The 72,089-nt window shown below is 39.2% G+C and overlaps 1 non-coding gene and 5 gene segments (V, D, J or C); 5 read left to right on the top strand and 1 right to left on the bottom strand.

Annotated features, from left to right (window-relative positions):
• Nucleotides 1-3,583: 3,583 nt before the first annotated feature.
• Nucleotides 3,584-4,211, top strand: LOC116867366. The segment is given in 2 exon segments: nucleotides 3,584-3,687; nucleotides 3,835-4,211. Coding segments are annotated over 2 exon segments (429 nt in total).
• Nucleotides 4,212-10,948: 6,737 nt separating this feature from the next.
• LOC116867365 lies at nucleotides 10,949-11,468 on the top strand. The segment is given in 2 exon segments: nucleotides 10,949-11,012; nucleotides 11,134-11,468. Coding segments are annotated over 2 exon segments (381 nt in total).
• Nucleotides 11,469-13,836: 2,368 nt separating this feature from the next.
• LOC116867583 lies at nucleotides 13,837-13,944 on the bottom strand. The gene has a single exon (XR_004382629.1). It is a non-coding gene; the product is annotated as a U6 spliceosomal RNA (small nuclear RNA).
• A 14,236-nt stretch (nucleotides 13,945-28,180) lies between these two features.
• On the top strand, nucleotides 28,181-28,875 carry LOC116867364. The segment is given in 2 exon segments: nucleotides 28,181-28,292; nucleotides 28,481-28,875. Coding segments are annotated over 2 exon segments (447 nt in total).
• A 3,943-nt stretch (nucleotides 28,876-32,818) lies between these two features.
• LOC116867363 lies at nucleotides 32,819-55,143 on the top strand. The segment is given in 2 exon segments: nucleotides 32,819-32,890; nucleotides 54,767-55,143. Coding segments are annotated over 2 exon segments (429 nt in total).
• A 7,312-nt stretch (nucleotides 55,144-62,455) lies between these two features.
• LOC116867362 lies at nucleotides 62,456-63,029 on the top strand. The segment is given in 2 exon segments: nucleotides 62,456-62,571; nucleotides 62,695-63,029. Coding segments are annotated over 2 exon segments (381 nt in total).
• The last annotated feature ends 9,060 nt before the right edge of the window (nucleotides 63,030-72,089 follow it).

The following is a 72,089-nucleotide window of genomic DNA, read 5'->3' as shown; positions in this document are numbered from 1 at the left end:
AGAGATACCTGGGGCAGCAGGACTCAGGCAAGAACACATGCAGGATCAGGTTCTAGGTCACAGCAGGCTGTGTATGAGCTGAGCACTTGGCGGGGACACCTGTGCTATCTGTGCCTGCTTTGGACTAGGTGGGGCTTTGACATGCAGCAAAGGGTGTAGTAAATACTGTCAGGAAATTACTACAAAATGAAAGTGTATACCTGGACATTTCAATAAAGCAACTTGGCCATTTCTAATGGAACTACGGCCTTCCTGAGTATATTCACTGAAAGGGTTGAAAACTCTTGTCCACACACAAGTCTCTTCACAGGTGTTTTATAGCTGTTCATATATAATTACCAAAGCTGGAAGTATCAGCATGTCCTTCAAGAGATAAATTAATAAATAAATGGTGTTAAATCCAAGCAATGGAATATGATTTGGTGCTAACACGATCAGAGCTATGAAGTCATGCAGAGATAGGGGAATCTTATATGCATTTTACCAAGTGAAAATAGCCTATCTGAAAAGGCAATGTAGTGTATGATTCTGATCCTATGACTTTCTGGAAAGGGCAAAACTATGGAGGGAGTAAAAGATTGTGGTTGCCAAGGATTGAGGGGAAAAGCAGGGATGAGGGGCACAGAGAATACTTAGTGTAGTGAGCCTACTCTCTCTGATACTATAATGGTAGATACATGCCTTATACATTTGTTCACACCCACAGAATGTACAACAGCAAGAAGGAACCCTAGATAAACTGTGGGCTTTGGGTGATATGATGTGGCAGTGTAGGCTCATCCATTGTGAAAGGGTCATGGGGAGGTTGATAATGAGAGAGGCTATACCTGTGTGGGGGCAGGAGGTACATTGGAAGCCTCAGTACATCTGCCTCATTTTTCTTTGAACCTAGTTGAGATGGTTGAAAAGAAGAAAGTCTTTAAAACATTAAAATCAGAGACGTGAAACTAAAATGTATGAAAAGTTAAAAGCATTTTACATATATGATTCCCCTAGAAATATTATCTAATGATATCTTTTCACTGCTTTTTTGCATAAAGATCCCAAATTTTCATTTTGAAATGATCTCAAAAATTGTATATGCATCCCTGGCTGGAAATTCTGAACCTCTAAATTAAAATTTCAAGGAAATTGCTTTAGAAAGCAATTAGGCTGTTTTAGAGAGAGTACTCCTTGCTTTCCATATTAGTAAGCTCATCCATCTCCTCTAGGGTGTCTCAATTGAGGAGTTTCTTTTTTTCATACAATATGTAAATTATATGAAATGAAAATATATAAGAAATATGTCTCCAGAAGAGCATCCTGCTTGCCCAAGGTTGAGCCATGGTACCCCTCCCTCGGTCTCACTGCCTGTAAAGGAATTTCAGTCAGTGAATAAAGTCCCATTTTTTCCAGTGTTAATATGAATTTATTTTCTCCTTGATACATTATTGATGTCATAGGAGAAATGAAAACCAGATAGAATCTCATCCTGTGTCTCTGTTTCTGAAGGGGCTTCAGCCATTGATTAGGACCAACCTCAGAACCACTAGATCACATGTGGTTGTGCAAATGGTCTTGGGGTCCATGATGCAGGCGGTTTCACCCCACTCTGACAACAGTCCACATTGCACACAACCAGTTCTTAGTAAAAGTTTGCTTCTTATATAGTATGAATGAAATTTAGAGCTGGAAGTACCTTTAGAAATCCTTTAGTCCAATTTAACGTTATACATCAGAGACTATAACCAAGTTGGCTGTAAAAAGCAATTAGGTAGGGAATGAGCTGGAGGAAAGAGAAAGTGGGTTTCCTCACTTCCTCTTTGACATTCTTGCTCCTGCCTCCTTGTAGGACCATTCTGCTGGGTAAAGAGGACATATTTAATGCAAGCCCAGCCACTTAGATCTCTGCACTTTGAGTCTGAAAAAGATGTGGTTCAATCAATTTGAATGCCTGAATGGAGAGTTCCAATTTGTGTAAATGTCTGAGACCATGGGCTGGAAAGGAGACTTGGGCTGAGCCACTGTGTTTCTACCAGCAAACTTATCCATCACTCACCGTTTCTGTAGGAAAAAGCCAGAGGTGATAGTTTCACCTGAACATCTACATGTATTTCTAAGGATGTTCCCCAAAATAGCAAATATATTTATTATGCCATTTAGACATCCCTTGAAGGCAGGGTGAGTATAATGAGCATAACTTACATGTTGTCTGCAAAATGATCATAGGAATTGGAAAATTTCTGCAGTGCAAAAACCAGGAAGATGTTAGATGATGTTTTCTAGGCCAAGACTTGAAAATAAGTAAAGTAATATTCTGTAAAAGCATCGTGGAGCTGGAAATAAGCCCAAGGGTTGGCCTTATCTGTGCAACAGTTATTCCATGGAAGAGACCCATTCATATGAACGGTCACATTCAGTTCTGAGAGTCACACCTAAAAATTGCAAAAATTGACTTCCCCACCAGCAGAGGGAACTTCACCCAGAGAAGAAACTGATAATTCTTATTTTATGGGGAATGGGGGAGAGAATGGAAGATTCTCAGAATCAAGAAGTTTTCCACACATAAAAACACATTTCATATATATGCATATATTTATATACTGATTTGATATTCTTCACCATAGCTGTCTTTAAAATCTTTCATGGTGAGAGAGGAGGATGAAAATGAGTTTTACTCTTTGTCCTTTCTCAGATCTCAGAGTAGGCTTCACAGAAAAGGGGCTTCTCCTTTTCAAAAATGAGGTAGTCTTGGTTTCCCACGGACCATTTCTCCTGATCAGTTCTTTAAGGCCAGTTTCTGGTTGGTACCATTCTGGGGCATGCACAGTATCTATGCTTCCCTGTTATTCCCCTGCCCCCTTAACATTGAGATTTGGTCCTTTACTTTTGTCACAGTCATCTCAACTGACATGATTCCACATTTTGACTGTTGGTATTGTCCATCCTCTGGGAAGAAACAGCAAAGTCATGGGCAAGAGCAAGTAGGAGGAGCAGAGTCTGAGGTAAGAGACATTTGAAATATCAAATGATCTTCATTCTCTTACTCTAATCCTTGCTTCCATGTTCCTTTTAGAAATAGTTTTTCTCCATAATAGATAACTGAGGATGGTAGATTTGGCAGAAAGAAAAGGTTTTCCATTTTCTTTGTTTAAGGGAGTAAATCATGATTCTTTCCTGATTTCAAACAGGTATACCAGGCCCATCCTAGAGTAAACAGCAATAGCATCTACCTCTTTCCACCTTACTAACAGTGACTCAGTAGTGTGCAGGTGTGTAAACCCTGATCTCCACATTCTTACTGGGTCCTTTTCATTGCTGATCGAAGATATAATTTGCTTGACTGATTGCTGCCGTGATGCATGTGAGTCCCTCAGAGGCACAGGCTAGTAGAAGAACTGGGAACTCCCCAGGGAGTTCAGTAGAGATGTGATCACAAGATGGCAGTGCACCTGTGCTGATGCAGAACACATGTAGGGTTCATCTTAGTGCATCTGATGGACTAGACTATGGCAGCAACAGAGTCTTTTTCTTATTGGCTATTAGACAATGTGGGAAAGTCCTCTGTTACAGGAAAGAAGGGACAGCCTGATAAGAGGAGGGAGCTGAGCTGGCTGGAGCTGCAATTCTGAACCCGAGCTTAACTGGGAGGAACCATGAAGACATCCATGGGAGCTTTAATGATGTTCTTATGGCTGCAGCTGAACTGTGAGTTCAGAGTATATTAGTGGATATTCTTCAGAAGTCAAGACTGACTTTACTCAGGTTTCCTCCACTTAGTGTAGAAAAAGACAATTCTGAAGCACAATAACCTGGAATCTCTTCTCCTTTCTCTCACCTTTTCTTTCTGCACAGGGTTCAGCCAGGGAGAGAATGTGGAGCAGCATCCTTCTACCCTGAGTGTCCAGGAGGGAAGCAGCTCTGTTATCAGCTGCAGTTATTCAGACAGTGCCTCAAGTTACCTCCCTTGGTATAAGCAAGAGCTTGGAAAAGGTCCCCAGCTCCTTATAGACATTCGTTCAAGCATGGCTACAAAAGAAGACCAAAGACTCACTGTTTCATTGAATAGGACAGCCAAACATCTCTTCCTGCACATCAGAGACACCCAGCCTGAAGACTCAGCTGTGTACTTCTGCGCAGCAAGCACACATTGTTTCCCAGGCACCTGCTGCCTGCACTCAGACCTGGGACTGGGGCAGCCCCTGTCCTCTGACACAGACCTTCAAGGATAGCTTTTGTGCTCTTGTTAGTCTGTAGGTAGAAGTTAATATGTTAGACTATTAGGATGGAGATGACCCAGACAGGGTGAAAACATTTTGTTGGGTGATTCTTGTTTTTGGATTCTTGAAGTGATTTAATACTGTTTTATTTTGAAATTCAGGTTTTCAAGACAACTTTGGATTTGTTCTTCTGCCTCTCTCCTGTAAATATCCACTTGGTTCCTGTATTACAGTCCTTATTATGGATGGGCATTTAAACATTGCATTTCAAAAGTATCATTTATGAATTTTGTGATTCTAAAATATTACATGCCAAACATGGAATTATGGCAAGCACAAAAATGAAAGCGATAATTCTGTAATTACATAATATTGCTAATATTCCTTTTAGTCTCTTAGAATTCTTATTATAATGAGGACCATGAAATTTTTACTTTGTGTATTTTAATTTTATCATTCCCTTCTTCACTAATTCTTTCCTTCAAACATCTGCTTTTTTAAAAATGTTAGTTTTTACATTTTCACTTCATTAGTGCATTAAATTATTTCTGAGGTATTTAATTAAACAAAGTTTCATTTAATTTTGTTACTCTGTGTTTCAGACAAAATTTGACCACCATTTCTATGTGCTTTGATCACTTTCTTGTTCAGGAATTAGGTCACAGGTTTCCCTTTGGAGCCTAGGGCTGGTATGTACTATTTGTGTGTTTGAGGGAAATCAAGAAAGGGAGTTATTTGACAATGTGAGCTTCAGATAAATCTCAGAAATATATTCTCATTTACAAAATTCTGTATCTGTTCACAATAATTCCCTCATATAATTTAGGAGACAGAATTTTGTATTTCATTCATTTCTATACTTTTCCTAAAATTGGGGTGCATGTGACCCTTCTTTTCACTACATCTGTATCTTTGGGGTAAATACCCAGTAGTGCAATTGCTGGGTCATAGGGTAGCTCTATTTTTAACTCTTTGAGGAACCTCCACACTCTTTTCCAAAGTGGCTGTACCAACTTGCCTTCCACCAACAGTGTAAGAGGGTTCCCCTTTCTTCACATCCTCTCCAGCATTTGTTGTTTCTTGCCTTGTCAGTTTTTGCCATTCTAACTGATGTAAGATGGTATCTTAATGTGGTTTTGATATTTCCCTGATGGCTAATGATGTCAAACATTTTTCCATGTGTCTGTTAGCCATTTGTAAGTCTTCTTTGGAGAATTGTCTGTTCTTGACATCTGCTCAGGGACAGATTCATATTGGAGGTTGTGCGGTGATTTGTAAGGTCCATGTTGTTTTACTACCCTCCAAGAGCCCTGGGTGCTATTCTGCTAGGTGCACCCCACTCACCAGTGAGCAGTACATCTCAGTATTCTGAATGGGTGTAGAAAGAAGATTCTCTTTGGCAGCATCCTCTGGAGCTTGGGGGAGCCCTGTGCTCATTCAGATGTTCTCATTTCCCTCCACTGGGGAAATCACAGGGTGGAAGGTGTCTCTTGGCTCAGAGTTGTGCCACATGGGCAGGGGTGAGGAGGTTAAAGCAAATTGGTTGTCGTGCCCTCCTCTATCTGTCAAGATCAGACTGGTTTTGCTCCACAGTGTGTTGTGTCTTTTCTGCTTGACTTTTTCACAGGCACTTTCTTTAGTTCAGTGTATGATTGTGAAACTCAGTAGATTTTTTTTGGTGGGGGGGATAGAAAATTCCTGTTTTGCCATTTTCATCTTGGTGTTTAAATTTATTTATTTATTTATTTATTTATTTATTTATTTATAACACATCAATTGAAGTTTTTTTTTAAGATTCTCTATTTATTTATTTGAGAGAAAGGGGGGGAGAGCACAGGAGCTGGGATGAGGGGCAGAGGGCAAGGAAGAAGTGGCCTCTCTGATGAGCAGGGAGCCAGTGTGGGGTTCAATCCCAGGATCTGGGATTATGACCTAAGCTAAAGGCAGACACTTAGCCAACTGAACCACCCAGGTGCCCCTAAAATTTTAATTTTAAAAGAATTATATGGAAAAGTGACTATCTTTGGTGCACAGGTCTGTGAATTTTGAATATTCTTATAGTGTATAGATCCTAATCTGTAAAGATTAGTACATTGTAACTATGCAGCCATCAAAAGAAATGAAATCTTGCCATTTGCGATGATGTGGATGGAACTAGAGGGTATTATACTTAGCAAAATAAGTCAGTCGGAGAAAGTCAACTATCATATGATCTCCCTGATATGAGGAAGTGGAGATGAAACATGGGGGGTTTGGGGAGTAGGAAAAGAATAAATGAGACATGATGGGATCGGGAGGGAGACAAACCATAAGAGACTCTTAATGTCACAAAACAAACTGAGGGTTGCTGGGGGTGGGGGGTAGGGAGAGGGTGGTGGGGTTATGGACATTGGGGAGGGTATGTGCTATAATGAGTGCTGTGAAGTGTGTAAACCTGGCAATTCACAGACCTGCACCCCTGGGGCTAGTAATACATTATATGTTTATTAAAATTTTAAAAATTTTTAAAAAATTTAAAAAAAGGGAAGAACGCATACAAGGACACTCATACCCTCCTCCAAGCCCCTGAAAGCAGGAAACAAATCTCCTATATAAAAAATACCTTTCTTATACTAAGAAGTAAAAAGACTCCTTAACCCCAGAGAGATGGGGACTTTAAATCAGAGAAAACTATAAAAATAAACTTTGTTGCTTTTTACTAAAAAAAAAAAAAAAGATTAGTACATTGTAAAGATCCTCATCTGTATATAACCATCATAAGATCATGAATCAAAATAGTTTAATTACTCTCCAAAAGTCCTTTGTGCTATTCTTTTGCCATTAAACAATTCCATATTCCCAAATCCTTACAAATATTGTTCTATTCTTATTTTTGTGTTTTAAAAATGTGATATTGATTGGAGCATGCAGCACATGAGCTTTTGAGAACTATGTGTTTTGGAGGGAGGAAGCACATGCCACAGGCACACACATGACCTCACCTCTGTCACCAGCCAACTGAAGTTTTGAAATTTTAAGTTATTTTCAGAGGAACATGCTGATCATTTCAAGTGTTTGAATTCCTTTAGAGACTTGATTTATAATTCTACAAAATGTATTTGGCAATTAATAATGCAGAATTGGTGTTGAAAGTTAGATCATCTCTCATAATAAAGTTGAGTCAAATTCTGTACACAAGTGGAGTTGTACAAACTCCATTCTAAATTTTTATCAATAGATACTTTCTCACAATTTAAGGGTAATTTAATTGATGAAGATTCACTCTAGCAGTAGTGTTAGGGTATGGTTATTATTTGGCTTTTAGAAGAGTTGACGTGAATAACATATCCAATAATCTTTTTTTTTACTTTTCCTTTTTTAATTAGTTAATTAATTAATTAATTAATTGCTCTATGATGTATTATTTGCACCAGGGGTACAGGTCTGTGAATCGTCAGGCTTACACACTTCACAGCACTCACCATAGCACATACCCTCCCCAATGTCCAGAACCCAACTACCCTCTGCATATCCTCCTCCCCCCAGCAACCCTCAGTTTCTTTTGTTAGATTAAGAGTCTCTTATGGTTTGTCTCCCTCCTGATTCCCATCTTGTTTCATTTTATTCTTCCCCACCCCCCCAATGCCCCCACTTTGCCTCTCAAATTCCTCATATCAGGGAGATCATATGATAATTGTCTTTCTCTGACTGACTTATTTTGCTCAGCATAATACCCTCTAGTTCCATCTATGTCATTGCAAATGGCAAGATTTCATTTCTTTTGATGGCTGCATAGTATTCCATTGTGTGTGTGTGTGTGTGTGTGTGTGTGTGTGTGTATACGCACACCACCATTGTATATGTATATATATATACCACCTCTCCTTTATCCATTCATCTGTTGGTGGACATCTAGGTTCCTTCCACACTTTCACTATTGTAGACACTGCTGCTATAAACATTTGGGTGCATGTGCCCCTTTGGACCATTACATTTGTATCTTTAGGGTCAATACCCAACAGTGCAATTGCTGGTGTGATTGCTCTATTTTCAACTTCTTGAGGAACCTCCATGCTGTTTTCCAGAGTGGTTGCACCAGCTTGCATTCCCACCAACAGTGTAGGAGGGTTCCTCTTTCTCTGCATCCTCACCAGCATCCATCATTTCCTGACTTGTTAATTTTAGCCATTCTGACTGGTGTGAGGTGGTATCTCATTGTGGTTTTGATTTGTATTTCCCTGATGCCAAGTTATGTGGAGCCCTTTTCAAGTGTCTGTTGGCCTTATCCAATAATTCTTAAACATTTTTGCACTAACATTGTCTGTGCAGAGTTGAACTATAACACTAGGGTGCATATTGTCTCAAATAAAGGCTATACCCATGCAAGTTATTTTATTAGTGATAAAACATTCAGGATAACCAGAAATATCTAACATATTTGTTATGTTATGGTAACATAACATATGGTAACATTAAGGTGAGAAAATACATCTAAAAGGATAAAAATAACCTCTAAAGGATACAAAGGAAAATATTAAAATTGGTGGTTCCAAACATCTAGGAGAATTCTTCTCTTCTTTTTTTTATCCTTAGCTTTTATTCAGTTCCTATTTTTTTTAATTGTGTTATGTTAGTCACGATACAATGCATCATTGGTTTTTGGGACTTCATCAAGATAAAAAGCTTCTGCACAGCAAAGGAAACAGTCAACAAAACAAAGAGCCTGATGGTGAGGATTCTTTTCTAATCGTCTTAGATGGAACTGTCTGTCATGCAGTTACATGTTTTTTTTTCCTAGGATATTATGTGTACAGTTGTCGAGAACTGTCTGCTTCTGCTATTTCTCCAGAGAACCTCAGTCTAAGTTCTCTAATATGAGTAACTTTTTCAATTCCTGTCAGTGAAGAATATAAGATGTCATATTATTTGATAAACATGTAACCAAGGATCCATTTCCTCTACTTTATTTGCTGAACTAGTAAAAAATAGTACATATAAGGTTATTTCACAATTCTCAATGACAGGTTTTTTCTGGGATTTTGTTCAGGGCACCAAAGGTTTAGGTCATGTAATGGTGATGAAATGGATGTCCACAGAGCAGTCTGTACCTGTGAGGAAAGGAAGATGTCAAAGCTTTACTTATCTTGTTCAATAGTTTGGGAAGATTGGAATGCATATGGCTTGGGACATCTGAGTTATGTGGGCTACAGTGACCAGTTCAAAGTGAGACATCCTAGGACTTTGTAAAGGAAGACACAGGGCCATGAAGGCTAAGGCTGTACCAGACCACAGTAGTTCAAGGGTAACTGCTACAGTAAATCATTTCAGTTTAGGATTGCATTTGTTGTTTCCACTTTTCCACAGGATCTGGGTGTGATAGGAGAAGAGAAGTTTCTATGTGAGTCCTAACTTTACCTAACTTTCCCAGAGAAATTTGCTCTGTCCTCTAGAGAGTATTTGAAATGGTATATGCATTAAATACAAAGTCCAATTGATATTTGACACTTTAAAAAAACTTATTTATTTATTTGACAGAGAGAGAGAGAGAGCACAGATAGGGGAGTGTCAGCCAGAGGGAGTAGGAGAAGGAGGCTTCTCACTGAGCAGGATGCGGGACTCAATCCCAGGACCTCAGGATCAGGACCTGAGGTGAAGGCAGATGCTCAATGGACTGAGATACCCAGGCACCCCAGATATTTGAATCTTGTGATTGCTGTGGCTTTCAGGAAAGAGAATGGTTCAATTCACGTAGAAAATAAAATACTATTACCCATCCACACTCATAGCTCATGCAGGGAATGCAACTGTGTTAGATCCCTTTGGAGATACTCAAATGTTTCCTTAGGACAGTATTTCAGAGCATATCCCACCTTTCCAGATTTTGGGGGATTTCATTGACTCGCAGAAAGGAATGGAGAGCCCCATTGTCTGCCATCCTAAAAAAGTCTCCCCACTAGTGTTTGGTTTAATGTTGCATCCATTATATTCCCAGTGTGAAGTGTTGTCTCTGGTGGATTGTAGCAAATGTTCGTTGGCTGTACTAGGCAGCTGTCCTGGCTTTGCTACATCTTGTTCTCATGGATCATCAAATCAATTATTCATAGCGATTCTTTATAAAATTCAGTGCCAAATTTTCTGCAATCAAGATAGAAATAATTGAACTTTTCCCTGGTTTTGTTGTTATGTTTTTAAAGAAGTGCTTACATAAGGACCATCTTGGAATTCATATTTATGATGACCCGCTCAAGCATTTTTTTTTCTTAGCTTCTACCAGTGTCTTTTTAAATCTGAGACTTTGTTTTGATGACAATTTTTATAAAAACAAATTCATGAATACATGAAATAATTAATGTATTTGCTGTTCCTTTCTAGTAGAATGCAGGAGATACATGAAAGGGTTAAGAAAAGTTAGAAACTTAAGAAACCTCATTGTCTTACAGTATTTGGAAGCAATGACCTACCTTAAAAACATACTCACTAACATCAAGCACATGATTTTTTGTAATTTGAAATATCCAAGAGATACTCATTAGTTCAGCTACTTAATTTAATAATGCTTCTCAAGGGACTGTATTTTGTAAAGAAGTCTGGAGTAGTAGTTGCATGACCAGTCTGGTCTTGTTTTTCAGTGTTTAAGGATTCTGGCCAACAAGCACCCATTTCAGCGCCTGTCCACCAGGGGGTGCAGCTTCCTACCACAATCACATTTCCTGTGTGAAATGTGGGCTTCTACTGATCATTTCTCTGTCACTACAAACTTTCTTCATTATTTAGGTGACACTCCAGAGATGAAGTGCTCTCCGGGCTATGTGACTGTGGTACTCTTAATGCTTGGTAAGTAAATTCCTTCTTAAAATTTGGATTCTTTCTTCTTTTGTATCAGTAAAATTTTAACTATAATTTATCCAAGAGCTTCATGCCCAAGGTGACGCAGATCTCTTTTCTTCTTCCTCAGGACAAACCCGTGGAGACTCAGTGACTCAGACGGAAGGCCAAGTGACCCTCTCAGAAAATGCTTTCCTGACTATGAATTGTACTTATTCAGCATCAGGGTACCCTGCCCTTTTCTGGTATGTCCAGTATCCAGGAGAAGGTCTAGAGCTCCTCCTGAAAGCCTTGAAGGACAAGGAGAAAGGAAGCAACAAAGGATTTGAAGCCACCTACGACAGCAAATTGAAATCCTTCCACTTGGAGAAAGGCTCAGTGCAAACCTCAGATTCAGCTGTGTACTACTGTGCCCTGAGTGACACAGTGATGGGGACTGTAGAGGGAGCTGAGCAGAAACTCTGAGCAGAACAGGGCCCTGAAGCTGAGTGTCTTTGCCTGATGCATTCTGGTTCCAGTACAATCTGTTGTTTGTCCCTCAGTGTCTGGTTGATACAAAATCATACAAACGACTGGAGCGTAGGAGCCAGAACAACATTCCCCAGCCTGAGGTGTTCCTTAGTGAGACTGAAAACAGTTTGATCCCAAGAGTTCCTCAGCCAGAGTGTAAGTAATTTCAAGGTAGAATCACATAACAATGAAGTGGTCTTGTGGTCATCCTTGCAGTGAACGTCCAGCCCCACAAGTTGTTCATGGCACCCTGGTAGGTGTTTCTGTGTCTATGACACGTTTAGAGACACACGGTGTGCCTGAGAAGGTGGTGATGCCTAATGTCTTCCTGACAGAGTATGGCAGGAGAGGTGATGGAGACCATCAGCCCCAAACCAGGTTTTAGTAGAGAAGAAGGGAAGGGAAGAAAGGAGGAGGAACACATGCACCTGACCAAGGAAAAGAGAGGCCAGGGACATCTGCCCTTCTTTTTTCTTCTAGTAAATCAGGTGATAGACTCAGGATGATACTCGACATGAAGTCTTGGGGGCAGAAACAGAATGGAGGAAGTGGCTTATGTCCTGGGAAATTAAATAGATCAGTTGACTTTCTGACAGTAAGAACTCAGGGGAGATAGCTTTCAGTGCCCAGGAAATATGGTGAGAAAAAATGCTCTTGCACTGATGTTTCCTAACGATATAGATAGAGAGGTGACACTGGGAGGGAAATCCTATTGATTTCTCTAACTCCTGTTTTGCCACCTCTCAGAGAGATCCTCAAATCATGGAATTGGGAAAATGTATGGGAGAAAGTGAAGATGTACAAAAAATAATAGAAAAGCAATGTCTATTTTGCAGTGCAAGACTTTACCAGTATTATTTCAATCTTCTTTAATTACTATCTCCTTATTTGCAGAGTTTACGAATGAGCTATGATCAGAATATTAATATATTCCCTTACATATTTGTTAAATATTCTTGGTTAGTTTATTTTTATTTCATTGGTTTAAAATGAATATTTTATATTTAAACCTGTGTAAATGTAAATGCATGTGAATATGTACTTTAAAGTATTCAAAGGATATATAATAAGAGTTTTATTAGACTTGAGAAAAGCAGTAGACTAGGGGTGCCTGGCTGACTCTGGTTTGAGCTGGAATTCTGGTTCTCCAGGTTGTAAGTTCGAGTCCATTTTGGGTAGAGATTATTTAAAATTGAAATCTCAAAAAAAAAAAATAAAAATAAAAACTAATGGTGGATTAATAATACATGTTTACCTCTTGATTTCTCTAATACTCTTTTTTTGAATCAACTATTTATTTATTTGAGGGAGAGAGTGCGTGAGCACAAGCAAAGGGAGAAGAAGGGGAAGGGAGAAGCACACTTCCTACTGAGCAGTGAGCCCAACAGGGAGTTGGATCCTAGGACACTGAGATCATGATCTGAACTGAACTTCGAAGCTTAACTGAATGAGCCAACCAAGCCCCTCTAATACTCTTTTAGAACTTTAACAAAGCTATCCTTAAGGGCAGAAAGCTGAAAACAGAAAGAGAAACAGGAAAGAACCTATCAGACGACTGTGCCATCAATAATTTAGAAAATGAGCTGTATATGGATAGGGGTGAGCTTGCATGAGAGGCTAAATAAGGAGAAACCCAGGCCTGGTGTGGAAGAACCTCAGTGTGTGCTGTGCCCTCCAGAAAGGGTTGGGGAAAAGGAGCACCACATATTTTTAGATAATTGAGGAATATACATTGCCCATGTTGGTACACACACGTGTGTGTGCACTGGTGAGTACATGTGTATGTGTGTGTTGAGGGTATTGGGGCAGAAGGAAGAATACAAGTAGACGGAGTGGTCACCTTGGGTCTCAGAACTGAGCATATGATGCTTGGAAGCTTACTGTGGTTCAGCTGAGGCAAGGGAAACACATAAATTCAAAGGACTGATAACTTATGACCAAAATTTGGTGTCCATTCTGGACTTTCTGAACAGAGCGGAGCTGAGCTGTGGAGAAAAAACAATGAGAAGGAGACCTTGGTGAGTGGATCTATTGTCTGAGGGCTACAGCCGAACCCTTCAGCAGAGAATGATCAGATTTTTCTGCTTTTGGCTCCAACATAGGCATCTGAACAGACATAGGTAGTGAGGAGGAACACAGGCATAACAATAGGTACATTGAAAGAGCTACAGTGATTGGTCTAAACGCTTTGCCTTCTTATCATAGTGTGATTTATTTCTACCTTAAGTAAATCACAGAGTGTGAACATACATGACTCTTACACCCTTTTTTCATAATTCTTACATTTTATGTTGTTTACATAATTAATTACAAGCAGTTTTTTTAAATTATGGAATGCTTCAGGAATTTGCATATCATTCTTGCACAAGGGTCATGCTGATTTTTCTCTCTATCATTCTAATTTTAGTATATGTGCTGCCAGAGTGAGCCCTACCTGTCATATTTTCAGTAAGTGCCATCCGCCCACTTTTATCACAGATGCAATGAATAAACATATCACAGTTAGCTAAACCACAATCCTCATTTCAATATAAATTTTACTTATGTTATTTTCAGTTGCAATGTTTTTAGTTAAAGTTGCTTAATGTCCGCTGGGTGCTGAATGCAACTGATGAATTGTTGAACACTACATCTGAAACTAGTGATGTACTATGTGTTGCCTAACTGAATTTAAATAAGAAAAAGTTGCCTAATGCAAAAGGATGTGGGGTAGTGAGACTCTCAGCTAGAACACAGAGAATTATGACAGGACACACACAACTTGCTATACCAGCAAACCCCTGTTTCCTGTTCTGGGGCCACAGCAGCACATAACCAGCAATCCTTCCCTCACCCAGTCAGGTTCTTCTCACAGTGCTGAGCCCTGAAGTTGAAGAGGATGAAGACATTTTCCTTCTAGTGGGAGAAGTGGGAGAACTCAAACATGTCGCTCTCCAACCTTCTCCAGGTGGTATGGCTTCCGTGTGGCTAGGTAAGGATGGTCCCTGTGCGAATGTGTCTCCTCTATGACTTAAAATCCAGAGAGATAGGCAAGATCTTGTGGGTACCTTGGGAAGGAGGGATGACAGTGTGTAAAACAGAAGTTCTTTGGCCATATCACATATTCCAGAAGTCTCTGATTCTGTGTTTTTTTTCCCTTCAGGATCCAGTATTGCCCAGAAGGTAACTCAAGCCCAACCAGCGATGTTAGTGCAGGAGAAGGGGCTGTCACTCTGGAATGCTCATATAACCCCAATAAACCACCTTGCAGTCTTTTGTGGTACAAGCAGCCCAGCAGTGGGGCAATGATTCTCCTTATTCATCAGGATTCTTAACCAGCAAAATGCCACACTGAAGGTCGCTACTCACTGAATTTTCAGAAGACAAGAAATTTCATTCAACTTGTCAACTCAGCTTCACACCTGGAGGACTCTGCCGTGTACTTCTGTGCACTGAGAGAGGCCACCGTGAGAGGCGTGATGGGGGAGGTATACCCAAACCACAGGGCTCATGTTGATACATCTCCCTGCGGTAGGGCCCTGGTGGGGCAATTGTCATCCCAGACAGGAAGTGGCACTGGTGCAGGCTTAGAAGGAGAAACTCATTCTAAGAAAATACCACTCTAGATAAGAGTTATCATACATAAAACAGTTCCTAATCCCTGAAAATTTGTGCTGAAATTATTTATTGAAGACTAGAGTAACCACAATAAATATTTTGCCATTTTGCAGTTAGATTTAGCCAAAGAATTGGCTAAGAAACATTTGGCTCAAAGTCAGCAATAATGTGTGTTAGTTGTTGGAGTTTTCAAATCAGTTTGTTCAGTAAATATTTTTTGAGCTTATATTATTGCTCAAAATATGATTGAGCATATATTATGTTAGAGACATTGTTAGAGTAAGATAGGCCATGAAATGTCTCTTGGATATATATATCTGTGTGTGTGTGTGTGTGTGTGTGTGTGTGTGTGTGTATACACATCATGCATATGTGTATATCTATATACATACATACATATGTATATAGATATACACATCATGCTGTTTTATACCATTTAGTGGCAGTTTAATTAGGTTTGTTTGCTGTGAGTCAATTGTACTCCCATTTAGTTTCCAAGGAGTCTGCTCTATAGCATAGTTTTCTTCATTTTGTCTTATTAACACCACTAGGATACTTGTGCTCAGTTTGCATACAGGAGGTTTACCTGCTTTCCACTAGTCTTATCCACAAATGCTCATAATTAGGGGCTCTAGGGGGACACTGTGAAGGAACAGAGTGTGAACTTTCCCCTTTGTCAGCTCCTGCCCTTCACTTCATCCTTTCTTCAAAGGCATTTTTTGTTATTTCACCTTCCTTGTTCCAGCGCTCATAGTATCTCCCTCCCCCTTCTGTTTAATTTAAGTTGGTGAGGCCACTTTGGAAAACATTGTGGATGTTCCTCAAGAAATTAAAAATAGAGCTACCTTATGACCCAGGAGTTGCACTACTAGGCATTTACCCCAAAAGATACAGAGGTAGTGAAAAGAAGGGCCACAGGCACCCCATGTTCATATCAGCAATGTCCACAAAGGGAAAACTGTGGAGGGAGCCAAGATGACCTTCAATAGACAAATGCATAAAGAAGATGTGGTCCATAAGTACTCAATGGATTATTACTCAGCCATCAGAAAGGATGAATACCTACCATTTGCATTGACATGGATGGAACTGGAGGAGATTATGGTAAATGAAATAAGTCGGACAAAGTCAATTATCATTTGGTTTCACTTATTTGTGGAACATAAGGAATAACATGGAGCACATTAGGGGAGGGGAAGGAAAAATGAAGGGGAAGGGGAATCAGTGAGGGAGACGAACCATGAGAGACTATGGACTCTTGGAAACAAAATGAGGGTTTCAGAGGGGAGGAATTGGGGAATGGGTGAGTCCAGTGATGGGTATTAAGGAGGGCACATATTATGTGGAGCACTGGGTGTTATACACACACAATGGATCATGGAACACTACATCAAAAACTAATGATGTACTGTATGTATACATACATATACTGTATGTACTGTAACATAATATAAGAAAAAGCTATTAAAAATCATCTATATTTAAAAACAAAAAAGCGCATTTTCTTGCCAACAGGTGAGTCAGTTTACACATTTCCCAGGCCTCCTTTTGGATCAATGTTCCACACTCCAAAATCTTCATTCTCTCCATTTTCCTCCTTCCAGTTTTAACTCCAATGACCTAAGGCATTAAAATTGAATGGTAATAGATGGTTGATAATTGGTCTTGCATCAAACACCCTCTTATATTTGTTTGGAAGGCAGATTTGCAGAGTAGAAATCTTAAGTATCTCAAGTTTCTTTAATCATAGAACCTGACCATTTTCACATTCATTTTTCCCATTTGAGAATATTTTGAGTGTATAGTTCAGTGTTATGAAATACACTTACACTGTTGTTCAATCAGCAGCACCTTTCATTTCTAGAATCTTGTCACCTTGAAAAACTGAATATTTGTACTCATTAAACAATAACTCTCCTTTATTCCATTCCTCCACTCCTTCAGAACTACTATTCTGTATTCTCCTTCCTTGAACTTAAGCTATTTAGCTCTCATAGAAGTAGAATTATGTAGTATTGGTCATTTTTCAAAATTTCATTTGATGTACTGTCCTCATGATGCATCCACTTGCATCGTGTGTCAGAATTTCTTTACATTTTAAGGCTGAACAATATTCCTGTGTATGTAATGTACCATTTTATTTAACCATGTTTTCTATGTGTTGATGGACTTTTGGGTTGCTTCCACTTTTTGGTAGAAACTGGAATTCAAAAACATCTCAATATTTATGGAAATATCCAAATTCTTTCAATTTTTGAGTACATATCAGAAGTGGAATGCTGGGTCATAAGGTAATTCTATTTTAAAGATTTGACACATTTATATTGGTAATTTGGAAAAAACTATGCTCTAGACTGCATTATCACAAAAAATTTCAAGGAACAGAAAAACAGAGTGATCACTAGTCATGAATGGAGCTCTACTATATTGGTGAATCAAAAAATCCCAGAGGAGTTTGTCACTCTGGCTACAGTGCATTGCTTCTTTCACATATGAATAATTGGTCTGGATGGAATGGTGAAGCCACTACCCACTGGTCAGCTCCTGGATAGCAGTTTGAGTATCCATTATTTCTTTCCTCATTTGGTAAAAGATCCAAACTTGCAATTATTTAATTGTTTTTTAGTAGTTCCATTTGCATAAATGAAGAATCTGTAAAAGACTCTCTTAAAATATTTTAAAGTCTTAGGAAGAAGTCTTTTGCTACCTGCTAGTCTTTCTCTGAAATTTGACAATCTATACTGTCAAAAAGAAGTAACGGGCTTTTGCTATCCCAGCTCTGTGTTGTAATCTATTAGCTTTGCCATGAACTTTCTTGATACTTTTGAGCTTTGTTTCATTATTTGTAAATTTATTATTAGCAGTAAATTTATTATTAGTAGTATTATTAGTATTTTGTTGTGACAATTTATCAATAATATACCCAGAGAGACTGACAAGTAGCAGATGAGCAATTTAGGAGGATAATCTTTTTTTTTTTTAGAGATTTCATTTATTTACTTGAGAGAGAGAGAGAGAGAGCATGAGAGCAGAGAAGGTCAGAGGGAAAAGCAGAATCCCCATGGACCCGGGAACCTGATGCAGGACTTGATCCGGGGACTCCAGGATCATGACCTGAGCTGAAGTCAGTCGCTTAACCAACTGAGCCACCCAGGTGCTCTAGGAGGATAATCTTAATAGGTACAGAAAAGGAATTAGACAAAATTCAGATCCATTCCTGATTAAAACTCCCAGCAAATTACACAAAATTGAAGGGAATTTCCTCACCTTAAAAAGGGGTTTAACAAAAAGTCTTCATCAAATGTCACACTTGATGGTGAAAGCTTAAGTGCTTTCTCCTTGGTTTCAGAAGTAAGGCAAAAGTTTTGGCTCCGCCACTTGTATTTAATATTGAAGTAGAGGTTCAAGCCAATGTAATAAGGCAAGGAGAAGAAACAAAAGCCATACAGTTTGGAAGGGAAGAAGTGAACTTCTCTCTATTACCAGAAATCATATTTGTGCAGAAAATGCAAGGGAATCTACAAAACAGAATGAAAGAAACTACTAGAACAAATTGGTTTAAGAAAGTCAAATGTACATCTACTGTGTGATCCATCCATTCTACTCCCAGCTATAGCCCAGGGGAAATTAAACAATAGGTCTATAAAAAAATCTTATATGCAAATGTTCATAGCAGTTTTGTTTGTAAGAATCCTCTGGGAGTACTCCATATGGCCAGCAACAGGTGAATAGACCAACTGTTTTATAGGCACATGATGAGATACTACACACCAACAGAAGGAAACAAACTCTTGATAGTTATGACTATGGAAGAATTTTTAAATAATTATGTTGTGAAATGCCAGATTAAAGAGTACATATAATTGCATAATTCAAAATTATAAATTATTCAGACTAAAGCATGACAGAAGCATTCCCTGGAAATGGGAGTGGTGAGGGTTGAGAGAGGGGTTGCAAAGAGACATGAGGAAACTTTTGGGGTGATGCATATGTTCATTATCTCGAATGTGGTGAGTGCTTCACAAATACAAATGTCAAATTATATAGAATTGTCTAATTGGTGCAGTTTATTTTAATGTAAAATATGCATTAATAAAAGCCATTAAGCATCCATATTTACTATGCAGTATCTTCCCTCAATGATGTGCAAGTCCTCCATGTGACACAGAGTGCAAAATATTTCTCCTGTAGGTTTTCATTGGCCTGAATGTTTTTTCTAAAGTTAAGGATAGGGATGCCTGGGCAGCTCAGCCGGTTAAGCATCTGCTTTTGGCTCATGTCATGATCCCAGGGTCCAGGGACTGAGTCCTGCATGAGGCTCCTTACTCAGCAGGGAGCTTGCTTCTCCCTCTGCCTCCTGCTCCCCCTGCTTGTGACCTTTCTCTCTGTCTCTGACAAATAAAAAAAAAGTAAACTGTTTAAAAAACTAAAGTTACAGATAATGACTTTCTGCATCCATGTACTATATTGTTTATTTTCCTTTTTAAAAAAGATTTTATTTATTTATTTATTTTAGAGAGAATGATAGAGTGATAGAGACTAAGAGAGAGACACAGAGAGAGAAAACAGACTCCAAATGAATGCAGAGGCCCATGCAGGGCTCTGATCCTGAGATCATGATCCCAGTCATAACCAAGAGCCTAAAGCTCTACCAGCTGAACCATCCTGTTGCCCCATGTTTATTTTCAACCATTATCATTCTAACCTCCTTGGGATTTCACCTGCATATCTGAATACAATTTTGCAGGGGTTTGTCCCAAATTCCTTTCTAGTATAGTTATGTGGCAGGACTGACAATGTGATTTGGAAGGTGGAGGGGAAGCGAAGGGACACATGAAGCCAAACAGTATCCAGGCCAGAATTTCTTACTTCCCTCTGCATTTGGGAAAGTGTTTCCATGTTGGTTCTGGACTCATGAACTTCCCTGATCTGAATCTCTGGAGAGTGGCCTCCAGGATATAGCTTGGGCTAAGCTTCCATCTATGTGCTTAGAGATAAATGTTTACATGGCTTTACAGAAGATGTGTCCCTTTCTAAAACTTTTTCCTGATAATCCTGATTTCTTACCTTGTGGGAAAATTATTTGATTAACGTTTGGCAACAAAATGTGACGGATGGTAATAGAAAGCATCCTTGAGGTTAAACCTGCTAAGAGTATAGCACTAATATTTTTGGCTTAATTCATATACACTAGTCACCTGATGTTGGAGTCAACAAAATATTGAAAACTTAATTTCAGATGATTCTATATGGATTTGATGACTCCATGTATGATGTTTCTTCTTCCCGTATTTGCTATTTTTCACTTTTTAATGATTCTGAAAATCAGTTATATTTGACTATTAAAATGGTGACTAACAAATAGTGTGACTTCTTCTGAAAACTTTTATTTAAAAATAGTATTTCTAAGGACATCTGGGTGGCTCAGTGTGTTAAAGTCTCTTCCTTTGGCTCGGGTACTGATCACAGGGTCCTGGGATTGAGCCCCACATCGGGATCTCTTCTCAGCAGGGAGCCTGCTTCCCCCTCTCTCTCTGCCTGCCTCTCTGCCTGCTTGTGATCTCTGTCAAATAAATAAAATCTTTAAAAAAATAGTATTTCTAGCAATTGCTGATAGTTTAGGAAAAGTAAATACAGTATTTCAATTAAAGGTCATTTGTTCACTATTTTTGTTTGATTTAGAAAACATTTAGAGAATACTAAAAAAATGACAGTCACAGTTCTAAATATTGGGGTAAAGTGTCCAAAACACAGAATCAGTCACCAATGACTTGACTTCCTCTTACTTTTTCCATATTCAACTCAAATCCCATTTCTGGCAGTCAGTGGGTTTTGGGCTGGTCCACATGGATACATGAGAATATGAAGTACTGTAGTAAGATGCTTTAAGAAGTTTGTTACCCTCCCAGCCACAGAAATGCCCCCAGGATGCTGTGTTAAAGAACTTCCATAGCAAGCAGTGTCTTAAGAACAAAACAGACCTAAGAAGTCAGGATTGCTGTTGTTTAGACTTCCAAGGGCCACCTGAAGCCTGACATGTGCCTCATGAGGTCAGGGATGAAACAGATGGCTGCCTTTGGGAGGATTCTGACTAACATGCATGCATTTTAGTACATGTCCACCAGGGGGTGCAGCTTCCTACCACAGTCACATTTCCTGTGTGAAATGTGGGCTTCCACTGATCATTTCTCTGTCACTCCGACTTTCTCCATGGTAAGAATGAAGAACATTATTTAGGTGATGCTCCAGAGATGAAGTGTTCTCCAGGCTTCGTGACTCTGGTACTCTTAATGCTTGGTAAATACAATGCTTCTTAGTATTTGGATTCTTTCTTCCATGGTGTCAGTTAAACTTTTAACTACTATTTATCCATGAGTTTTATGGCCAAGGTGATACAGATCTCCTTTCTCTTTCCTCAGGACAAATCCGTGGAGACTCAGTGACTCAGACGGAAGGCCAAGTGACACTCTTAGAAAAGGCTTCTCTGACTGTGAACTGCACTTATTCAGCATCAGGGTCCCTTACTCTTTTCTGGTATGTCCAGTATCCCGGTGAAGGTCTACAGCTCCTCCTGAAAGCCTTGAGGGACAAGGAGAAAGTAAGCAACAAAGGATTTGAAGCCACCTACGACAGTAAATCGAAATCCTTCCACTTGGAGAAAGGCTCAGTGAAAGCCTCAGATTCAGCTGTGTACTACTGTGCCATGAGTGACACAGTGACGGGGACTGTAGGGGGAGCTGAGCGCAAACTCTGAGCAGAACAGGGGCCTGGATGCTGAGCATCTCTGCCTGATCCATTCTGGTTCCAGCACAGTCTGTGGTTGTTTGCCCCTCAGTGTCTGGTTGATACAAAATCATACAGACTACTAGAGCTTAGGAACCAGAAGTAACATTCCCCAAATCCAGGTGTTCCTTAGTGACACTGAAAGTAGTTTGATGCCAAGAGTTCCTCAGTCAGGGTGTAACTCATTTAAGGTAAAACCACATAATAATGAACTCATCCCTGGAGTGAACGTCCAGCCCCACAAGTTGTTCATTGCACCCTGGTGGGAGTTTCTGTGTCTTATGATAGTTTTAGAGAGACACAGTGTGACCAAGAAGGTGGTGATGTCCAGTCTCTTCCTGACAGAGTATGGCAGGAGAGGTGATGGGAAAGCTTCAGCCCCAAACCTATGTAATGGGTGCATGTTGGCCAGAATCTTCCCCAAGTTACCCAGCTGCTTCATTCCTGATTTCATGAGGCATATGTCAGTCTTCAGGTGGCGCTTGGAAATATGAAGAACAGCAATCCTCACCTCTCATGTCTGTCGTTATGATCACAGGGTCAGGGATGTCAGTTGGAGAGGCACAGAGGGAGGGAGAGAGAATCTCAAGCAGATTCCTCAAAAAGCATGGAGCCTGACATGGAACTTGATCTCATGAACTGATCATGACCTGAGCAGAAACCAAGAGCCAGTCATTTAACCAACCTATTGAATCACCCAGGCACCCTATGGTCTTTAATTTAATAATTAAATTATTAAATTTAATAATCCCCTTATCAGTAGATTTTATGAATGAGCTATGATCAGAATATTAATATATTTCCTTATATATTAGTCATACATTCTTGGTTTAAATTAATTTTTTTTGTAATTGGTTTAAAATATAAACTTTTCTTGATAGCTCTATAAATATAAAAGTATGTGAAAATGTACTTTAAACAATTCAAGAGGGTATACAATAGAAATTTTTCTCAGGCTTTTAGATAAACATTGTAGACTAGGGGTACCTGACTGGCTCTGTGGGTAGAGCTCGGACTCTGGATCTCAGGGTCATAAATTTGAGACCCATGTTGTATGTTGAGAGTACTTAAAATTTCTAAGAAAAAAAAAAACCATTGTAGATTAATAATACCTGTTATCTCTTGATTTCTCTAAAACTGTTTTAAAAAGATAGTGAAGATAGATACTCCAAAGGACAGAAAGCCACAAAAACAAAGAGAAACAGGAAAGAAGCTGTCAGCAGACAGTGACATCAACCACTTTTAGAAAATAGGCTGTTTATGGATAGGGGCACACTTGCAGGAAAGGCTAGATAAGAGGACACCTGGGCCTACTGTGAAAGCACCTCAGTGTGTGCTGTGCCCTCTGGAAAGGGTCAGGAAAAAGAAGCACCACCTGATTTTGGGCAATTGAGGAAGATGTTGTTGCCCACGTTGGTGCATGGGTGGGTGCGTGCATGTGTTTGCATATATTGAAGGTATTGAGGTGGAGGGAAGTAAAATATGTGGACCCAGTGAGGCAATTTTCCAAGTCACAGAACAGCTATGCATCCACGACCCTATAAGAAACAATGATCATCTTCTAAACCCAGCAGAAAATGGGATTTTGGTCTTTGAGGAATTGAGAAGAGGACATAAAACATTTTCCCCAAATATTGTGCATTACAGAGCTTTTTGATTTTTGCTCACCAGTTCAACTTTTCTTTACTTAAAGATGTTCTTCTGTTCCTGCCTCTAATCCCTGGCAACCACTGATCTTTTTACTGTCTGCATAGTTTTCCTCTCCCAGAATGTCCTATCTTGGGTGTCAAACAGAATGCAGCCTTTCCAGATTAGCTTCTTTCACTTTGAAGTATGCATGTAGGGCCCCTAGGTAGCTCAGTGGATTAACCATCTGCCTTCAGCTCAGGTCATCATCCCAGAGGCCTGAGATCGAGTCCCAGGTTGGGGGGGGAGGAATCTCTGCTCAGCAGGAAGCCTGCTTCTCACTTCCCTCTGCCTGCTGCTCCCTGTGCTTGCTTGTGCTTGCTCTCTCTGTCAAATAAACAAACAAAATCTTTAACAAAAACAAAAAAAGAGGAAAATACACCCGTACATTTCCTCCATGTCTTTCCATGGCTTGATAGCTCACTTCTTTTCAGCACTGAATAAGATTCCCTTGTCTGACTTACCATAGTTTACTTACCTTTTCTTCTACTGAAGGATGTCTTGGTTGCTCTCATGTTTTGGCAATTATGAATAAAGGTGCTATAAACATTTGTGTGTTGATTTCAAATCTTTTTGATAAATACTCAGAAGTGGGATGACTAGATCATATGGTAGTTCTATTTTATACTTTTTGAAGAACTTCTATACTGTTTTTCATGGTTACAGCATTATGCATTGCCTCCAACAGTGAACAAGTGTTCCAATCTCTTCACATCCTCGACCACACCTGCATTTTGTGTTTTTGAAAATAGCATTAATTTCTTTTTGAACTTTAAAGCATGCATTGCACCAGGGAATTTCTTGTAAATGTAGAGACAAATACATTGAGATAATCATCATTAAAAAGGAACTAGAAAATTACACATTTAAAGTATTTGCTTTTTTCCTGCCACCTTCAATTTGTGGCTAGTACCAACATTTTATTTTATTTTATTTTATAACTATTCAAATTCAATTAATTAACATATAATGTATTATTAGTTTCAGAGGTACAGGTCAGTGATTCATCAGTCTTATATAAAACTCAGTGCTCATTACATCATGTGGCTTCTTTGATGCCCGTGACCCAGTTACCCCATCTCTCTACCCCACTCCCCTCCATCAACCCTCAGTTTGTTTTCTATGATTATGAGTCTCTTATGGTTTGTCTCCCTCTCTGACTTCATCTTGTTTTATCTTTTCCTCTCTTCCCTGATGATTCTCTGCCTTGTTTCTTAAATTCCTCATATCAGTGAGATCATAAGATAATTGTCTTTCTCTGACTGACTTATTTCATTTAACATAATATCCTCTAGTTCCAACCATGTTGTTGCAAATGGCAAGATTTCAAATTTCTTGATGGTTTTGTAATATTCCATTGTGTATATGGAACAATAGTTTTAAGTTTTGATTTAATTCAATAATTTCTTTTTATCTATTTATTGATTACTGATATATCAGAACTTATTTCTAATGTTTTGGTTTTGCTCTATATGCTTTCACTTCTTTCTTCTCTTTTCTTTTTGTTGCACTGATAGAATTTTCTTTTTTTTTTTTTCTGCTGATTTGGGAAAAGTAAAGTACCTTTCTGTTTCATTGACAATATCCTCAAACTGTATGTGTGCGTACATGTACAAGTGTGTACATTTTTTCTATGTCTAATTTTATTCTGTAATATTCCTTGTATATAACATGGCTTCTCCTTGGGTGTGCTTTTTCTCTTGCTGATTTAATATATTTAGAAAACCTCAGTGGCTGATTGAAGCAAACTATACACTATCTCTATATCAGGACAGAATTTCAGAAAGAGTTTATCGAATGAGCTCATAAACTCCAGTTTTAATGCACATTAAGAAAAACATAGAAAATGAAAATCTTCCAACACAATAATGAGAACATGAATTCTCTTCATTCTTCTTCAAGCCCTTTGTCCCTGACTTTCCTCCACCTGGAGTAATTTTCACCTGCCAGCCTCGGGGCTCATTCCTTCAATTCCTCCTAGTCTCTGTTCCTAGAAAAACATGTGCTTATATGAGGAATGCTTATAAGGTTTATTGTAGTGTAGTATTTCCTAGGTTAAATAAGTCATATTAACCTTTAATCAATAGAGGAAAAGATGTATAGATGGAAGTATATCTACAATATGGAATGTAATGGAACACAGTATATGGGTTAATATAATAAGACCTCCAAGATTTACTATGGAGGTTATAAACAAGAAAGGTATACCCCAAATAAATATTTATATTATAATAAAGTCTAAATAAAATGCTGTGTATTTTCTGTTGATTCAAATCTAGTAAAACATCTGGAAGCATCAACCCCAAATTGTCAAGATGAACAAAGATACAAGGTAATAAGTGATGAGTGGGTCAGAATTGAGAGTGGTAGTCAAAAAGGATTTTACTCTATGGGTAATGTTTTATTACTTTTAATAATTCGCATATTCACAAGTTTCTCCTATTGTTAAAAGTAATGAGAATCATAAAGGCCATCATAAAGGCTTATCTGTGTTCTCCTCCCTTCTTGTCACCAAAAAGGGGAAAGGAGAGATGACCGCCTTTTTCATAACATTATGTCCATAGACCTAAACTATACGTCTTTCTCTGGGGTCACATAGTTTTTAGTTTTCACTTCACTTAGTGTCCTATTCTTTGACTCTATTATAATTATATATATTTTCGTCTTCCCTTATAGATGGTAAACTAGTATGTGTTCCTCTTTTGTATATTTTATTTATATATGTATTGTTTTAATTTTATTTCTGGTTAGTTAACATACAACGTTATATTAGTTTCAGGTGTATATATAGTGATGCAAAACTTCCACAGATCACCTGTGCTCATCAGGAAAAGGGCACTCCTTCATCCCCTCACCTATTGAACCCATCTCCCAACCCTATCCATCTGGTAACCATCAGTTAGTTCTGTTTAATTGAGTTGTTTAATTGATTTATTTTTGTCTCATTTTTTCCCCCTTGCTTGTTTGGTTTGTTTCTTAAATTCCACTAGAGTGACATCATATGGTAGTTGTCTTTCTCTGACTGACTTATTTCCCTCAGAGTTATATTCTCTAGCTCCATCCATGCCATTGCAAATGGCAGAATTTCATTTTTTATGGCTGAATAATATTCTATTACACTTTATATATTCTGAGCATCTAGGAAATTACCCCTTTGTAAAAGTTCAATGAATACTTATGGATTTCTTTTGAATTCAGGTAAAGAAATAAAAGAAATAGCACAAGGTGAAATTTACAAAATTATTTTCTAATCTCAATTTCCATGCAATTCCATTTTAAAATTGGATTCGGTTTTCCTGTAATCCCCATTCAAACTAAGCAGTTATCTTCTTTTCTGGCCATCTGCATTTCCTTCAACAGGAAGATTGGAAAGAAAGGGGCTGAGGATTTGTGTCTGCTGAATGGCTTGTTCTAAGTTGTCTTTGCCACCAGCTTTGTTCCTCTAGGGGGCACTCTAGACCTTAGGAGAAACAAAGACTTTGTGATGGCTGGAAGGTTGAATAGTTACAGAGAACAGAAATCATGTGAGCCAGTCCACTTATAGATAGCAAAGATGGGGAAGAGAGAGGACAGGGTTTTTTGTAAAGACCCTCTCAGGTTTTTCAGATCTGCCATTGCATATCAAGTTCAGACATCTGGAGGCCATGTCTCTAGAAATCCATTATGCAGATAATTCTTCACAGATACCAGGATAGGAATATTTCTGGGCATTGTGATGGTGGAAACTCAACAGAAAACTTTCCATTACCTGTTGTCAATTGTTATGAATAAAATCCCCAAATCCACTGACCTAGAAATTATTTCAAAACCCCAGATGCCCTACCTCTTCATACAACTTGGCTGATTGTGGAAGGAGCAAAAATGAACAGAAGAAGAAAAAAAAAAAAAAGAAAGAAACAAAAAGTGAAGGAAAGGGAGAGGACAGTTTTGACCTTGACCAGAAATGTGTTGCCTGGTCAGACTCAGCTGTGTGGGTGAATAGTGTGTCCACAAGTTGCACAGGAAAGGTGGGAAGGAAATTAAATCAGAGGGGACATTATGCAGACATGTATTTTTCACCAACCAAATTCTCTTTGGAAACATTTTTAATGCAGATGGTGACTGTCTGTCTTGGTTTCTAGAACTCTCTCCTGATTTCAAGAAATTGTAGTTACTTCTGTAATACACAATACATGTTATCAGATAGTTTTCCTTTGTCAGTATTTTTATACAAATGAATTCTCATCGTCTGTCACACTATGCAATTTGGAGACTGGAGTTACTCTTCACTAAGATTTGTCAAGGTTCTTTGTAACCCCCAATGAGACACTGAATCTTCTAGAAAGATCATTCAGCTTTCTTCACACGCTAACCCACAGATTTATTCCATAATGTGTTTTAAGAAAAAAAAAAAGAACCCTTATATCTTTCCATATTGGAAATATCGCCTCTACCTGCCTACACTGTTGGCAATCACAAGTTTGAGAAAGATTGCTATGAGTGTCACTGGGCCACTGTGGGTGCAGTCTGGAGTTCCCTGAATGACAGGGCTGAGGTGTGATTGGTGCTCAGTGATTCTGGTGGAACTGATTGGTTGTAAGAATACAATTTCTCTAAAAACAACTCTACTGTACTCTCTGCAGACTCAGGGTCTTGGTAATTCAACAACTAGACAACGAAGAATGGAGACACACTGGGGAGCTCTGCTGGGGCTCCTGTGGCTCCAGGTTTGCTGTAAGTGGGGCATTCCAGATGGGGGCTGGGGAGTGGTCCACAGCTCACCGTGGTGGAGGAAGCTGACATGTGCTCCTAGAGGGTACTACATCCTCAGGGGTGTTTCCTGGGATATTTTGCAGGTTTGAAAATGGCACTGGTGATTCCCTAGTCATGTCATTTGTGTATGATCTTTTCTTTCCACACAGTGGTGAGAGGGATGAATGTGGAGCAGAGCCCTTCAGACCTGAGCCTCCAGGAGGGAGCCAGCTCTACCCTGAAGTGCAATTTTTCTAGCTTTGTGAACAGTGTGCAGTGGTTCCAGCAGCACCTCGGGGGCGGCGGTCTCACCCGGCTGTTTTTCATAGCTTCAGGGATGCAGCAGAGTGGGAGGTTAAACTGCACAGTGAATACTAAGGATCGGTCCAGCACCCTCCACATCGGGGCCTCCCGACTGGAAGACTCAGCCACCTACCTGTGTGCTGTGGAGGCACAGTGCTCCCCGGTGATCTGCAGCCTGCACCCAAACTGCAGCTGGGCCTGCAGCCCTGGCCTCTCCCTGGGGCAGGCATTTGCTCCCACAGCAGCCTTTGCACATTTTTAGATTTATGTTACAGCACTTTTTTCTCTCCAAAATTAGACCCATCAGGGCTGTCATTTCATTTGGTTTTGTTCCTCCTTTTCTTCACAGAAAGCCTTTTGCTGGTAAGGAGCTCTACCATGGAACCATTGGAATAAGTGATACAGGTGTCCATATCCAATACCCTGGGAAAACAGATATCTTGGCAGCTAACATGCAAATTATATGTAAATTACTCTGATGGAAAAGGCTGAAAAAGTAGACTTTGTCAACAAATACAGTTTACTAAATTTTTTAGTTACCTGTTGATGTTTCCATTTTCAAAGGATAGTAAAGAGAACATGTGCAGTGTTCTTTCAAGTCTGTATTCAGATTTTCACTCCTGGAAATACAAATATAAGAAAACTATTTTATTGAAGGTCAGGCACTCTACTTATACCATTACATTTATTTTCTTTTTCAGTAAGTTAATACACTATAAATAAGTACTTTTATGGACAAATAAAGGGAGGATTATAAAGCATAAGTGACTTGGTGGAGCTCATATTATTCCTAAATTAGTCAATCTGGGGTAACATGACCTATCCTCTGAGTACCTGATATAGAAGACTCTATAGAATCACAAAATCTAAATGACTTCTTTTGATGAATTTGTACATTGTGCTGCCATATACCAATGAGAAAATGATCCTTTTAAGTAATTTCTAAATAGCACTTTGTGGGGAAGAACTCATGGAGATTTTCATTCTGTTCAATGATAATCCATTGTTCTTTGCATTTTGAAGGAACCTATTACTCATAATTTTATAATATCATGCCCAGTTTGGGAAAGGGTGCAGAAATCTTCCAGGACTACTATAAAAGAACCCTTCTCTATTGTAGCCAGAGACAAAGACTGCTGACCCAGACCCAACTTGAAACTTGCATGTAGAAAGATTCCAACAATTTTGCATTCCAGACTGCACTGGCTTTTATGTTGAGAAAATGGCATTGATAGGAAAGCCTGTGCCCCTGAAAATTCAGATGGAGGTAAATGGGCAGACTCCCTGAAGCTGGGAGCAGAGCCAGCTTCTTGAGCATTGGACCTGTGCAGTTACACAGCCCTCAACTCTCCCAAGGAACCCTGCCCTTGGTTAATGCTGTGCCATCACTGTATTGAAATTAATACTAGTTTTTTCTTTATACTTGTTTTTTTATAGGGGAGTCTCATTAGCAGGAGGAACAACTGCCTGAGCAGAGAGGTACGTGGGCAGCAGGACACAGGCAGGAACACATGCAGACTCAGGTTCTGGGTCACAGCAGGCTATGTGTGAGCTGAGCAGTTGGCAGGGCCACCTGTGGTGTCTGTGCCTGTTTTGGACTAGCTGGGGCTTTGACATGCAACAAAGGGTGCAGTAAATATTGTCAGGAATTACTACAAAGGAAAGTGTTTACATGGACAATTCAATTAAATAGTTTGGTAGTTTCTTACACAACTAAACATACTCTTATCCTGTTATCCAGCAATGGCCTTCTTGAGTATTTAACCAAAGGGATTGAAAACTCATGTCTGCACACAGTCTTTACACAAATGTTTTATAGCAGTTTATTCATAATTGTCAAAACTCTGAAGTAAAAGTCATATTCTTCAATAAGTGAATGAATTAATAATGGAGGTATATCCAAAACAATGAGATATGATTCAGTGCTAAAAAAAAAAAATGAACTATGAAGCCATGAACAGATAGGGGAATCTAATATGCATTTTACTAAGAGAAAGAAGACCATCATCATGAGCCATCAGGGAGATTCAAATCAAAACCACATTGAGATACCACCTTACACCAGTTAAAATGGCCAAAATTAACAGGACAGGAAACAAGTGTTGGAGAAGATGAGGAGAAAAGGAACCCTCTTACACTGTTGGTGGAAATGCAAGTTGGTGCAGCCACTTTGGAAAACGGTGCAGAGATTCCTTAAGAAATTAAAAATGGAGCTACCCTATGACCTAGCAATGGCACTACAGGGTATTAACCCCAAAGATACAGATGTAGGGAAAGAAGGGCCATATGTACCCCAATGTTCATAGCAGCAATGGCCACAGTCACCAAACTGTGGAAAGAGCCTAGATACCCTTCAACAGACGAATGGATAAAGGAGATATGGTTCATATATACAATGGAGTATTATGCCTCCCTCAGAAAGGATGAATACCCAACTTTTGTATCAACATGGACAGGACTGGAGGAGATTACAGTGAGTGAAATAAGTCAAGCAGAGAAAATCAATTATCATATGGTTTTACTTACTTGTGGAGCATAATGAATAACATGGAGGACATTAGGAGAAGGAAAGGAAAAGTAAATTGGGGGAAATGAGAGACTGTGGACTCTGAGAAACAAACTGAGGATTTTAGAAGGGAAGGGGGTTGGGGAATGGGTGAGCCTGGTGGTAGGCATTAAGGAGGGTATGTATTGTATGGAGAACTGGGTGTGGTGCATAAACTATGAATTTTGGAATGCTGAAAAAATAAAATTAAAGAAGAATAAACTTACATGTGGTTATATTTTCTGAGTTTGTACCTTGCTGTTTCATCAGAATTTCTACTCTACTTTCAGTGCTTTCCAGAATGTAAGACACACAGCATTCAAATAGATTTTTTCAAGCACACCAGATTTCTCCTTGCAAAGTTGTCCAATCTTGGTTCAAACAGTTTCCTGTTGTTGAAATATGAATAACTGATGGAAGTTTCTCCCATGCTCCCTTATCATTGAGATTTGGTCCTTTACTTTTTGTCACAGTCATCTTAACTGGGGGAAGATTCCACATTTTGACAGATGGTACTTTCAATCCTCTCCAATAGCAAGGTTATGAGAAACACCAGCTAGGAGGAGCACAGTCTGAGATCAGAGACATTTGAGATATCAGATGATCTTGACTCTGTTACTCTAATCTTTGGCTACTTGTTCTTTTTTTTTTTTTTTAAGATTTGTTTGTTTGACAGACAGAGAGGGTGCACACAAGGGCCACATGAGTCAGTGGTGGGATGGGATGGGCAGAGAGAGGGAGAGGAAGAGAATCTCGAGCAGTCTCTGCATTGGGTGTGGAGCTGAGTGTGGGGCTCCAACTCATGACCCATGAGATCAAGACCTATGAGATCATGACCTGAACTGAAATCAAGAGCTGGTTGTTTAAGTGACTGAGACACCCAGGCGCTATGCTACATGTTCTTTTTACAAGGAGTTTTTCTACATAACAGACAACTGAGGGTGGTACATTTGGTAGAAATGGAAGACCTTCTATTTTCTTTGTTTAAGGGATAGAATCATGATTTCTTCCTGATTTTTTTAAAAGATTTTATTTATTTATTTGACAGAATGAGAGAGATCACAAGTAGGCAGAGAGACAGGCAGAGAGAGAGGGGAAGCAGGCCCGTGCGGAGCAGAGAGCCTGATGTGGGACTCAATCCCAGGATCCTGAGATCATGACCTAAGCAGAAGGCAGAGACTTAATCCACTGAGCCACCCAGGTGCCTCCCTTCCTGATTTCTAACATGTACACCAGGGCCATCACTGAATAAATACCAAAAGCATCTACCTCTTTCCAACTAATAACAGTGACTCAGTAGTGAGCAGAGATATAAATCTTGATCTCCACATTCTTCCTGTGCACTTCATCTCTGATCTAACAATTTGCTTGACCAATTGCTACCTTGAAGCATGTGAGTCCCTCAGAGGCACAGGCTAAGAGAAGAGCATTTCCGCAATGAGTTCAGTAGAGATGTGACCACAAGATGGCAGTGCATATGTGCTATGCAGAACACGTGGAGGGTTTATTTTAGTGCATCTGATGGACTAGACTATGGCAGAAGCAGAACCTTTTTCTTATTGGCTGGTACACAATGTGGGAAAGTACTCTGGTAGAAGAAAGAAGGGACAGCCTGATAAGAGAAGGTGCTGAGCTGGCTGAAGGCTGCAATTCTGAACCCGAGCTTAACTGGGAGGAACCATGAAGACATCCATGGGAGCTTTAATCATGTTCTCGTGGCTGCAGCTGAACTGTGAGTTCAAAGTATATTAGTGGATATTCTTCAGAAGTCAAGACTGGCTTTACTCAGGTTTCCTCCCATTAGTGTAAGAAAAGAGAATTCTGAAGCACAATAACCTGGAATCTCTTCTCCTTTCTCTCACTTTTTCTTTCTGCACAGCGTTCAGCCAAGGAGAGAATGTGGAGCAGCATCCTTCTACCCTGAGTGTCCAGGAGGGAAGCAGCTCTGTTATCAACTGCAGTTATTCAGACAGTACCTCAAGTTACCTCCCTTGGTATAAGCAAGAACTTGGAAAAGGTCCCCAGCTCCTTATAGACATTTTTTCAAGCATGACCACAAAAGAAGACGAAAGACTCACTCTTTCATTGAATAAGACAGCCAAACAACTCTCCCTGCACATCAGAGACACCCAGCCTGAAGACTCAGCTGTGTACTTCTGCACAGCAAGCACACATTGCTTCCCAGGCACCTGCTGCCTGCACTCAAACCTGGGACTAGGGCAGCCCCTGTCCTCTGACACAGACCATCAAGGATAGCTTTTGTGCTATTGTTCGTCTGTAGGTGGAAGCTAATATGTTTGACATTAAGAGAATTTAGTAAGACTATGAGGATGGAGATGACCCAGAGAGATTTAGAATATTTTGTTGGATGACCATTTTTTAATGGATTCTTGATTGGAATTAGTAATGTTTTATTTTGGGAAATGCAGGTATTAAGGAACTCCACAATTGCTTTTGAGACTCCTCTCCTATAAATAACACCTTAATACTAACATTACAATCTTTGTTATTGATGGGCACTTATAATATTGTGTTGCAAAAGTAGCATTCATGATTTTTTGAATTCTAAAACATCACATGCCAAACATAGAAATATTTAAGGTGCAAATATGAAAGTGATCATTCTATGAAGAATTTTGGGTAGTGAGACTCTGCTGGAGCATAGAGAACCATGATATGACCCACACACTTACTACACCAGAAACTCCTGTTTCCTGTTCTGGAGACACAGCAGCAGGCACCCAGCAATCTTTCCCTCACCCTGTCAGGCTCCCCTCACTGTGCTGAATCCTGAAACTAAAGAATAAGTCATTTTCCATCTAGTGGGAGAACTCAAACATGTTGCTCTCCAACCTTCTCAAAGTGGTCATGGCTTCCATGTGGCTAGGTAGAGACAACCCCTGTTGGAATGTGCCTTCTCTATGACCTAAAATAGGGGAGATGGACAGTTTCTTGTGGGTATTTTGGGTAAGAAGGATAGTAGCGTGTAAAATAGAATTTCTTTGTGCCAAATCACTTATTTTGACACCACTAATTCCATGTTTTTTCCTTTAGGATCCAATATTTCCCAGAAGGTAGCTCAAACCCAAGCAGCAAAGGTACTATATGAGAAGGGGGTTGTCATTCTGAAATGCATATATGACCCCAGTGATCTAAGTGACAGTCTATTGTGGTACAAACAGCCCAGCAGTTGGGTGGTGCTATACCTTATTCATCAGGATTCTTAGAACCAGCAATACACCACAGAGGTTTGCTACTCATTGAATTTCCAGAAGACAAGAAAACCCATCCAACTTGTCAACTCAGATTCATAACTGGAGAACTCCGCAGTCTATTTCTGTAAACTGAGGGAGCCCACAGGAAGTGGCATGATGGAGGGAGGTGTGCTCAAACCCCAGGGCTCTTGCTGATGCTTCTCCCTGCTATAGGGTCCAAGGCAGGGAATTGCCATCCCAGACAGAAAGTGGCAACGTTTAGGCTTAAAGGGAAAAACTCACTCTGAGAAAATACCTCTCTAGATAAGAGTTATCATGCATCAACAATATCATTATCCCTGAAATTTGTGTTGAAATTGTTTACTGATGACTAGAATTTGCACAATAAACAAATTGCCATTTTGCAATTAGATTCAGCTAAAAGAATTGGCTAAGAAAGTTTAGAAAGATTTGACTCAAAAATGAGTAATATTGTGTGTGAGTTGTTAGATTTTCAGATCAAATTTGTTCAGTACATAGTTATCGAGTATATATTAAGTTACAGGCCTTCTTTAGAATCAGAAAGACTGAGAAATGTCTCCAGTTTTCCTTTTTCTGTTTTATTTCATGCCATTTTATACCACTTAATGATTTAGTTTAATTAGGCTACTTTACTGTGAGTCATCTGTACTCACATTTAGTTTTTTTTCTTTCTTTCTTTCTTTCTTTCTTTCTTTCTTTCTTTCTTTCTTTCTTTCCTTCTTTTCTCTTCTTTTCTTTTTCTTTTTTTTCCCTTTTTTTTTTGGTTTTTGCATGTCAGCTTGGCTTGTTTTATTTTTTTAATTGTTTTAAAGATTTTATTTATTTATTTGAGAGAGAGTGAGAGAGAACATGAGAGGGGAGAAGGTCAGAGGGAGAAGCAGACTCCCTGCAGAGCTGGGAACCCGATGTGGGACTTGATGCCGGGACTCCAGGATCATGACAGGAGCTGAAAGCAGTGGCTTAACCAACTGAGCCACCCCAGCTTGTTTTATTTAAAAAAAATAAACTAATGGTGATGAACGTGATGAATGTAACATAATAAAATTTTTTTTTTAAATAAAACAAGCTGGGGTGGCTCAGTTGGTTAGGGTTAGTTTTTGATGTAGTGTTTCATGATTCATTGTTTGCTTATAACACCCAGTGCTCCATGCAATATGTGCCCCATCACCAGACTTACTCATCCCCCACTGCCTCCCCTCTGAAACCCTAAGTTTGATCCCTGGAGTCCATAATGTCTCATGGTTCATCTTCCCCTCTGATTCCCGCCCCCCTTCATTTAGTTTCTAAGGGGCCTGCTCTGTGACTTAGTTTGTACTAGTTCTCAGTTCATCTTTTTTTTTTTTTCATTCCATCTTATTAACACCTCTAGCATAGGTGTGCTCAGTTTGCACACTGGAGGTTTACCTGCTTCTCACCAGTCTTACCCACAAATGCTCATAACTAGGAGCTCTAAGGGGAACACTGTGAAGGAGTAGTGTGAATTTTCCTCTTTGTCTGTTCCTGCCCTTCACTTCAACAATCCTTCAAAAGCACTTTTTGCCAGTATGTGGCTCAGTCTGCACACTTCCAAACCCTGCTGGTTTGAACAGTGTTTCACACTCCAAAATCATCATTCTCTCCATTTCCCTCCTTCCACCTCTAACCCCATTTGCCTGGTGTCTTATAATTTGGATGGTAATGGATGATTGATAATTGGTCTTGCATTCTAACACTCTCTAATATTTGATTTGAAGGTAGATGTGTAAAGTAGAAATCTTAACAAGAATCTCTTAAAATGTATTAATTACAAAAAATTATCATTTTAATATTACATTTACCATTTTAACAATTTTTAATTGTACAATTTACTGGTAAAACACACTTACATTGTGTTCAACTAGCACCACCATCCATTTCCAGAGTTGTTTTCGTCTTGAAAAACTGAATATTTGTACTCATCAACAGTAAGTCTCCATTACTCCATCCTTCCAGTCCTTGGGAACTACCATTCTGCTCTCTTTCCATGAGTTTGACTACTTTAGGTATCTCATAGAAGTGGAATTTTGTAGTATTGGTCATTTTGTGACTTACACTTTTTTTGACATAACGTCCTCAGGGTTTATCCATGTTGTGGCATGTGACAGAGTTTATTTCCTTTTCAATGTTGAATAATACCCCACTGTATGCACATTTTGTTTATCCGCAACCATCTGTGGATGGCCTTTTGGGTTGTTTTTGCCTTTTGGTGGAAATCAGAATTCATAAACATCTCAATATTTTTGTTAAATAGCCAAATTCTATCCATTTTTGAATATATATCAAAAGTGGATACCTGGATCATAAGGTTATTCTATTTAAAAGATTTTGGGAAACATTTGTAGTAGTTAACTGGAACACCTATGCTCTAGACTTTGTTTTCAAAAGCAAGTTTCAAGGACCAGAGAAAGAGAGTGATCACTAGTTATGAATAGAGCTCCAGTATTTGGGTGTGTCACAAAATTCTGAAAGTTTGTCACTCTTGCTACAGTGCATTGTTTAAATCAGGTGTCTAATAACCACTCTGAATGGAATGATGAAGCCACTCTCCAGTCATCAGCTCCTGAATAGCAGTTTGGGCATCCATTATAATACATTTTCTTTCTTATTTTGGTAAAGATCCAAACTTACAATTACTTAATTTTTCTTTAGTAATTGTATTTGTATAAAGAAAGTACTAGTAAAAGACTGTCTTAAAAGTATTTCAAAACTTGGGAAGAAATCATTTTGCTACCCTCTAGTCTCTCTTTTAGTTTTTCTCTGATAACCATCTATAGTAACAAAAACAGGGAACCAGCTTTTGCTATCCCAGCTCTGTGTTGTAATCCATTAGCTCTGCTGTGAACTTTCTTGATCCTTTTGAACGTTGTTTCATTATTTGTAAAATGAGAAGTGGTATCGTCTTTAGTATTTTGTTGTGACAATTTATTAATAATATATCCAAGAGATTGTGAAGTAGGAGATGAGCAATTTAGGAGAGTATCTCAATAGGTACAGAGAAAGCATTTGAAAAAATCCAGATCCATTCCTAATTCAAACTTCCACTAGATTATATAGAATTGAAGGAAATTTCCTCACCTTAAAAAGGCCTAACAAAAGACCAACATCAAATGTCATACTTGAGGGTTAAAGCCTAAGTGATTTTTCCTTAATTTCACAAATAAGGGAAGATTTTTGGCTTTCACCACCTGTATTTAATACTGAAGTAGTGTTCCAGATAATGCAATAAAGCACATGAAAGAAACAAAAGCCATAGAGTTTGGAAAGGAAGAAGTGAAATTATCTTTATTAACAGCCAGCATAACTGGCTCTCTGAGCAGAAAATGGAAGAGAATATACAAAACAGCTGCTAGAACAAACTGGTTTAACAAAGTCAAAAATGTACCTAGTATATGATCCAGCCATTCTACTCCCAGATATGGACCCAAAAGATAGGAAAGCATATTTCTATAAAAATATTATATACAAATGTTCACAGCAATTTTATTTGTAAAAGCTCCACTGGGACTAACCAATATGGTTAGCAAGAGGGGAATAGACAAATTATTTTGTAGGCACATGATGCAACACCACACAGAAAAAAAAAAAGTCCTGATAATTATGATCAATGAGAATTTTTAAAATAATTAGGTTGAGAAGAAGTCAGACAAAAGAACACATATGATCTCATTTAATAAAATTATAAAATATCCAAACTAATTCGTGACAGAAGTGTTGTCTGGAAATAGGGGTAGGAGAAGGTTGAGAGGATTACAAAGAGACATGAGGAAACTTTTGGGGTAATGCATATGTTCATTATCTCCATTGTGGTGATAGCTTCACAGATAAATATATATGTCAAATATTATAGAATTGTTCACTTTATGGGGAGCCTGGGTGGCTCAGTCATTAAGCATCTGCCTTCAGCTCGGGTCATGATCCCAGGGTCCTGGGATGGAGCCCTGCATCTGGCTCCCTGTTGGGTGGGAAGCCTGCTTCTCCCTCTCCCTCTGCAGCTCCCCCTGCTTGTGTTTCCTCTCTCACTGTGTCTCTCTCTGTCAAATAAATAAATAAAAATCTTTTAAAAAATAAAAATAAAAGTCTTCCTTTAAAAAAAAAGAATTGTTCACTTTAATTTGGTAGTTCATTGTTATACAAATTATATATAAATAAAGCCATTAAATATCTAAATTTACCAAGTACTATCTTCCCTAAATGTGCAAGTCTTCTTGTGTGACACAAAATGGAAAATATTTCTCCTGTAGGATTTCATTGGCCTGAAATGTTTTCTTTTAAATTCTAGATAATGACTTTCTGCATCATGAGCTACAATGTTTATTTTCAACCAGCATTCTCCCAACCTATTTAGCATTGTCCCTGCATATCTGAATAGAATTTTGTAGTGGCTTGTCCCAAATTCCTTTCTAGTATAACTTTGAGGCAGGTTCTGACAATGTGATTTGGAAGGTGGAGGGAAAGGATACATGAACCCAAATAGTACCCAGGACTGAATTTCTTACTTCACTCTCCATCTGGGTAAGTGTTCCCATGCTGGATCAGACTCATTAAATCTGTGCAGAGATGCCTCCAGGAAATAGCCTGAACTGTTTCTGTATGTGTCTAGAGATAACTGTTACAGGACTTTATAGAAGATGTGTCCCTCTCCAGAACTTTATGCTGATAATCCTGATTTCTTACCTTGTGTGAAAAATTATTTGATTAATGTTCAGCAACCAAATGTGACATATGGATGATAATAAGCATCTTTGAGCTAAAACCTGCTAAGAGTATACCATGAGTATTTGTTGCTTGATTCACATGCACTAGTCACCTTATGTTGGAATCACTAAAACAGTGACAATATAAGAATCTCAGATCATTCAGTCTCAGATCATTGACAACGACATGTATGGTGTTTCTTTTGTCTAGAATTCCTGTTTTTTACCTTTTAATAATTCTGAAAGTCAGGAATACTTGATTAATAAATGCTTGCCTATAAAATAGTGTGCATTTCTTCTGAAAGCTTTATTAAAAATAGTATTTAATTATATTAGCAATTGCTAATAATTAAGAAACAAAGAAATATGGTATATATCAAGTAACAAGTAATTGGTTTAATGTAAAAATTATTCAGTGAATACTTAAAAAATGATAGTCACAGTTCTAAATATTGGGGCACAGTGCCAAAAAACACAGAACCACTCAGCAATGACTTGACTTACTATTATTCTTTTCTCTGTGTTCAAGCTCAATACCTTTCCTGGCAGTCAGTGTGTTTTGGGCAGGTCCACATAGACACATGAGAATATGAAGAACTGTAGTAAGATGCTTTAAGAAGTTTATTACCCTCCCTCTTAGAAAATGCCCTAGGATGCTATGTTAAAGAACTTCCATATCAGTCAGTGTCTTAAGAACAAAATAGACCTGAGAAGTCAGGATTGCTGTTGTTCAGACTTCCAAGGGCCACCTGAAGACTGACATGTGCCTCATCAAGTCAGGGTTGAAACAGATGTCTGACTTGGGATTCTGGACCTAGGGTTCTGGCCAACGTGCATGCATTTTAGTCCCTGTCCACCAGGGGGTGCAGCTTCCTACCACAATCACATTTCCTGTGTGAAATGTGGGCTTCCACTGATCATTTTTCTGTCACTCCAACATTTCTTCATGTTAAGGATGAAGAACATTTTTTAGGTGACACTCCAGAGATGAAGTGCTCTCCAGGCTTCGTGGCTGTGGTACTCTTGATGCTTGGTAAGTAAAATGCCTCTTAAAATTTTTGGATTTTTTTCTTCCATTGCATCAGAAAACATTTAACTATAATTTTATCAAATAGCTTTATACACAAGGTGACAGGTCTCTTTTCTTTTTCCCCAGGACAAACCCAGGGAGACTCGGTGACTCAAATGGAAAGCCAAGTGACCCTCTTAGAAGAGGCATCCCTGACTATGAACTGCACTTATTCAACAACTGTGTTTCCCACTCTTTTCTGGTATGTCCAGTATCCCGGTAAAGGTCCACAGCTCCTCTTGAGCTCCTCGAGAGTCCAGGAGAAGAAAAGCAACAAAGGTTTTGAAGTTACCTTGGACAGCAAATCCAAATCCTTCCACTTGGAGAAAGGCTCAGTGCAAGCATCAGATTCAGCTGTGTACTACTGTGTCCTGAGTGACACAGTGACAGGGACTGCAGGGGGAGCGGAGCACAAACTCTGAGCAGAACAGGGTCCTGGATGCTGAGTGTCTTTGCCTGATCCACTCTGGTTCCAGCACAATCTGTTGTTGTTTGTCCCTCAGTGTCTGGTTGGTACAAAATCATACAAATAACTAGAACATAGGAACCAGAAGTAACATTCCCCAACACCAGCTGTTCCTTAGGAACATTGAGTATAGTTTGATGCCAAGAGTTCCTCAACCAGGGTGTAACTCATTTAAGGTAAGAACCACATAACAATAAAGTGGTCTTGTGCTCATCCTTGCAATGATGGTCCAGCCCCACAAGTTTTTCATGGCATCCTGGTGGGTATTGCTGTGTCTATGACACTTTTAGAGACACACAGTGTGCTTGAGAAGGTGGCCTCTGCCTAGTATCTTCCTGACAGAGTATGGCAGGAGAGGTGATGGGAGAGAATCAGCCCCAAACCAGCTTTTAGTAGAAAAAGAAGGGAAGGGAAGAAAGGTGGAGAAACACATGTACCCGAGCAAGGAAAAGAGGCCAAGGACCTCTGCCCTGTTTTTTTGTTTTTGTTTTTGTTTTCCTAGTAAATCAGGTGATAGACACAAGCTGATATTCAACATGGAGGGGTGGGGACAGAACCAGAGTGGAGGAATTGGCTCAAGTCCTGGACAGTCAAATAGATCAGTTGGCTATCTGACCGTAAGAACTCAAGTGAGATTGTTCTCAGTACCCAGGAAATATGGTGAGAGAAAATGCTCTTGCACTCGTGTTTCCTAACAATATAGATAGATAAGTGAGACCGGGAAGGAAGTCCTATGGATTTCTCTAACACCTGCTTTGGAACCTCTCACAGAGGGCCACAAATCATGGGACTGGAGAATGCATGGGAGTAAGTGAAGTTTTGCAAGGAATAATAGAAAACACAATGTCCGTATTACACTGCCAGATTTGCCAGTAGTGTTGCAATCTTTCTTATTTTAAAAATATTTTTAAGATTATTTATTTAACATAGAGAGCTAGGGAGATTGACGGGGGGGTGAGGAGGGGGGAAAGCAGAGAGAGAGAAATTGATCTGAAGCAGATTCTGAGCTCAGCCTGGAGCCAGACAAAGGGCTGATCTCACCATCCTGAGATTATGACCTGAGCCAAAACTAATAGTCAGTCGCTTAGATAATAGTCAGTCGCTTAGATAATAGTCAGTTGCTTAGCCAACTGTGCCAGCCAGTTGCCCTTAGATCTTTAAATTATTATCTCCTTATCAGTATATTTTATGAATAAGCCATGACCAAACTATTAATACATTTCTTTATATAGTAGTGATATATTCTTGGTTTAAATTAATTTTTATTTAATCCTTTAAAATATAAATTTTCTCAAAGCTCTAGAAATATAAATGCATGTCAATATGTACTTTAAACAATTCAAAAAGGTATATAATAAGAATTTCCCTGACATTTGGATAAACAATGTAGACTAGGGATGCCTGGCTGGATCAATCAGTAGAATTGCAACTCTTGATCTCAAGGTTGTAAGTTCTAGCCCCACGGTGTGTTATGAGATTACTTAGTCTTTTTTAAAAAAATCATGGTAGATTATCGCTCATCTATTGATTTGTCTAAAATTATATTAAAAAGATAGTAAAGACATCGCAAAGGGCAGGAAGCCACAAACGTAAAGTGAAACAAGGAAAGAAGCTACTAGCAGAGGGTGACATCAGCCAATTCTAGAAAATGTGTTGTATATGGAGAAAGCAAACTTGCATGAAAGACTAGCTGAAGAAGAAAACCAGGACTAGTGTAGAAGAAAGTAATTGTGTGCTGTGCCCTCCAGAAAGAGTCAGGAAAAAGAAGCACCACAGAATTTTTGATATTTGAGGAAGATGGTGTTGCCAGCATTGATGTGTGCTTGCGTTTGTGTGTTCTGTGTGCCTGTGTGCATGTGTTGAGGATAGTGGGGGTGAAGAAAGTAAAACAAGTGGTCTGAGTGAGAAAACTTATAACTCAGAGAATAGCCATCAATCCATAGCCCATTATAAGAAGCAATGATCACTTTCTTAACCTAGAGGGAATTGGACATTGGTCTTTGAGGAACTGAGAGGAGCTCATATATAAATTCCCCCAAATCTGTGTATTAGTAAGCTTTTTAATTTTTGATCACCAGTTCAACTTTCTTTCCTTAAATAAGTTATTCAGTTCCTCCCTCTGGAGGAACTATCCCCTGGCAAACACTGATCTTCTTACTGTCTCCATACTTTTGCCTTTTCCAGAATGTCACATTTTCACATGTGAGAATGCAGCCTTTTCAGATTGGCCTCTTTCACTTAGAAATATGCAGGTAAGTTTCCTCCATGTCTATCCATTGCTTGATAACTCGTTTCTTTTTAGCACTGAATAAGATTTTTTTAATCTGATCTATAAAGAACTTTTCAAACTAAACACCCAAAAAAACAAAAAATACCGTCAAGAAATGAGCAGACGAATGGACATTTCCCCAAAGAAGACACACAAATAGCCAACAGACATATGAAAAAAAATGCTGAACATCATTTGGCATCAGGGAAATACAAATCAAAACCACAGTGAGATACCACCTCACACCAGTCAAAATGGCTAAAATTAACAAGTCAGGAAATGACAGATGTTGGCGAGGATGCGGAGAAAGGGGAACCCTCCTACACTCTTGATGGGAATGAAGCTGGTGCAGCCACTCTGGAAAACAATATGGGGTTTCCTCAAAAAGTTGAAAATAGAGCTACCCTACAACCCAGCAATCGCATTACTGGGTATTTACCCTAAGGATACAAATGTAGTGATTTGAAGGGGCATGTGCACCCCAATGTTTACAGGAGCAATGTCCACAATAGCCAAACTATGAAAAGACAAACTATGAAAAGAACTTAGAAGTCCATCAACAGATGAATGGATAAAGAAGATCACACACACACACACACACACACACACACACACACACACAATGGAATACTATGCAGCCATCAAAAATGAAATCATGCCATTTGCAACAACACAGATGGAACTAGAGGGTATTGTGCTAAGCAAAATAAGTCAATCAGAGAAAGACAATTATCATATCTCTCTGATATAAGGAATTTGAGAGGCAGGGTGGGCATCTTGGGGGGAAGGGAGGGAAAAAATGAAACAAGATAGGACTGGGGAGGGAGACGAATAATAAGAGACTCTTAATCTCAGGAAATAAACTGAGGGTTGCTGGGGGGTGAGGGGAGGATAGGGTGGCTAGGTGATGGACATTGGGGAGGGTTGTGCTCTGGTGAGTGCTGTGAATTGTGTAAGACTGGCCTGTACCCCTGAAACAAATAATACATTATGTGTTAATTTTTTAAAAACCAGCACGATGAGACACCACCTCACATCAGTCAGAATGGCTAAAATTAACAAGTCAGGAAACAACAGATGTTGGTGAAGATTCAGAGAAAGGGATGTCCTCTTAAGTTGTTGTGGGAATGCAAACTGTTGCAGCCACTCTGGAAACAGTATGGAGTTTCCTCAAAAAGTTAAAAATAGAGTTATCTTATGACCCAGCAATTACTTTACTAGGTATTTATCCAAAAGATACAAACATAGTGATTCCTAGGGGCACCTGCACCCCACCGTTTATAGCAGCAAGGTCCACAATAGCCAAACTATAGAAAGAGCCCAGATGTTCATGGACAGGTGAATGGATAAAGAAGATGTGGCGTGCGCATGCGTGCGCATGCGTGTGCGCGCACACACACACACACACACACACACACGCACGCGAATATTACTAAGCCATAAAAAAGAATGAAATCTTGCTGATTTGCAATGATGTAGAGGGAACTAGAGGGTATTATGCTAAATGAAACAAGTCAGTCAGATAAAGACAAAAACCATATGATTTCACTCATATGTGGAACTTAAGAAATAAAACAGACGAACATAGTGGAAGGGAAGGAAAAATAAAGTAAGAGGAAAAAAGAGAGGGAGGCAAACTCTAAGAGACTCCTAACTATAGGGAGCACACTGAGGATTGATGGAGGGGAGGTGGTGGGTTGAGGCAGAACTGGGTGATGGGCACTAAGGAAGGCACTTGAAATAATGAGCACTGGGTATTATACGCAACTGATAAATCACTGAATTCTATCTCTGAGACTAATACTACAGTATATGTTAATTAAATTGAATTTAAATAAAAAAATTTTAAAAATACAACTTTGAGAAAAAAGAAGACTCCTTTATCTGGATATGCCATGGTTTATTTACCCTTTTTTCTACTGAAGGACATCTTGGTTGCTTCCATTTTTTGGCAATTATGAATAAGGCTGCTATAAATATTTGTGTGCAAGTTTTTGTGTAAGCAAGAGTTTTCCAACCATTTTGGTAAACATGTAAGACTGCCATTGCTCAATCATTTGGTAGAAGTCTGTTTAACTGAGTAAGAAACTGGTAGTCTTGTGTTCCAGTGTGGCAGTACCATTGTGCATTCCTGTCAGTCAAGTATGAGGTATCCTGTTGCTGGATGTCCTTCCTGGTATTAAATTAAAAACAAAAAACAAAACAAAACAAAAAAACAGATCAACCTTGAAAATTCCCTGGGCAAAGATCACTTCAAAATCAATTTAATCCTTCAAATAAAGCTTAATTTAATTTATTTTGGCAGACTACCTTGACCTGAATCATTTTTTGCTGTACCTTTGGAAATTGTAAGTGAAACTTGAACTATTTCCTAAGTTTGATATTAGGTGTCCACTGAGCAGCTTCTGACATCGTTTACGGGAATTCTGATATTATAACCAATACTGCCTGTGAAGAGTAGACGCTCCCAGACTCCTCACTATATCAACTGCTTTCTAGCAATATACCCCTGAGCCTCATTCCATATTTTGGTTTGTGTGTTCCCACTTCATGAACTGTCTTTTCAGATATGCACATGACACTTTTATTATTAATTACTACTTTGGTGAAATTCATTGGATTGACCTGGGCTATTTCTGAGTTTCTGACACCAGCATTTGGTGGTAGTAGTATTTTGGATTTTGGCCATTCTAATAGGTGAGACTGTGCTGTCTTATTTTTTTTAATGTAGTTTGTATTGTGTAGCAAACACTTACCATGAGATGTAGCCTCTTAAAATTTTAAGTATACAATACGGGATTGTTGGCTATGGGTACAATGTTGTACAATAACTCTGTAATCTCTCATATGCTGGATTAGTAACTCCCTCTTACCCTGTCTGCAGAGTTTATGGCAACCTTTTCTTTGATTCACTCTTTGGTTCTATAAATTTCAATATTTTAGATACCACATTAAGAGTGGAATCACATACTATTTGTCTTCCTGTGACTGGCTTATTTCAGTTACCATAATATCCTCAAGATTCATCCATGTGGTTGCATATTGTAGGATTTTCTTTTTCCTTTTTCTTTTTAAGGCTGAACAGTGCTCTGCTTATGTATATAGCACACTTTCTTTATCCATTGATCTGTTTTTGGGCATTCAAGTTGTTTCCCTATCTTGGCTATTGTGAACAGTACTGCAATGAGCATAGGAGTGCTTAATAACTCTTTAAGATTCTGATTTCAATTATTTTTAAAAGATTTTATTTATTTATTTATTTATTTATTTATTTATTTATTTATTGTCAGAGAAGGAGAGTACAGCAGGGGGAGGAGCAGGCATTGGGAGAAGTAGACCCCCCACTGAGTAGGGATCCTGGGATCATGACCTGAGTCAAAGGCAAGCATCAAGCTGACTGAGTCACAGAGGTGTCCCCTGATTTCAGTTCTTATTATTATATACCCAGGAGTGGGATTACTGGATCATATGTTAGTTCTGTTTTCAACTTTTGAAGAACCCCTATATTGTTTTCCATGGTTAGAGCATTGTGCATTCCCACCAAGAATGCATAAGTGTTCCAATCTCTTCACATCCTTGACAACACTGTCATTTTCTATTTTTGATAATAGTCATCATTGTTTAATGTATAACATATGGATGATATAAAAATTTGTTGCAAATGTAGTGGCAAATACATTGAGATAGTCATCATTAAAAGGGAGTAGAAAATTACACATGTTTAAAGTATGTTCTTTTTTCTGCCACCTTTAGGTTGTGGCTAGTATCAACATTTTAAATACTGAAATATATAATGGGATGGCCCATTTTTACATATTTACATGACTTTGTGAGGTGATATTTTACTGGGACTTTGATTCGTATTTTCCTGATCATTAGTGACATTGAGTATTTTCTCACATACTTGTTGGCAATTTGAGTATCTTCTTTGAAGAAATGTCTATCTAGTCCTTAGACCATTTTTTTAATTTGGCTTATTAGTATTTTTAAAAACTATTATTATAGGAGTTCCTTTTATAGTTTGGATATTAGCCACTTATCATATATATGTAGTTTTCAAATATTTTCTTCCACTCTGTAGGATGACTTTTGGTGCTGCTGACTGTTTCCTTTGTTGTACTGAGCTTTTTAGTTTGATGTGGTCCCCCTTAGTTTTTGCTTCTGTTCCCTTTGCTTTTAATGTCACATCATTGATTATTGCTAAAACCAATATTGTGGAACTTCTCTCTTATGTTTTCTTTTCAGAAAAATAACTTTTAGGCTTGCCTGGGTGGCTCAGTGGGTTAAGCATTCAACTCTCGATCTAGGTTCAGGTAATGACCTCAGGATTGTGAGACTGATCCTTGTATCAGGCTCTGGACTGAATGTGGAGCCTGTTTAATATTCTCTCTCTCCCTCTCCCTCCCCCAGTTTGCATGTACTCTCTCTTTTTAAACTAACAACAAAAAATATCTCTTAGTTTGTGACTTTTTCTATTGTTTTGCTATTTCTGCTGTAATTTTTGTTATTTCCTTCCTTCTCTAGACTTGGAACTTACTTTATTCTTTTCATAGTTCCTTGATCTGTAAATTAGGTTATTTAGTGGGGATCTTTTGTTAGGATATTAGATCTATATACATAATTCCTAGGGGTAATATCTAAGACAAAGGAACACTTTAATTTAGGAAACAATGCACTAAAGCATGCATTTAAAAGATAAGCTGTTAAAATGATTAAGATATTTTTATGTGTGGGTATGACTCCAAGATTGCTTTTTGTGATACATTTCATTTAATAAGATACTAAAACAAATGTGATATGCATAAACAAGAGAGTCGAAGTCTCCCTTGATTCAAATTTGCACTTGATTTCTCATGCGGAGAATGATTATAGACAATTTTGATAATGGTTTCTCAACTTCTCTTAATGGGTTTTTAGAGGCATTAGCAATGTGTGCTTTCAATAGCTCTTAAAGCATTCCCAGTTGTGAAAGAATGGATATATGGGGGACCACTGAAGAATGTGTAGAGGCTGCTACTCACACTTGTTTTTATCCTGCTCTATCAAGATGTGAACTTTGCTTAATTTTACTTTCATCCTTTTTTGCAAATCTCAGTTTATTCTTGATATTTCATCTCTCCCAGTTTTCTTCTCTCGTCTGTTCTCTTTCCTACTGGAATATTAAATGTTTTAATCTCTTCTTTTCTTCTTTAGATCTTCCCTTTGCAGGAGTAACCTTAGTTCACTAACGAGGTGTGCTCTTAGATAGCTTTGACTGATTCCACAGACTGACCTTCCTTGGGATCTCTCCTGTGGGAGTGTTGGGTTTAGCAGGTGAAGAAAGGGCTTTAGTCTTTCCACACAGAAGCAGGAAAATCCCATCCTATCTGCTCACCTTTCTTGGCTGTTTTCTTTCAACACTTCCACAGATCACCTGGTGCTCATCAGGACAAAGGCACTTCTTCATCTCTTCACCTATTTAACCAATCCCCAGCCCTCTCCCTTCTGGTAACCATCACTGTGTTCTGTTTATTTAAGAGTTTGTTCTTCCTTTATCTCACTGTCTTATTTTTTCCCTTTATCTTGTTTGGTTTGTTTCTTAAATTCCACAGGAGTGAAATCATATGGTACTGGTCTTCCTCCAACTGCATTATTTTCCTCATTTTCCCTCATTATTATACTCTTTAGCTCTGACCATGTTAAGCCAAGTGGCAAAATTTCATTCTTTTATATGGCTGAGTAATATTCCATTACTCTTTATATATTCTGAAATCTAGTAAACTACCCCAATGAAACTAAAAGTTCAATGAATATTTGTGGATTTCTTTTGAACTGCAGTAAAGAAATCAAATAAATAGCACAAAATGAGATTTACCGAATTATTTTCTGATACAATTTTCTTTAAAATTTCACATTAAAAGTAGGTTTAGGTTTACTTGTAATCCTCATTCAATCTAAGCAATTATCTTCAACTCTGACCATCTGCATTTCCTTCGTCAGGAAGATTGGAATGAATAGGCCTGGGGATATGTGTCCGAGGAGTTGCTTGGTCTGAAGGCATCTTAGTTGACCCCTTCAGTCCTCTAGGGGGCACTCTAGGCCTAACAAGAAGCAAACACCTCCTGGTGGTCCAAGTTTGAACAATTACAGAGAGAACAGAAATCATGTGAGCCAGTCCAATTATAGATAGGAAAGGTGGGGAGAGAGTGGGGACCAGGTCTGTGTAAAGCTCGTCTAAGGTTTTCAGTTCTGCCATTGCATATCAACTTCAGACATCTGTAGGCCATGTCTCTAGAAATCCATTATAGAGATAATTCTTAGAGACAGGTGACAGGATAGGGATAGTTCTGGACCTTGTGACCAAGGAAATGAGACAGAAAACATTCTGTTACCTGGTATCGGTTGTTATGAATAAAATCCTCTAAACCTACTGGCATTGAAATTATTTCAAAATCCCCGATATCCTACCTTTTTATATATCTCTGCTCAGAGTGGAGGGAACAAGAAGAAAAAAGAAAAAAAAAAAGGAACAAAAATAGAAGGAAAGGAAAAGATCAATATTGACTTTGACCAGCAACATGTGACTTGGTCTGCCTCAGCTATGTGGGTGAAAGAGTATCCACCAGTAGCACAGGAGAGGTGGAGAGGTGGAAATTAAATCAGAGGAGGCGTTATGCAGAAATGTATTTTTCACCAACAAAATTCTGGTTGGAATCATTTTTTATGCAGATGTTGGCTGCCTGTTTTGGTTTCTAGAACTCTCCTGACTTCAAGAAATTGTAGTTACTTCTGCAATACACAATGCATGCTACCAGATATTTTTCCTTGTCAGTATTTATACATAGCTGAATTCTCACATTGTCTAAGTATGCAGTTTGGGGAATGGAGTGTCTCCTCCCTATGAGTCTTCAAAGTTCTATGTAACCTCCTTTGAGATGCTGACACTTCTAGAAGGATCATTCAGCTTTCCTCACATGCTAACCCATAAATCTTACATAAAGTGTTTTCAGAAAAATCCCTTATATCTTCCTTTATTGGAAATATGGCACCTATCTCTCTGCCTTGCTGGCAAGTACACTTTTGGAGAGATTACTGTGCACTGCTACTGTGTCACTGTGGGTGGAGTCTGGAGTTCTGTGAATGACAGAGCTGAGGTGTGATTGGTGCTCAGCGGTCTGTTGGAAGGGATTGAGGGTAAGAACACAATTTTTCTGGACCCTGGACTCTACACTCTGCAGACTGGAGTATTCCTAATACAGCCACTGAAAAAGAAACATGAAGACAGACTGGGGAGCTCTGCTGGGGCTTCTGTGGTTCCATGTTTGCTGTGAGTTGCATTCCTCATGGATATTGGGTGGAGTCCACAGCCCAGTGGTGAGGGGAGTGAGCTGACAGAGAACTCCTAGAAGGTCCTACATCATTGGGATTGGTTCTTTGGATATTTTACAGGTTTGAAAATGGCACCGGTGACTCCCCAGTCATATCATTTGTGTTTTTCCCTTTCCACACAGGGGTGAGAGGGATGACTGTGGAGCAGAGCCCTTCAGACCTAAGCCTCCAGGAGGGAGCCAGCTCTACTCTCAAGTGCAATTTTTCTAGCACAGTGAACAGAGTGCAGTGGTTCCGGCAGAATCCCGGGGGCGGCGGCTTCACCTCATTGTTTTACATAGCTTCAGGGATGCAGCACAGTGGAAGGTTAAACTGCACAGTGAATACTAAGGAACAGTCCAGCACCCTCCACATCACGGCGTCCCGACTGGAAGACTCAGCCACCTACCTGTGTGCGGCGGAGGCACAGTGCTCCCTGGTGATCTGCAGCCTGCACCCAAACTGCAGCTGCGCCTGCAGCCCCCGCCTCTCCCTGGGGCGGGCATTTGACCCCACAGCAGCCTTTGCATATTTTTAGACTTATGTTACAGCACTTTTTTTCTTTCTAAATTAGACCTACCAGTGCTCTCATTTCACTTGCTCTTCTTGCCGTTTTTCTTCCAAAAAGCCCTTTGTAGGTAAAAAGTTCTACCATGGGACCTTTGGAGCAAGTGACAGAGATGCCCATATCCATTACCCTGGGAAGACAGATGTCCTGGCAGCTAGCATATAAATTATTTGTAAATAGCCAAATGGGAAAGGCTTGAAAAAAACAGATGGTCATCAACAATTAGAGAGAGTTGACTAAAATTTTTAGTTACCTATAAATGTTTTACTATCAAAGGATAGTAATGAGAACATGTGTAATGTTTTCTCCAGTCTGTATTCACCATCTTCCCCTTGAAAATACAAATAAAATAAAATAAAATAAAATAATTTTATTGAGGATCAGGCACTCTACTTATCTAATTACATTTTTTTTATTTTAGTAAGGTAATACCCTGTAAATAAGTACTTTCATTTCATGTGAGAATAAATGAGTTTTAGAGCATAAGTGCTTTAGTGGAGCTCTTATTATTCCAAAAGTTAGTGAATCTGAGGTGACATAAGAGCTTATCCCCTGAGTACCTGATATAGAAGACATTTTAGAATCACAAAATCTTAATGATTTCCATTGATCAGTTTTACAATATGTTAACATATCACTAACAGAAGTATGTTTTTAAGTCATTTCTAAATAGCACCTTGTGTGGACAAGCTTATGAAAATTTTCATTCTGTTCCGTGAAAATCATTGCTCTTCCTTGCATTTTGCATGAATTTATTACTCATGATTTTATAACATTATTCCCACTCTGGGAAGGGGAGAAGACAGCTTTCAGGATTACCCTAAAAGAACCCTTCCCTCTTGTAACCAGAGACAAAGACTGCTGACCCGGAACCAAAGTTGAAACTTACATGCAGAAAGATTCCAGCAAAAATGGGATTCCAGCCTGCACTGGCTTTTATGCTGAGAAAGGGCATTGATAGGAAAGCCTGTGCCCCTGAAAATTCAGATGAAGGTAAATGGGCAGATTCCCTGAAGCTGGGAGGAAACTCAGTTTCTTGAGCATGGGACCTGTGCAGTTACACAGCCCCCCAAATCTCCCAAGGAACCCTGACCTTGGTTTGATGCTGTGCCCTCACTGTCTTGAAATTAATACTAGTTTTACCTTCATGCTTGTCTTTTATAAATGAGTCCTGTAAGTGGGAGGAACAAGTGCCTGAGCAGAGAGGTACATGCGGCACCAGGACACAGGCGGGAACACATGCAGGCTCAGCTTTTGGGTCACAGCAGGCTGTGTGTGAGCTGAGCAGTTGACGATGCCACCTGTGGTGTCTGTGCTTGTTTTGGACTAGCTGGGGCTTTGACATGCAGCCAAGGGTGTAGTAAATATTGTTGGAAATTACTACAGATTGAAAGTGTATACCTGGACATTTCAAGAAAGCAGTTTGGCAGTTTCTTATGGGACTAAACATACTCTTACCGTATGATGCAGCAATGAATTTCCTGAGTATTTTCCCAAAGGGTTTTAAAAATTATGTCCACACAAATTTGTACACAGGTGTTTCATAGCAATTTTATTCATAATTTCCAAAACCTTGAGGTAAGTTGCATGTCTTTCAATAAGCGAATAAATAAATAAATGGTGGTACATCCAAACAATGGAATATGATTTGCTGCTAAAAAGAAATGAGCCATGAAGCCATGAAGAGATAGGAGAAACCTGTATGCATTTTACTAAGTGAATACAGCTGATCTGCAAAGGCTAGGTAGGGTATGATTCTGATCCCATGATTTTTTGGAAAAGGCAAAACCATAGGAAGTAAAAGATTGTGGTTGTCAAAGGTTGAGGGGAGCAGCAGGGATGAAGAGCACAGAGAATACTTAGTGTAGTGAGCCTAATCTCTGTGATACTATAATGGTGGATACATACTTACATTTGTTCACACCCATAGAATGCACAATAGCTGGAGTGAACCCTAGATAAACTCTGGGCTTTGGGTGATATGACCTGGCAGCATTGGCTCCTTCACTGTGAAACTTGTCCAGGAGAGGTTGATAATAGGAGAGACTATACCTGTGTGGGTGCAGGAGTTACATTGGATACCCAGTACATCAGCCTTGTTTTTCTTTGAACCTGGTTAAGATGGTTGAAAATAAGAGAGTCTTTAAAAAATTAAATTGAGAGACATGAAACTAATATGTATGAAGAGTTAAAGCATTTTTGATAAATGATTCCTCTAGAAACATTAACTAATGAGAATCTTTCCTTGCTTTTTGAAAGATGTTCCCAAGTTTTCATTTTGGAATGATGTCAAAAATTGTGTAGATATCCATGGCTGGAAATAAGGAAACCCCAAAGTAAAGTTTCAAGGAGAAAGCCAGAATCCAAAAAGAAATTAAGCTGTCTTAAAAAGTGCTTCTCTCTTTCTGTATTAGTAAGCTCATTTACCCCCTCTAGGCTGCCTCAACTGCCAACATTCTTTCTTTCTTCTGTAGGATATATAAATTTCATATATATATCCCAGAGGAATATCCGGCCTTCACATGGCTCAGCCATGAAGCCCCCTGATCTCACTGCCTGTGAAGAACTTTCACTCAGTGAATAAATCCCATTTTATTACATTTTCATATGGATCTAACTCTCCTTGATACATTATTGATCTTATAGAAGAAATGAAAATCCTGATAGGATTTCATCCTGAGGACCGTATCTCTGCTTCTGAAGATGCCTCCGCCATTGGCTAAGATTAACCTCAGACATACTCGGTCACCTGTGGCTGTGAAAATAGTCTTGGAGTTCCATGATGCAGGCAATTTCACCCACTCTGACACTTGTCCATAGCGCACACCACCAGTCATCAACAAATATTTGCTTTGTTATATAGTACAAAAGAAATTTAAAGCTGGAATGCCCTTAGAGATTCTTGAGTCCAACTTCATTTACACATCAGAGACCGTAACCAAGATAACAGTAAGAAACAATTAGGTACTGAATGAGTCAGGCGAGAAAGAAAGTGGGTTTCCTCACTTCCTCTTTGACATTAAACATTTTGACTGTTGGTACAGTCAATTCTCTGGGAATTTCAAGGTCTGGAGCAAGACCACAGGAGGAATAGTCTGAAAAAAGAGGCATTTGAAATATCAAGTGACCTTCTCTCTCTTACTCTAATCTGTGGCTTCCATGTTCCTTTTACGAATGTTTTTTCTCTGTAACAGACAAATGAGGACAATAGGTTTGGCAGAAAGGGAAGGGTTTCCATTTTCTTTGTTTAAGAGACTGAATCTTGATTCTTTCCTGAGTTTAAACATGTATACCAGGCCCATCACTGAATACATAGCAATAGCATCTACCTCTTTCTAAATTACTAACAGTGACTCAGCAGTGTGCAGGCATGTAAACCTTGATCTCCATGTTCTTACTGTACAGTTCATCCCTGATCTAAGATATAATTTCCTTGACCGATTGCTGCCTTAATGCATGTGAGTCCCTCAGAGGCACAGGCTAAGAGAACATTTCCCCAGCAAATTCATAGAGATGTGACCACAAGATGGCAGTGCACCTGTGCTGATGCAGAACATGTAGAGGGTTCATTTTAGTGCATCTGATGGACTAGACTATGGCAGAAGCAGATGCTTTTTCTTATTGGCTGGTAGACAATGTGGGAAAGTACTCTGTTAGAGGAAAGAAGGGACGGCCTGATAAGAGAAGGTGCTGAGCTGGCTGGAGGCTACAATTCTGAACCTGAGCTTAACTGGGAGGAACCATGAAGACATCCATGGGAGCTTTTATCATGTTCTCGTGGCTGCAGCTGAATTGTGAGTTCAGAGTATATTAGTGGATATTCTTCAGAAGTCAAGACTGGCTTTACTCAAGTTTCCTCCACTTAGTGTAGAAAAAGAGAATTCTGAAGCACAATAACCTGGAATCTCTTCTCCTTTCTCTCACCTTTTCTTTCTGCACAGGGTTCAGCCAGGGAGAGAATGTGGAGCAGCATCCTTCTACCCTGAGTGTCCAGGAGGGAAGCAGCTCTGTTATCAGCTGCAGTTATTCAGACAGTGCCTCAAGTTACCTCCCTTGGTATAAACAAGTATTTGGGAATGGTCCCCAGCTCCTTATAGACATTCGTTCAACCGTGGCCACAAAAGAAGACCAAAGACTCACTCTCTCATTGAATAAGACGGCCAAACGTTTCTCCCTGCACATCAGAGACACCCAGACTGAAGACTCAGCTGTGTACTTCTGCGCAGCAAGCACACATTCCTTCCCAGGCACCTGCTGCCTGCACTCAAACCTGGGACTAGGGAAGCCCCTGTCCTCTGACACAGACCTTCGAGTATAGGTTTTGTGCTGTTGTTTGTCTGTAGGTAGAAGCTAACATGTTAGACTATTAAGATGGAGATGACCCAGACAGCGTGAAAACATTTTGTTGGATGATTCTTGTGTTTGGATTCTTGAAGTGATTTAATAATGTTTTATTTTGAAATTCAGGTTTTCAGGATGACTTCATATTTGCTATTCAGACTCCTCTCCAAAATAACCAGTAATACAGTCCTTATTATGGATGGCTACTTAATATTGTGTTTCACAGTAAAAATTATAATTTTTCAATTCTAAAACATTACATGTCAAATAGAGAAATACAGAAAGTGCAAATATGAAAGTGATAATTCTGTAATCACATAATATTGCTAATATTCCTTTTAGGCTAAAAATTCTTATTATAATTAGGATCATGATTTTTTTCACTTTATGTATTTTGATTTGATTATTCCACACTTCATCAAGTCTTTCCCTCAAACATCTGCTTTTCTTAGGTTTAAGAAAACTTTTTTAAGTTTTCATTTAACATGTGCTTTAATATAGCTCTGTGGTATATTTTAATTAATTACATTTTCAAATCAATTTTGTTCCTCTGTATTTGGGGCAATATTTGACAGCCATTTCTTTTTCTTAAAAAGATTTTATGTGTTTATTTGAGAGAGAGAGAAAAAAATAGAGTACAAGTATGAGTGGAAGGAGGGGCACAGGGAAAGGGAGAAACAGATTCCTTTCTCAGCTTGGAGCAGGATCCTGGGAACCTGAGATCATCACACGACCTGAAGTCAGCTGCCTGGTTTACTGTGCCACCCAGGCACTCCTTGACCACCATTTCTATGTGCTTTGATTAATGTCTTGTTCAAAAATTGTGCCCCAGTTTTTCCAAGCACACAGGGGGTAAGTACTATTTGTGTGTTTAAGGGGAATTTAGATAGGGAGTGATCTGACAAAGTGAGCTTCAGATAAAGCTCAGAAATCTGTCCTCATTTACACAATTCTGTATGTATCTGTTCACAATAACTCTCTCATACAATTTAGGACACAGAATTTTGTATTTCATCCATTTTTATATTTTCAGTACCTAGGAAAACTTTCCCACATAATTGATTATCAATAGATGATAACAAAAGAAGGAAAGGACAATTCTGTTACTGACTCATAATTTTAAGCTAAGCTTTCTGTTTGAATTATATTTATAAATAAATTTGCAAAAAATAGAAGTCTTTAAAGTGTATGGGATTATTTGATTGTTTGAATACATAATGTTTCTTTCCATTTTTATATCTCTCTTAACGATGTTCTGCGGTTAGAAGATTATTCAATTTGTTCTTGAACTTGTAATTTTTTGTTATCATAATGAAAGCCTTTCTTTCTGAGATATATGGGAAAATTTTTGTATGCATGTGTCAACCGCCTTACTATTAGTAGATTGCACAAAGGCATTTGGACTAATGGCTAATGTAGAGATGACATGCTACCAACCTCCCTCCACATGTTCATGTTCGACTGAATTAAACATTACTAACCATAACATATATTTTTTAAAAAATCTGTATTTGCAAAGAAATCAATGGAATAAAACAAACTGAGTAAATATTTAATTCTCTCATTCCTACCCCTACCCCTGCTCAAGGGCAGGGTCCTTTCAAGGTCCCTCCAAGTCTTCCTAACTAACGATGGATATAATTGGTAATTGGTAGGGTGACAGTGGTTCCTTTTAGCTGAGTTATGGTTGCTAGGTATTTCATAACTGGCTTTCTCTTACTGGGGAAGTCCCCAGATTAAATTCAGCTTATCACATCTGACCAAAGGAGGTTAAAACTGTAGCCCAACACGTCAATGGGCTTGATTCTTTCCCTCCTAATACCACCAGCTCCTGTGCAGTAGAAGGAAGACGACTCCTGGTCAGTGCCTTTCCTCCAAGCCTGATAATGGAGTCAGAAGGAAGCATACTTCTATATTATTCATTTGTTTCCTCTTAAATCAATTGGAAGCAAGACAGAGGGTGCAGTTCCCACAGGTTTGAATGCTTGATCAGACTGAGGTGAGAACTGATGCAGTTGGAAGATAACAAGCGTTTTAGCCTGAGTGTGCACTGAGTCTCAGACCCAGACACGTTCAGGTTTAAACCTTCATCATGTTTGGTGTATTTGTTTCTTACATCCTGGGACAAAGTAGTACAAAGTTTTAGGCCTTCTCTTGATCCTGTGAAGCCAGACTGGGTGCCGAGAGTCTCCCTTTTGTTTGCGTTCTCTAGGACGGTGCGGACTGAACTTGTGTGATTTTTCCCAATCGGAGAGAGTGGGGCTGCTCTCTGCGCATGCTCACTAGCCGCTTACAAAGCTCACTGCTGTTGTCATCCTGTGTGCGCTGGTGGGAGGCCACAGGATGGGATGATGTATGGGTGAGGGACTGAGTGTTGTGTGTGCTCATGGGCCATTTGTGGGGGTCTGCAGGAGGCCATCTCCAGTGGGTCATGGGCAGATTCCTAATGAAGGCTGTGCCATGGTTTGTAGGGTCCATCTTGGTTACTACCCCTCAAGAGCCCTGGGTGCTGTTCTGCTGGGAGCATCCCACTCCCCAGTGAGCAGTACACCTCAGTATTCTGGATGGGTCTAGATGATGGTTCTCTTTGGCAGCATCCTCCAGAGCTTGGGGAGATAGATGTCACTCGCATGTTCTTACTTCCCTCCATGGGGAATTCACAGGCTGGATCTTCCATATACATTCATCTCTGGCTTCTGCTGATTCTCTAGACAACCTCAGTTTAAAATCTCTAATATGAATAATTTTTTCAATTCTAGTCAGTGAAGGGTGCATGATGTCATGCTAGTTAGTAAACATGTAACCAAGAATCCATTTTTTGTACTTTATTTGCTGAACAGATAATAAGTAGCACCTAATAAGGTCATTTCACTGATCTCAGTGGAGACTTGTTCTGGAAATTTGTTCAGAGCACCAAAGGTTAAGGTCTTGTAAAGGTGAATAAATGAAAGGCCAGGAGAGAAATCTGTGTCTGAATGAAAGGAAATGGCCAAGGGCTTTCTTATCTCTTTCAGTTTGTGATGCTGGAATAAGTATGGGTTGGGACATCTGAGTTATGTGGGCTACAGTGAGAAATTTATGGTAAGACAGCATAGGACATTGTGAGGGTAAGATGCAGGGCCACCTGGGATAAGGGTAACATGTACCAGACACCAGTAGCTGTGAACTACATTAAAAACGTATCAACTGACACTGACTACATTATTTTTTGCCAATTGACATGGCCAAGAGATATTCACCAATTTAACCACTTGAATTAATTTTGCTTCTGGTAAGTGATTGGATTTTATAAGGAAGTCCAGAGTAATAATTGCATGATCAGTCTGGTATTGTCTATTTCAATATTTAAGATAAGATTATTAAAAATCTATTAATTTGGAATTTGGTCTGAGAGTGTTTAAAACGTCTGTCCTGGACATGGACACTTCTTGAATGACAGAAGCAAAATCATGAGATTCCCTTCACTGAGAAATCTATTAGAGTTGAATAATGGGAGGGGTAATGAATATTTCACACTTATTCACCCAGCTGGTAGAAAAATGTTGGGTGTTTTTAGATAGTTACAGTCTATCCCTTAGAGAGGAGGCCAGTTTGTACTGTATGTGGTTCCATTGTATTTCATGTAGACATATGCAATGCAAGTTCTGAAGATGCTTCAACCAATTTGCCTGAGGCTACAATGATTTTGAGGCAAGGGTTAAGCCTTGGCTACTTTATCAAGAGACAGACAATGATAGGCAATGGATCTTCATTGTTTGCCATGATGTGGAGGAATATCCTTGGGGCACAGCCTTACTTTTAATACATACACGGGGAAAGTTTTATTACAATCGCTTATTATATCATCAAGAGTCCTATGGAGGTATATGGAGTCACCTAGGACATATTCTCTTCAGAACTGAGCACACAAAGCATAGCTTACTGTGGTTCAACTGAGGTAAGGGCAAAATGTAAAGTTAAAGGATTGATAACCTAATGACCAAACTCTGATGTCTATTCTGGCCTTTCTGAACACAGCTGAGCCGTGGAAACTAAACAGTAAGGAGAAGACCTCGGTGACAGGATCTATTGTCTGAGGGCTGCAACCTGAACTCTTCGACAAAGAATGATTAGATATTTCTGCATTTGGCTCTGTACATAGGTATCTATACAGACATGGGTAGTGAGGAGGAACACTGGCATAACAATAGATACACTGAAAGAGTTACAGTGAATGTCTAAACACTGCCTTCCTGTCATGTGATCTATTTCTACCTTAGATGAAGGAGCAGTATATGTAGTGTGAGGATACATGATTCCTAATCTTATGTTGTTTTCATAATCCATTACATGGAGTATTTTCATATAGGTGCCACGCAACTACTTTCATCACAGATGCAATGAATGTACATATCATAGTAGGTTAAACCATTAATCTTCATTTCAATATAAAAATCTGATTTTCAGATGTAATTGTTTCCAGGTTAAGGGTTGTATAATGCAAAAGGATGTGGGGTAGTGAGACTCTCCCTGGCACATTAAGAACTATGACATGACCCACACAACTTGGTACACCAAGAAACACTGTTTCCTGTTCTGGGGCCACAGCAGCACATACACAGCAATCCTTCCCTCACCCTGTCAGCCTCCCCTCACAATGCCAAACCTTGATATAGAAGAAGAAGAAGGAGGAGGAGAAGGAGGGGGAGGGGAAGGAGGAGGGGGAAGGGGAGGAGGAGAACTCAAACATGTTGCTCCCCAGCCTTCTCAAGGTGTTTGTGGTTTCCATGTGGCTAGGTGGGGAGAACCCCTGTTAGAATGTTCCTCCTCTATGTCCTAAAACAAGAGATGATGGGCAGTGTCTTGTGGGTATAGTGGGAAGGAGGGATAATAACATGTAAACTATAATTTCTTTGTGCCACATCACTTATTCTGACACCCCTAATTCTATGTTTTTTCCTTCAGGATCCAGTATTGCCCAGAAGGTAGCTCAAGCCTAACCAGCAAAGTCAGTGCTAGAGAAGGGGGCTGACATTCTGAAATGCACATATGACCCCAGTGATCTAAGTGATAGTCTATAGTGGTAGAAGTAGCCCAGCTATGGAGCGATGATAATCCTATTCATCAGGATTCTTAGAACCAGCAATATGCTATCCTCCTAAGGGGACTAAAGAGCCTGTTCTCTGTTCGTTCCATCTTATTAACACCTCTAGCATAGGTGTGCTCAGTTTGCACACTGGAGGTTTACCTGCTTCTCACCAGTCTTATCCACAAATGATCATAATTAGGGACTCTTAGGGGGACACTGTGAAGGAGCAGTGTATGAATTTTTCTCTTTGTCTGTCCCTGCCCTTGACTTCAACACTTCTTCAAAAGCACTTTTTGCCAACATGTGGCTCAGTTTGCACACTTCCAAACCCTGGGGTTTGAACAGTGTTTCACACTCCAAAATCCTCATTCTCTCCATTTCCCTCCTTCTACCTCTAACCCCATTCCTGCAGTGCCTTAAAATTTGGATAGTAATGGATGGTTGATAATTGGTCTTGCATTGTAACACCCTCTTATATTTACTTGGAAGGCATATGAGTAAAATAGAAATCTTATCAAGAAACTCTTCAAACTTTTTAAATCACAAACTTTTACCATTTTAACCTACTATTTACCATTTTAACAATTTTCAAGTGTACAAATCAGTGGTATTAAATACATTGCATTGTTGTTCAACCAGCACCACCATTGATTTCTGGAATTCTTTCCATCTTTAAAAACTGGATATTTGTGCTCATTAAACAATAACTCTCCATCACTCTATCCTTCCAGTCCCTGGAAACTGCCATTCTACTTTCTCTTGCCATGAGTTTGACTGCTTTAGATACCTCATGGAGGTGGAATTATGCAGTATTGGTCATTTTGTGACATTTCATTTAACATAATGACCGCAGGGTTCTTCCTTGTTGAATCACATGTCAGAATTTATCTCCTTTTAAGGCTGAATAATATTCCAGTGTATGTCATAACACATTTTGTTTATCTATTCCTATCTGTTGATAGACTTTTGGGTTACTTCTACCTTTTGGTAGAAACAGGAATTCATAAACTCAATATTCTGAGTACATAGCCAAATTCTTTCAATTTTTGAATATATACCAGATGTGGATTGCTGGATCAACGAAGGCACCCAGGTGCCCCCCAACTCTTGGTTTTTGGCTCAAGTATGATCTCAGGGTCTTGAGATTGAGTCCTGCATCAGACTTAAATCTTGGCATGGAGTCTACTTTCCCTCTCCCGCTGTCTTGGGCCCTCCCCTCTTTCTTTCCTCTCTCTCTCCCTCAAATAAATACAAAAATATCATTTTTAAACAGAATCTGAGATCATTTTGTGGGATTCAGCTTCATTTATGATGTTTCTTCTATCTAGAATTCATATATTTCATTATTGAATGATTCTGATTCTCCAGAATATTTGACTATTAAAATTATTGACTATAAAATAGTATGACTTTTAGGGCACCTGGGTGGCTCAGTTGGTTAAGCAACTGCCTTCAGCTCAGGTCATGATCCCGGAGCCCTGGGATCAAGTCCTGCATTGGGCTCCCAGCTCCACAGGGAGTCTGCTTCTCCCTCTGATCTTCTCCCCTCTCATGCTCTTTCACTGTCTCTCTCTCAAATAAATAAATTTTAAAAATAAAAAAAAAATAGTGTGACTTTTACTCTGGAAAACTTTCATTAAAAAGATAAAATTCCTTACAATTGTTAACTTTTATGACCAAGTAATATGGTATTTCAGGTAAAAGCCATTTGTTCATTTTTGTTTAACTTAACAGATATTTAGGGAGTGCTTTAAAAATTACAGTCACAGTTCTAAATATTGCGGTACAGTGCCAAAAACACAGAATCACTCAGCAAAGGACCTGGTTTCCTATTACCTTTTCCATATTCAACTCCAACTCCTTTCCTGGCAGTTAGTGGGTTATAGGCCGACCCACATGGACACATGAGAATATGAAGTAAGATGCTTTAGAAGATTGCTATCCTCCAGCTACAGAAATTCCCTGGGGTGCTGTGTTAAAGAACTTCCACATCAGGTAGTGTCTTAAGAACAAAACAGACCTGAGAAGTCAGGATTGCTGTTGTTCAGACTTCCAAGAGCCACCTGAAGTCTGACATGTGCCTCATCAAGTCAGGGATGAAACAGATGGCTGACTTGGGGAGGATTCTGGCCAACATGCACGCATTTCAGTCTCTGTCCACCAGAGGGTGCATCTTCCTACCACAGTCCCATTTCCTGTGTGAAATGTGGTCTTCCACTGATCATTTCTCTGTCACTCCAACATTTCTTCATGGTAAGAATGAGGAACATTTTTTAGGTGACGTTCCAGAGATGAAGTGTTCTCCAGGCTTCATGACTGTGGTAGTCTTAATGCTTGGTAAGTACAATGCCTCTTAAAATTTGGATTCTTTCTTCCATTTTGTCAGCAAAACCTTTAACCATAATTTTATCCAAGAACTTTATGCCCAAGGTGACACAGATATCTTTTCTTTTTCCTCAGGACAAACACATGGAGACTCAGTGACTCAGACAGAGGGTCAAATGACCCTCTCAGAAGAAGCTTCCCTGACTATAAACTGTACTTTTTCAACAACATGGTCCCCCACTCTTTTTTGGTATGTCCAGTATCCAGGAGAAGGTCTAGAGCTCCTCTTGAAAGCCTTGAAGGACAAAGAGACGAAACACAACAAAGGTTTTGAAGCCACCTTCAACAGCAAATCCAAATCCTTCCATTTGGAGAAAGGCTCAGTGCAAGCATCAGATTCAGCTGTGTACTACTGTGCCATGAATGACACAGTGATGGGGACTGTAGGGGGAGCTGAGCACAAACTCTGAGCAGAACAGGGTCCTGGATGCTGAGCATCTCTGACTGGTCCATTCTGGTTTCAGCACACTCTGTGGTTGTTTGTCCCTCAGTGTGTGGTTGGAACAAAAATCATACAAACAACTAGAGCACAGGAACCAGAAGTAACATTCCCCAACCCCAGCTGTTCCTTAGTGACATTAAGAACAGTTTGATGCCAAGAGTTCCTCAGCCAGAGCATAAGTAATTTCAAGGTAAAACCACAGTTTTACCTTGCTTGCTAATCCTTGCGGTGAATGTCCAGCCCCACAAATTGTTCATGGAACCCTGGTGTGTGCTGTTGTGTCTATGACACTTTTAGAGACATGGTATGCCTGAGAAGGTGGTGATGCCTAATGTCTTCCTGACAGAATATGGCAGGAGAGGTGGTGGGAGAGCATCAGCCCCAAACCAGGATTTATTAGAGAGGAAGGGAAGGGAGGAAAGGAGGAGGAACACATGAACCTGAGCAAGGAAAATAGAAGGCAGAGACTTCTGCCCTGCTTTCTCCTCTAGTAAATCAGGTGACAGACTCAGGCTGATATTCAAAATGAAGCGGTGGGTGCAGAAACAGAATGGAGGAAGTGGCTCATGTCCTGGCCAGTTAAATAGATCAGTTGACTTTCTGACAGTAAGAACTCAAGTGAGATCCTTCTTAGTACTCATGTGAGAAATGTGAGAGAAAATGCTCTTGCACTGAAGTTTCCTAACAGTATAGATGGGTAGGTGACACTGGGAGGGAAATCCTTTAGATTTCTCTAACTCCTGTTTTGCACCCTCTCCCAGAGGGTCATAATCATGGGATTGGGAGAATGTTTAGGAGTCAGTGAAGTTATGTAAGGAATAATAGATAAACAGTGTCTGTATTGCAGTACAATACTTTGCCAAAAATGTTGCAATATTCTTTATTTTTAAAATATCATTTATTTTATATTTTAAAAAATTTAAAAAATATTTTTAAGAATTTATTTATTTATTTTAGAGCGAGAGTTTAAGACACCCAGGGGCTTGGGTGGAGGGTGTGTGGGAGAAGGAAAGAAAATCTCAAGCAGACTCCTCACTGAACAGGGAAGCTAACACGGGGCTTGATTTCATAATCCTTAGATCATGACCTGAGCCGAAAGCAAGAGTGAGTCGCTTAACAATCTTAGTCCCCCAGGTGTCCTGTAATCTATAATTATTATCCACTTCAGTAGATTTTATGAATGAGCTTCAATCAAAATATTAATATATTTACATATATATTAGTATATATTCTTGGTTTAAATTAATTTTTTGTTTAAATGGTTTAAAATGTAAACTTTTTAAAAACTTCTCTAAATATAAATGCATGTCAAAATGTACTTCAAACAATTGAAAAGGATATATAATAAGAATTTTTCTCTGACACTGGGATATAATGGCAGACTAGGGGTGCTGGCTGGTTCAGAAGGCAGAGCTGCAACTTTTGATCTCGTGGTTGTAAGTTCGAGACCCATGTTGAGTGTTGAGACTACTTAGAAATAAAATCTTTTTTTAAAAAACCATGGTAGACTAATAATGCATGTTTACCTCTTGATTTTTTTTAAAGATTTTATTTATTTATTTCACAGAGAGAGATCTCAAGTAGGCAGAGAGATAGAGGAAGAAGCAGGCTCTCCGCTGAGCAGAGAGCCCGATTCGGGACTGGATCCCAGGACCCTGAGATCATGACCCGAGCCGAAGGCAGAGGCTTAACCCACTGAGCCACCCAGGTGCCCCTATCTCTTGATTTTTCTAAAGCTCTATTAAAAAGATAGTTTATCTCCTTTAAAAGATAGTTTATCTCCCTCTATTAAAAAGACATCTTAAAGGGCAGAAAGCTGCAAACACAGAGAGAAACAGGACAGAAAATATCAGCAGGCAGCGAAGTCAACCAGCTTTAGAAAATGAGCTATTTATGGAGAAAAGCAAACTTGCATGAAAGACTAGATAAGGAGAAACCCAGGCCTCCTGTGGAAGCACCTCAGTGTTTGCTGTGCCTCCCGGAAAGGGTCAGGGAAAAGAAGTACCACACATTTTTGGATAATTGAGGAAGATGATGCTGCCTACGTTGGTGGGTGTGTAGATATGTGAGAGAGAGAGAGAGAGAGAGAGAGTGTGTGTGTGTGTGTGTGTGTGTGTGTGTGTGTTGAAGGTATTGGGGTGGAGGGAATAAACTAGGTGAGCCACGTGAGAAAATTTTAAGTCACAGAACAACCATGCACTACACGGCACTTTATAAGAAGCAATGATCAATTCTAAAGTCAGCACAAGACTGCAAATTGGTCTTTGAGGAATTGAGAAGAGCACATAAAAACTTTTCACACATCTTATGTATTACTAAGCTTTTTGATTTTTGCTCACCAGTTCAACTTTCCTTTTCTTAAAGAAATTCTTCCCTTCCTCCCTGTAACCCCTGACAACCACCAATGTTTTTATTGTCTCTATAGTTTTACCTTTCCCAGAATGTCACATAGTGGATATCAAACAGAATGCAACCTGGGCTTCTTTCACTTAGAAATATGCATGTAATTTTCCTCCACGTCTTCCCATGGTTTGATAGCTCATTTCTTTTCAGAACTGAATAAGATTCCCTTATCTAGCTGTACTATAGTTTACTTACCCTTTCTTCTACTGATGACATCTTGGTTGCTTTCATGTTTTGCCAATAATAAATAAAACTGCTACAAACATTTTTGTGCAAGTTTTTTGTAGACAGAAGTTTTCCAGCCATTTGGGAAACACTAAAGATTGTCATTGCTAGATGATATGGTAGGAGTCTGATTAGCTGTGTAAGAACCTTCTATGCTTGTGTTCCAAGTAGGCTGTACCATTGTGCATTCCCATCAGCCACAAATGAAGTTTCTTGTTGCTGGACATCTTTGCCCATGTTAAAATAAAAACCAAACTGAGCAGCCTTGAAAGTTCCCTGGACAAAGATCACTTCCAAAATCAGTTTAGTCCTATAAATAAAGCTTAATTTAGTTTATTTTGTTGAATCAACTTTACCTGCATCATTTTTTTGCTTTGCCTCTGGAAATCATAAGCAAAACTTGAACTGTTTCCCAGGTTTGACCTGAGGTACCCACTGACCAATTTCAGATATGGTTTACAGCAACTCTGATATAACTAATCAACGGGAAGAAAGTAGACTCCTGGTGTTCTCACTATACAAATTGTTTTCTAACAATATACTCTTGAGCCTCATTCCATGTTTTGGTTTGAGTATTCCCAGTTCACGAACTGTCTTTTTGGTGTGTGCATGACGCTTTTACTAATTAACGCCTTGGTGTAATTCATTGGATTGACCTAGGCTATTTCTGAATTTTTGACACCAGCATTTGGTGATGTTAGTGTTTTGGATTTTGACCATTCTAACAGGTGATACCTGTGGTTTCTTACTTTTTTAAAAATTTAATTTGTATCGTGCAAAGAACACTTACCATGAGATTTAGCCTCTTAAAATTTAGGTATACAATACATGATTGTTGATATGGGTACAATGTTGTAGAGCAACTCTGTATTCTTTCATATGCTGGATTAGTAATTCTCCACTACCCAATAGCCAGAGCTCATGGCAACCAAGTTTTTATTCACTCTTTCATTCTATGAATTTGACTATCACAGATACCACATTTAGGTGGAATCATCCATTATTTGTTTTACTGTGACTGGCTTATTTCAGTTATCATAATGTCCTCAAGATTCATCTATATGACTTCATATTGTCAGATTTCCTTTTTCTTTTTCCTCTTAAGGCTGGGTAATACACTACTTCTGTATATTTTTTTTATCCCACGGTTAAGTTGTGGCTAATACCATTTTAAATACTGAAGTACCAAACAGAGTGGTCTTTTTTTACATAACTGCATGACTGTGGGAGGTGATATTTCACTAGGGCTTTGATTGCATTTTCCTGACAATCAGTGACATCGGGTGTTCGCTCACACACTTGTTGGCTATTCAAATGTCTTCTTTAAAGAAACATCTATTCTAGTCCTTAGACCATTTTTAATTGGCTTACTAGTTTTCTTAAAAGCTATTATTGTAGGAGTTATTATATTATTTGGATATTAAACCCTTATCATGTATGTAGTTTGCAAATATTTTCTCCAACTCTGTAGGATGACTTTTGATGCTGTTGATTGTTTTCCTTCTTATGCTGACTTTTTTAGTTTTGTTTGTTTTTTAGCTTTTGTGTGTTTTTCCTTAGATCTTCCCTTTGTAAGGATTAATTAGTTTGCTAGCTAGGTCTTCTCTTAGGTGCCTTTTGACTGTCTCTTGGGAAGAACTGACAGTTCTTTGGCTTCTTTCTTTGGGTGTAGTGGGCTTAATAGATGAGGAGGGGACTTTAGAATTTGCACGCTGGGATAGCAGGAGAATGTCATCCTATCTGCTCACGTTTGTTGGTTGTTTGCTCTCAGGTTTTTTTCTTAAGCAATATGGAGAAATAGTTTTAAATTTTGATTCAATTCGGGGCACCTGGGTCGCTCAGTCAGTTAAGCAGCTGCCTTCGGCTCAGGTTGTGATCCCGGGTTCCTTGGATCAAGCCCCGCCATCAGGCTCCCTGCTCAGTGGGAGCCTGCTTCTCCCTCTGCCTGCCACTCTGCCTACTTGTGCTCTCTTTATCTGTCAAATAAATAAATAAAATCTTTAAAAATTTCTGATTCACAATTATCATATGATCTCTCTCCTATGAGGAATAATTTCTTTTTAATCTATGTTCTGATTACTGAATATTTGAACTTGTTTCTAATATTTTGGTTTTGTTCCATATGCTTTTGCTTCTTTCTTTTCCCTTCTGTTTCACTGACAGAATTTTCACTTTTTCTCTGCTGATTTGAAAAAAGCAAAATGCGCTTCCATATTATTGACAATATTCTCAAATCGTGTGTGGGGGTATGTGTGCAGGTGTTTACATTTTTTGTATGTTTAATTTTGTTCTGTAATATTTTTTCCTTGTATATACATACCACTGCTTCTCCTTGGGTGTGCTTTTTCTCTTGCTGATTTACTATATTTGGAAAACCTCAGTGACTGGTTAGAGCAAACTATACACTATTTCTGTATCAGGACAGAATTTCAGAAAGAGTTTATCAAATGAGCTGATAAACTCCAGTTTTAATGCACATTAAGAACACAATAGAAAATGAAAATCTTCCAACACGATAATCAGAACATGAATTCTCTTCATTCTTCTTCAAGCCCTTTGTCCCTGAATTTCCTCTACCTGGAGTAATTTTCACCTGCCAGCCTCGGGGCTCATTCCTTCATTTCTTCCTCATCTCTGTTCCTAAAAAAACATGTGCTCATGTGAGGAATGCTTAATAAGCTTTATTGTAGTGTAGTATCTCCTAGATTAAATAAATCATTGTAGCCTTTAATCAATAGAGGAAAGGATGTATAAATATATGTACACTATAGAATATAATGGAACAAAGGATATATATGGGTTAATATAATAAGACCTACAAGATTTACTACTGAGTTTATAAAACAAGTTACAGAATGGTATACCTTAAATGTATGCTTACATTATAATAAAGTCTAAATAAAATACTATATATTTTCTGTTGATTCAAATCTAGTAAACATCTGGAAGCATCAACTCCAAATTGTAAAGATGAAGAAAGTATTACGGTAATCAGTGATCTAAGGGTCAGAATTGGAAGTGGTAGTCAAAAGGGATTTTATTCTATAGGTAAGGTTTTATTACTTTTAATAATTCATATATGCACAAGTTCCTCCTATTATTAAAAGTAATATAAATCATAAAAGCCATCATAAAGGCTTATCCATATTCTCTCCTATCCTTGAGGCCAAGAAGGGGAAGGGAGATTTTCGCAAGATTTTGTCCAAGGACCTAATGAAAATGTATTTGTCCCTCCTCTCAGATCAGGTAGTTTTTAGTTTCCTCCTCCCCTTTGACTCTATAATTATGTATATTTTTGTCTTTCCCCACAGACTGTAAACTAGTACGTTTTCTAATTTTATATATTTTATTTATTTTTATTTCATTTTCGGTTACTTAAGGTACAATGTTATATCAGTTTCATCTGTACAATATAATGATTCAACACTTCCACAGAACACCTGATACTCATCATGACAAGGGCATGCCTTCACTCCCTCACCTGTGGAACCCATCCCCCAGTCCTCTCCCTCTGGTAACCATCAGTTTCTTCTCTTTAATTAAGAGTCTGTTTCTTGATTTATCGTTCTCTGTTATATATTTTTTCTTTGCCTGTCTGGTTTGTTTCTTAAATTCCACATGAGTGAAATCATATGGTATTTGTTTTCTCTGACTGACTTATTCTTTCAGTGTTCTACTCTCTAGCTTAATCCATGTCATTACAAATGGCAAGATTTCATTCTTTTTTGTGGCTGAATAATATTCCATCACGCGTTTAGATATTCTGAACATCTAGGAAATTACCCCAGTGAAACGAAAAGCTCAATGAATGTGGATTTCTTTGGAACTAAGCTAAAGAAATCAAACAAAAGCACAAGATGAGATTTACCAAATTATTTTCTGATATCAATTTCCATGCAATTCCATTTTAAAAGCAGGATTTGGCTCACTGGTAATCCCCCATTCAAACTAAGCAGTTATTTTCTTTTCTGATCATCTCCATTTCCTTCATCAGGAAATTTGGAATGAAAAGAGCTGGGCGGGTCTTTCTGTGGAGTTGCTGTGTCTGAAGTGTTTTTGCTGACCATTTCAGTCCTCTAGGAGGCACTCTAGGCTTTGCCAGAAACAAAGACTTTTTTTTTAATCTTTTTTTTTTCAGTGCTCCAAAATTCACTGTTTACACCACCCCCAACAAAGACTTTCTGATGGTCCAGGATTGAGCCATTAAAGGGAGAACAGAAATCATATAAGCCAGTCCAATTAGTCCCCAAAGTCAGGGGAGGCAGGGATGGACAGAGTTTGTGTAAAGTTCATCTCAGGTTTTCAGTTCTGCCATTCTATATCAGCCTCACACATCTGGAGGCCATGTCTCTAGAAATCCATTATACAGATAATTCTTGGAGCATAGGTGACAAGATAAGATTATTTCTGGACATTGTGACCATGGAAACGCAACAGAAAATGTCCCATTACCTGTTGTCAATATCAATAAAATCCCCTAAACTTACTGACCCTGAAATTATTTCAATACCTCAGATACCCTACCTTTCCATGTATCTCTGCTGAGAATGGAGGGAACAAGAATGAAGAGAAGAAAGGGAAAAATAAGGGGCAATAAATAAGAGAAAGAAAGGGAGAAGACAATATTGCCCGTGACCAGCAATGTATGGCCTGGCCAGACTCAGCTGTGTATGTAAACAGAGTGTCCACTAGTTAATGGCAAAGGAGAGGTGGAGAGGTAGAAATTAAATCAGAAGGGACATCATGCAGGTATTTTACCTTTCACCAACAAATTCTGGTTGGAATAATACTCTATGCAGATGGTGACTATCTGTCTTGGTTTCTAGAACTCCTGATTTCAAGAATTTGTAGTTACTTCTGCAATACACAATGCATGCTATTGACAGTTTTCTCTTTTTTTTTTTTTAAGAGATTTTATTTATTTGTCAGAGAGAGATGGAGAGAGAGCAAGCACAGGCAGACAGAATGGCAGGCAGAGGCAGAGGGAGAAGCAGGCTCCCCGCCGAGCAAGGAGCTGGATATGGGACTCGATCCAAGGACGCCGGGATCATGACCCGAGCCGAAGGCAGCTGCTCAACCAACTGAGCCACCCAGGCATCCCGACAGTTTTCTCTTATTGGCATTTTTATATAACCAAATTCTCACCTTGTTTGTCAAACTATGAAGTTTGGGGAATGGAATCACTCTTCCCCGTGATTCCTCAATCTTCAGTGAAACCCACTGAGACACTGACTCTTCTAGAAGAATCATTCGCCTTTCCTCATACACTAACCCACAAATTTCTTACATAAGTGTTTAAGAAAATAACCTCTTATTATCTTCCTATATTAGAAATATTGTCCCTACCTCCCTGCACCGTAAAAATCACAATTTTGGAGAGATTGTTATGAGTGTCACTGGGCCACTGTGGGTGGAGTCTTGAGTGAGTGACAGAGCTGAGGTGTGATTGGTGCTCAGTGATTCTGGTGGAAAGGATTGAGTGTAAGAACACAATTTCTCTGAATCCAAGACTACACCCAGCACAGTAGCATTATCAGTAATTCAACAACTAGACAAGAAATCATGAGGAGACATTGGGGAGCTCTGCTGGGGCTCCTATGGCTCCAGGTTTGCTGTGAGTAGGGTGTTCCAGATGGGTCTGGGGAGCAATGCACAGCCCACATTGGTGGGGGGAGGCGGCTGACACTGAGCTCCTAGAGGGTCTTACATTTTCGGTGTTGTGTCTTGGGATATTTATTTTACAGGTTTGAAAATAGCACCAGTGACTCCCCAGTGACATCACTTGTGTTTGTTCCTCTCTTTCCACACAGGGGTGAGAGGGATGACGGTGGAGCAGAGCCCTTCAGACCTGAGCCTCCAGGAGGGAGCCAGCTCTACTCTCAAGTGCAATTTTTCTAATGCAGTGAACAATGTGCAGTGGTTCCGACAGAACCCCGGGGGCGGAGGTCTCACCCGGCTGTTTTACATAACTTCAGGGATGAAGCAGAGTGGAAGGTTAAACTGCACAGTGAATACTAAGGAAAAGTTTAGCACCCTCCATATCACGGCGTCCCGACTGGAAGACTCAGCCACCTACCTGTGTGCGGTGGAGGCACAGTGCTCCCCTGTGATCTGCAGCCTGCACCCAAACTGCAGCTGGGCCTGCAGCCCCCGCCCTTCCCTGGGTTGTGCATTTGCCCCCAGAGCAGGCTTTGCACATTTTCAGTCTTTCAGATTTATGTTAGGGCACTTTTTTTCCCCTCCTAAAATTAGACCCATCAGGGCTTTCATTTCACTTACTTGCCCTTTTTCTTCCCAGAAAGCCCTTTGCAGGTAAAAACCTCTACCATGGAGTCACTGGAGCAAGTGATAGAGATGCCCATATCCAGTACCCTGGGAAAACAGATGTCCTGGCAGCTAG

Source organism: Lontra canadensis, unplaced genomic scaffold (assembly GCF_010015895.1).
Source record: "Lontra canadensis isolate GAN:19392208 unplaced genomic scaffold, GSC_riverotter_1.0 scaffold12, whole genome shotgun sequence".
Classification (NCBI taxonomy): Eukaryota; Metazoa; Chordata; class Mammalia; order Carnivora; family Mustelidae; genus Lontra; species Lontra canadensis.
The sequence above is the reverse complement of the archived record's forward strand: the minus strand, read 5'-3'. Positions and strand labels throughout refer to the sequence as shown.